Source organism: Sorex fumeus, unplaced genomic scaffold (genome assembly GCF_029834395.1).
Source record: "Sorex fumeus unplaced genomic scaffold, SorFum_2.1 ptg000024l, whole genome shotgun sequence".
NCBI classification, from domain to species: Eukaryota; Metazoa; Chordata; class Mammalia; order Eulipotyphla; family Soricidae; genus Sorex; species Sorex fumeus.
In genome coordinates, this window is record NW_026606081.1 from 20,813,165 (window position 1) to 20,885,253 (window position 72,089).

General features: G+C 45.5%; 2 protein-coding genes and 1 pseudogene across 2 annotated transcripts; all 3 read left to right on the top strand.

Moving 5' to 3' along the window:
• Window positions 1–2,350: 2,350 nt before the first annotated feature.
• Window positions 2,351–13,253, top strand: AADAC (arylacetamide deacetylase). The gene is made up of 5 exons (XM_056114134.1): window positions 2,351–2,552; window positions 3,957–4,179; window positions 7,309–7,378; window positions 8,710–8,881; window positions 11,968–13,253. The coding sequence occupies exons 1-5, from the start codon at window positions 2,415–2,417 to the stop codon at window positions 12,559–12,561; spliced, it is 1,197 nt and encodes a 398-aa protein (XP_055970109.1). The 5' UTR covers window positions 2,351–2,414; the 3' UTR covers window positions 12,562–13,253.
• Window positions 13,254–19,151: 5,898 nt separating this feature from the next.
• Window positions 19,152–21,403, top strand: LOC130023489 (tubulin beta chain-like; annotated as a pseudogene).
• Window positions 21,404–49,890: 28,487 nt separating this feature from the next.
• On the top strand, window positions 49,891–61,384 carry SUCNR1 (succinate receptor 1). Its single transcript, XM_056114310.1, has 3 exons — window positions 49,891–49,946; window positions 52,962–53,097; window positions 60,437–61,384. The coding sequence occupies exons 1-3, from the start codon at window positions 49,891–49,893 to the stop codon at window positions 61,382–61,384; spliced, it is 1,140 nt and encodes a 379-aa protein (XP_055970285.1).
• Window positions 61,385–72,089: the final 10,705 nt, after the last annotated feature.

A 72,089-nucleotide genomic window follows, 5' to 3' on the forward strand; every position in this document is an offset into this window, starting at 1 on the left:
CTCACCACCCTGTCAGTTCCAGGTCTGAGGCACAACAACAATTTAAATGAGATGCCTAACAGGGTAGGGGGAGGACCACACTGAGGTCATTGGGATAAAAACGAGCTGGCCACAAGCAAGGCATGCACCTTAACCCTTGAACTCTCTGTTATAATCCCTACTGCCCACTGCCACCTGCACCCTAAAAGAGGTGTTTGAACTCTTCCTTAAAGTGTAACTCACTGTGCGTCAGCACCTTTGATGAAACCTTCATCTCTGATTTCTACAAGGCTAGAAGGCAAGGACAAAAGAAAGTAGGAGAGGCGGGTACCTTGCTGAGGCCAGAGTGATAGTGCAAGTGGGGCACTTGCCTTGTACCACCTGGCCTACCGGGTTTTGATCCTGGACACCATATATGGTCCCCTGAGCACTACCAGGATTCCTGAGGGTAGATGCAGAGTAAGCCCTAAGCACCGCCTATAAGGAATGGCTCTATAAGGAACTACAACAAACCCCCCAAAACCCTTGCTTATTGCTAGATGGACATAGAATTTTATTTTGGGAAGATTAAAAATATTTGAAAGTGATATTAATAATTATTAATAATTATTTTATAATTATTAATAATTATAAAATGATATTAATAATTAATTATTATTAATAATGCTATTAATAATTATTCAATAATTAATAATTATTGAATTTATTTACTATCATAGTACTATATGTACTCCATAGAATTGAAAATGACTCAAATGTTAAATTTTATGTAAATTTCACTACCAGAACTAAAAGGCTTCATGTTTAGCACTTTAAAATTTCACTTTTAAAGAAAGTAGGAGAGGCAGGCAAAAAATAACATATTGTTTGAATATTGGACTTTGGTAGTCGCTGTGGTGTGGTAACATTTTGAAAAAGTGTGAAATTGTAACCCTAGAACATATGCAGTCATCTAACCTAAATTATCTCAACAACAAAAAACACAAATATGTAAAAGAAGTATGCCCCCTGGACCCTGGACTTGGGAGAGCAGAGCTAGGAGCCAGTCTGGTTCTTTCACTGATTTCTACATTTTCCCTCTGGGCAAAGTCCTCCTTGTCCTTGGACCTTAGATTCTACTTTAGTAAGACGTGGCAAATAGCCTTCCTCTTCAAACTTATGTTCTCCCTTGAACACTATCTCACTTGCTTTATTCCTCTCTGGAAAAGCTTGTGTTCTCTCTTGAATATGTATTTCTTTTCTCTAGCCCCTCACATATTTTTAGGTAAGTTTCCTTCAGTAAAAACCTTGTTTCAATAAAACAAAACAACAAAACTTGGTGAATAACCAACCACAGCTGCCAGAAGAGCCCTAAGTGTGTGGTCTGTGCCATGTCAGAAACACATCCTGGTGCTGAGGGTCTCCTGCTAGGCCTGAACATGATGCTGGCGGCTGTCAGTTCGGTAGGCCAGAACTTGTTCCACGCCTTCCACTAGCAGTGGTTCTGAGATGCTCCCAGGAACACCTGCAAACTGAGTGAACAGGGCTTGACTCCACCCTCACCTCCACTTCCTGTTGTCTTTGGAAGTTATCTTGTGGCCTTTGGAACTGAGTCTAAGCCAGGACATTGGCATCAAGGACTGCATGATAAACTGCAACAATTTCCTGAGCTTCCTTTGTCCTCTTTCTCTCTTTCATGATAAAGAAGCTATTGAAAGTTAAGTATTAGTTTTAGTACACTAAAACATGGGCTGGAGCGATAGCACAGCAGGTAGGGTCTTGCACGTGCCCAACCCGGCCGACCCGAGTTAGATTCCTCCACCCCTCTCGGAGAGCCCGGCAAGCTACCAAGAGTATCTTGCCTGCACGGCAAAGCCTGGCAAGCTACCTGTGACATATTTGATATGCCAAACACAGTAACAACAAGTCTCACAATGTTATGGGACCACTTGAGCAAATAGATGAACAACAGGAGGACAGTGACAGTGACATTAAAACATGGACATAAAAGACATGTGACCACTCCGTTGACTTGTGACAGCTATCTGTACTTTTACAGTGTCTATCAGGCCTTCCTCTCTTTGAGATTGGCGATGAGAAGCATGTACTGCCTTCCTTCTACTTCTACACTGTTTTTCTTGCTAATGAGTATTCTGCCTCATGAAATTGTGTGACAAATGTTTATTTATTGATTGCCTAGCAACTTAATACAGCCAGTGGATTTGGCAGCTGTGCCAGGAAGTGGGTACTTTTGCTAAGCAGAATTGCTCTTTTGTCCTTGTTCTAAGTTTAATCATTTCTGAATGATAACCAATGAGGTGACAGGCTGGGCAGAGAACTTGTAATCTGGAAGTTAGGTAATATGTAGGCTGTGGCAAGAATACCAGGCTGAAATTTCAACACGTTGCTTTTTCCAAAGTGTGTAGGCTGAGCTGCTAAGTAGGACGGGAACCGCCATGGGCAGAAGGACATTTTTACTTCTGTTTCTGGGGGTCATTGGTGCGTGGTATGTGTATACGCCACTCCCAGAGAACATCGAAGAGCCCTGGGCAGTGCTGAGCATGCAAACAAGTATGAAAACTGTATCAAACTTGGTAAGTAGAATTTTATTGATTTGGAATATTAAATAATTTAATTTTTTAGACTTTTTTTCCTGCTGTCTTGGAACTTTAGCTCTTTAGGTTTGCTGATTGATTTGAAATCCCACATTTGCCTGGCTTCACTTCCTTAATGCAGGATCCTGGAACTAGTCCAGTCGTTTTGATCTTCAGTGTTAAAAGACAGTGTGCTGGCAAGAAAAACGAAGATCTCTTTGGGGCAAGACAACAGCAGCGTCTCTGGGAAGCGTGGACCCCACAGGCAGGCTGAGTGGCAGAATTCTGTTCTGCTACTCACCCAGGGACATGCTGCTTTACAGAGGAATTTCTAAACAGGCTGCTTGGTAAAAGTCAAGGGAGCTGGAAGTGTTTCCCAGCCAAGGCCGAGCAGACAGCAGTGCCGCCTGCCACCTTGCCGATTACTTGGCATCCAGAGCAGCCATTTTCTCCTCTCATCTTCTCTGCGCTGAGCTACCTGTGCTAGTAAGGGTGCAGAGAGGACAAAAATGCTGTGCGTGTGGGCTGGGAAACAATGGCCGTGGGAACGCCAACCTCTGAGCCATGGTTCCTTGGCAGCACATGGCCCCCTCACATGCTGCTGTCCTCTCTCAGGGGCCTCCCCCGTAACCCCGTCACCCAGAGGTCATAGGGCAGTTGAAACAGGTGAGCAGTGGGGAGGTGGATAGACTGGAAAAGTGGGCCTGGCTGACAGACCAACTGTCCTCTCACACTAAGGGATTTCAGGGAAAACAATGCAGATAAGTGAGGAAAACACCCTACACAAACACAGCCACACACCATGCATGGGAGCAGGAAGGGTCACATGTGAGGAGGACTGTCACAGGTGTCTGCTGGTGTGCTCAGGAGCACATCGGTGAGGGGTCTCTGGTATACAGCCTCCACTGGCCAGTTCTGCTGGGTAGGGCCTGGGTCTGTGGCAGCACAAAGACTTTCTGTGCCAGGAAATTGCACAAATTGTCTCACCCATCTCTGGACAGTTCCCTCCTCAACCCATTTTGGACCAACAGGTCAGACCCACCCACTGCAGGAAATCTCTGCCTCATCTTGCACAACAGCTGCCATCTGTGAGGTGACCGTGGTGGCCCTCCCACACATGTCTGAGAGCCCCAGAGTGATGCCTTAAAGTCGCCTGTTGATCCCGTTCTCCCACCTGAACCTAAGCTCACTTAGGCCAGGAACTTGGTCTTACTTCACACTCAGAAAAAGCAAGAGTTTGCCAAGTGGCCATACCCTGTAATCCTCTAGGGCAATGGCAGTGGTATTAGACCCTGGGTTGTGAAGAGGCTACAAGGTCCAGTCCTCCAGGTGTCTCCCTGACCTGTGCCTGGGCTCTGCTGCCCTGATGCTCACGATGAGCCCTGTTCTTGTCTCTCTTCTCAGATGCTGTTGGTTGAGTTTCTGGGAATCAGCCATTATATGACCAGTAGCATGTACCTCATGAGTTTCCTGGAAACCCCACCGACTTCTGATGAAAACGTCACTGTGGTGGATACCACTTTCCACAACACCCCTGTCCGTGTCTATGTGCCAAAGAGGGAGACTGAGACACCCCGGAGAGGTTTATTTTATATCCATGGCGGTGGTTGGTGTTTGGGAAGTGCCGGTAGGTCACCGTCTTAAAATTTTTTAGCTTAACATGCAATTTATTCAGTTACTAATTCCGACAAATCATGAAGACATATCTGCTAAATAGTATTCCAGAAAAACAACGTTTCAGCCATCTGAAAGTGATGGCTGAAACCTTCAGAACTGTTCCTTTGGTTGAAGGTTGTGGTATTGGAATTATGTGTGTGAAAGATCAACATTAATATTATTGTAAGGCAAACAATCTCAATCAGTAAAATTTTAAATTAAAAATTGAAAAAAATTAAATGTAACTTGAAAAACTCCACAGGCATGGACATGGACTATAGGATAAGCAAAATATTCAAGGACCAATTATTGATACCCAAAATTGATTATGGGAACAGCAAGTAAAGAAATACGTGCTGCCTAGTGACTTCCAGAATTTCAGTGTCAAGTTCCAGGTGCTATTAATGTGCAACAAATACACCTGTGTTGTGATTGCTCACAGTTTTCTCCAAGAATTGCAAGGTAATGGAGAAAATAATAGCCATGCTAGTCGTCGGAGTTAGTAATCCCAATGCTAGGCTGCATCATAAAAAAAATAAATAAAAGAAGCACAAGTGCACATTGTATTCTGTTCAAAAAAAAAAACAGAAAAAATATGGACTAATATGTCACTGGGTTCAGAATAAAGTATCTCAAACTTTATGCCCTGAGCTTCATGCTCAGTGTTTGTAAAGCACCAGATTTTGGTAAATGATTTTGTAAATGATTTCAATAACAATTCTAGTTGAGCAGAAAACACTTAAATATATATATATATATATACATATATATATAAAGAAATTGCTAGTGACTTAGGTCACTTGAGTTAGTGATTCGTACTGTAGGCATAGGTGCAAGGAAACATCATGCCAAGTATTTATATTTTGAGAATAGTTCATCATGAATTTCTTGGTAATTCTCCTATCAATTCCATGTTCAAGGAAAGTCAATGAAATGAATTCCTTTATCTCATTATGGGCCGGAGCGATAGCATAGTGGGTAGGGCGTTTGCCTTGCACATAGCTGACCCGGGTTCGATTCCTCTGCCCCTCTCGGAGAGTCCAGCAAGCTACCGAGAGTATTCTGCCTGCTGGGCAAAGATTGGCAAGCTACCCGTGACATATTCAATATGCCAAAAACAGTAACAACAAGTCTCACAGTGGAGACGTTCCTGGTGCTCACTTGAGCAAGTTGATGAACAATGGGAGGACAGTGCTACAGTGCAGTAGCCAGTCTAAGGCAAGAAATCTTTTTTTTTAGACATATTTATATATTTATTTTTATTTATTTTTATTAGTGACCATGAGGTACAGTTGTAGACTTACAAATTTTTGTGCTTGGGTTTCAATTATACAACGATCAAGTACCCATCCCTCCACCAGTGCCCTTTTCCCACCACCACGGATCCCAGTATCCCTCCCACCCCCCATACCCCCCTCCCACCCTGCCTCTGTGGCAGGGCATTCCCTTTTGTTCTCTCTCTCCTATTGGGTGTTGTGGTTAAAGGCAAGAAATCTTATTTTGAACTTAGACATTCATTACTAAACCTGTTAACTGCTGTTCCAATGAAAGTTGAAAGGGCAGTGGAGGGAAATGAGGTGGTGACTCCAGACTTTCAACAAACTTAGTGGTGGAGGAACAAGAGGAATGAAGTAGAAGAGAAAGAAGAATAGAGTTGAGCAAAGTTGCTTTACTTTCATCTCTAGCTAAGAATACCCGTTTTAATGTTTATTTTGTGTATTTAATAGCGGGTAGGGCGTTCGCCTTACAAGCGGCCAACATGGCCGACCAGAGTTCGATTCCTCCGCCCCTCTCGGAGAGCCCGGCAAGCTACCGAGAGTATTCGATATGCCAGACACAGTAACAACAAAGTCTCCAATGGAGACGTTACTGGGCCCGCTCGAGCAAATCGACGATCAACGGGAGGGCCTTTACCTTTACCTTTACCTAATATGCTTACATGTGCACAGTACTTAGGATGCACTATGTACAATTCACTCTAGATACTGAAAGTCTGCCTTTATTCACGTATCATGTGCATTAAGTCTTTCTATATTTTTTATCTATCTATGAGAGGTTGGCCAGCATGTCTTTGGTAGAGGAGCGGTGGGTAACTATGGGTCACTGGAAGGGTGCTGGGGGCCTGCCAAATGCAGAGGACCAACATGCGTCTGGAAAGGGGCACCTGGGTCCTTACACAGTGCAAGTGGAGATTGTCTCAAGTGATTCGGTCTCTCCCCTCCAGTGAGGCCATGTTTCCAGTATAAAGTCCGGCCACATGGTGGTTTGGCCAGCTCCGGGGTACCCTGCCCAACACACTACTTCAAAGATCTTCCTCCCAAGTCTGGGCATGTTTGTTACAGCTGAGGAAGCAGATAATAGCACCCTCAAACAAAGTGCATTTGTCTGATGCTTTCTGTTTCCACGTTAGAGAAAGGCACAGTACCTGTGACCTAACTTTAAATAAAAGGTGCTATTCATGTTGGAGGACAAAGAAAGCATCACCTTGGTGTATGTCTGACCTTGGGTCCAGGCTTAAAGCCTGAGGTCTTCCCTCTCCTCTCAGCCCACCTGCTGTGTCCTGTTTGACAATATCACACCCTGTACCTACCCCCTGACACATTCCTAAAAGTCCTATGAAGTGTCTTACATGCCAGTGGAACTTTAACCAACTCCAGCAGTGGACTGTGCCCTGTCTTTATCCTGACACCCTTCTTGCCTGCCCAAGACATGAACTGGCTGGCTAGTCTGACTGGCCCCTCTAGCCTCGCACATTGCTGCTTTTGTTTCTGGGCCTCCCCTCTTCCCTTCTTTGTCCAATAATCTGACGTCCTGCAGGCCAGCAAGCTAAGGCTGGTGTCTGTTTCTTCCACACCTGCTAAGTGAGGGGACATGAGGCTCATTTTGAGAATGAAACTGGTCAGAAGTGTGCCACATGACACTATGGGGAAAGACAGAAGACTGGCAACTTGCCTATGAAAGGGCACCAAGGAGAAATAGGTTCTGTAGGAGAGTGAGGGACCAAGTACATTTGCCCACAGCATTTCAGGGGTTTTCTCCTATGTTGAATGAGACCCATCCACTCATTCACAGTCTCTGATTTCAGTTCTTTTTGTTGCAGAGTTTTATATCTATGACCTTCTGTCAAGACGGACAGCCCACAGATTGAATGCTGTGGTCATTTCCACCAAGTAAGAACTGTGTAGGCTCTGAGCCCAGGGGTTGGGTGCCTTCTCTTGGTACTACTGTCATATCTGGGTTTGTGACACGCAATGCTAGTGACATCTAGGAAGTGAGAGTGGGAAACTCGAGCTTGGTGTGACCAAGATGAGTCAGAAGAGAGAGAGCTGCCGTGGTGGGCAGCCACAGCATGTCTCGCCAATAGGGGTCCTGGCCCCTCTGAACCACAGAGATCACACAAGTGGATCATAGGGCCAGTGAGCTGGTCGACAGGCTTCACCTAAGGTGATTAACTCACTAAACAATATGAGAATATATATAGGAGCATAGGAGGTGTCCTCCCATTGTTCATCGATTTGCTCGAGTGGGCCCAGTAACGTCTCCAATTTTTTTTTTGAGACTTGTTACTGTGTTTGGCATATTGAACACATCACGGGTAGCTTGCCAGGCTCTGCCATGTGGGCGAGATACTCTCGGTAGCTTGCCGGGCTCTCCGAGAGGGGCGGAGGAATCGAACCTGACTCGGCTGGGCTGCTGCGTGCAAGGCAAATGCCTTACCGCTGTGCTATCGCTCCAGCCCATATATAGGAGCTACCTCAAAAAATTCTATATTCATAATCAATAAAAGAAGCAATCCCAGTGTAACTTAATAAAGTAACCAAGAAACTATAAAAAGAAACTTATTCTTGACCCAATGCTACCTTGGTCATTAGATTAAGTTGGAACAGAATGTTAAAAAATTAATAACGAAGTAAACTTGCAGAGATAGTGACATTCTGGAAGAAGTTTAATTAGGGGATGTTATCTGCTGTTTTATCCTTAAGTCTAATTCGAGGTTTGCATCCAAGCCTTTTCTCATATAAAATTGAAGATTTGTAAAAACTTTTCTATTCAGCATGAAGAGAAGGATGTTGTCTGTATTTTGAGTATTAACAACCCCAAATATCAGGAATGATAAAGGAGATTTTACGTTTGATTTTAGGGTTAGAAGACTGTGCTTTCAAACAGATTTTTAAATATTAAAATGATTATTGTTCCACTGTGTAGTGTAATGCAAGAAGGAAGACTTCTCACATGTGTGGCATACAGGGCAACGGAGCAAAGACAGAAACTGAAATAAAACAAAACTGAACCTGTGGGCTGACTCTCAGAAGGGCAGAGGAAGGTGTGAGTGAGCTAGTGACAGGGTCAGTGTGTGCTAGAGGGGGTGAGTTGGGGTGAGAATGAATGTAGTGACGCCCCTGAGATGGAGTCCTTGTCGTGCAGTGGGACTTCAGTGTAGATGACAAGCAATAACCACCCAGAAATGAAGTTGACATGAACATTGTTAATCTGTCTGCAGCTACAGGCTAGCACCTAAATATCACTTTCCAGCTCAATTTGAAGATGTATATAACTCATTAAAGTGGTTCTTACGTCAAGATGTCCTTAAAAAGTATGGTGTGGACCCTACAAGGATCGGAATCTCTGGAGACAGTGCTGGAGGGAATTTAGCCGCTGCAGTGAGTCAACAGGTAGGACACTGAGCATGGCTCACTCCTTAAAACATTCTGCACTTACACACACTTATTTAGACAGAATACCAGTGGAAAGATGATGACATAATACAGATATTATTTGCATTGGAGAGATGTAGCGATTCATATCAGAGAACTTTTATAAACTGGGTTCTTCTCTTTACATCCTTTAAAAAATTAAAATAATGAAAATTCCTTTATATTAATTGACTTCAACATAATTAATATGGTTGGCTAAGGAGTACCATGCTTTCTGATATCACGGGAGATATATATATATATATATATATATATTTATATGCATGTGTGTGCATGTGTGTGTGTGTGTGCGTGTGTGTCTCTGTGCGTGTGATACAGTCACAACCACTGGGAACTGAAGTGTAGCCAGAGTTCTCCAATGCAGTGCAAACTTGTGGTGAAACTGCTGTCACGGAGTAGAGTGGACAGGTTCAGGGATACTACTTTTTCAGGAGAAATGGTCACTTTTAGGTATCAGTCACAGCACTGTTCCTATGTCAGTGAGCCAAACCTGCAGACTGGCTCAAAGCTGGCACTTAATCATACTTAGCTTGATCAATTACAGGTAAAAAGTGTTGGTACCAGGACCAGGAGAGGGCTCATAGGCTGGAGTGTGTGCATGGGTGGTTTCAGGTTTGTGTTCAGCACCTCTTTGTCCACAAGCCTTGCACCAGGGGGTAGCCCCCAAGTACTGCTGGCTGTGGCCCCCAAACAAACAAAAGAACCAGTCTGAATTCTAATTATCTGACCTAAGAAAAGAACCGGTCACTTATGGCTCAAAAACCATGTTCCAACAGGACAAACTGACTCATATATTTCCAAATGAATATATGCAATTTGGGGCTGGAGTGATAGCACAGCGGTAGGGCGTTTGCCTTACAAGCAGCCAACATGGCCAACCCGAGTTCGATTCCTCCACCCCTCTCCAAGAGCCCGGCAAGCTACCAAGAGTATCTCGCCCACACAGCAGAACCTGGCAAGCTACCCGTGACGTATTCGATATGCCAAACACAGTAACAAGTCTCATGATGGAGACGTTACTGAGCCCGCTTGAGCAAATTGATGAACAATGGGAGGCCCACCCGTGATATGCAATTTAAGAGTTAAACGTAAAAGCTGTATTTAAATATACTGTGCAGATCAAATGAACACCATTGTTGGTTTTGTTGATTGTATTTCTTTCTACTTGCATTTTAAAATATGCAAATTTGGGCTCTTCATATGTTGGAAAGCTTCCTCCTTACAGCCCAAGGAAAGATACGTGTTCTGTGATCTGTTCTAAATAGTAATAATATCTGCTCTAATATCTGCAGAGCAGATATCTCCCATTTATCAGAAACCGAGAACTTGTAACTCCAATAAGATGCAGGAGTCAGGGTTTTGGGCCTGGAGTTCTGTAGGATAACATTGCCACAGGGAGCTTAGGTTTATCGAGTTACATCACAGTGTAGCCATCACAGTGTTCCCTAGTCACACCCATTCCTTTGTTTATCTCTAAACCCTTCTCTGTGCCCCCCTCCCCAGCCAATTAATCACCTTTTCTCCCTAATCAGATTCTGTTAGCTTGTAAGATCCTTCTAAGGACACTGAACTTGTATTATAAGTTATGTCTTTTGCGTAGTTTACCTTAAAGTAATGTCCTTTCTGTATGGACACAGGAAGACAGTTAATATTATGCTTTGTAACTTGGGAGATGATTAACTCCGAATAATATTTACTCCTGGGCATCTGCTTTCTCGACTCAGTTGCCCTTAGTTCCTAGTACCCCAAAAGCAGGGTCCCAACGGGAGACTGAATGGATCCAGGACAAGCTGTGAGCTACCCTTCATCGAAATGGGCCAGGCCAAAGCGCCATGATACTCAACTCTAAGTTGAGGGCATGATCATGGACAAATGCTGTCATGATCCAAAAGTAAGTAACAATGGGACTAGGATCCTGCTGGGATTAGGAAGACTAACCTGGCCTGAGGACTGCGGAATATATAGTGAGATGTCCTCAGGAAGAACCAAACTGTAAGTTTATATCTCTTACTGTGCTCATACAGAATGACATTGCTGGAAATATTGGAAGTTAGATTTAGTACAACTATTTAAGTAGATTACTAGCTGAGGAAAGAACACACCCTCTTTGGGATCCCACCCTTGAGCAGATCTCCTAATAATCTGGAATAATCTCTTTAGATGAGATTTTATCCTTGAGTTAAACTCCTCAAGAAGTGGTCTTACCTCTCTTTGCTGATTTGTTAATGTTCAACCCACCTTTGTGTCACCACCTTACATGATTGCTATATAAACTAAGACTGTAAGCTCAGAGGGAGTGAGAAGGCGCAGGTGGAGGCTGAGGCTGAGGCTCAGGCTGAGGCTCAGGCTCAGGCTCAGGCTCAGGCTCAGCCTCGGGCTTAGGCTCGAGCTTAGGCTCCAGAGGGCAGAGTCAGAAGTGAGAGGGGCTCAGGTTTGAGAGAGAGAAGCAGAAGGGGAGTGAAGATTGGAATAAACTACAATTGATACCAACCAGCCTGGCCCTCGTTGCTTCCTCTCCTGCCCATCGCCATCCACCTCCCTGGGGTGGGGGAAGCAACCCGAGACCACCAAACGCAGGCGGTGAGAGAGAGCGCTGCCGGACTTTTGAAAACACAGAGTTCCAACAAGAACTTGCTGCCTCCAAGGCTCACATCTGCAATGACATGTCCTTGGATTCTGACCTATGAGCTGAAACTCTGGATAAGAGACTGTTCTGGAAAGCATCAAAGCACCAATAAGACATGAGAAAAGTGTAGGACAAGATTTCTTTTCAAGGTTTAAGAACACCCAAATCACTTCAGCTTACAGTGCCCTTTCTGCCCCTAGGGGCAGGCCTCTGGATCAATGTCAGTGCAGGAGCTCTGACAAGGTGGACTCAGGCAGGCTTAGATGCAGTCTGGGACTAGCGAGTTCTCTGAGAGATGGTTCTGATGGCTGTGTCAGAGATTCTGGTCTCATGGAAGTCAGGCTTATTTTAAAATGTGTTTCTGACTGTTTTTTATATAAAGACTATTGTTTGAATAATGACTTTAAATTGTTTTCAGCTGCTCCGGGACCAAGATGTCAAGGTGAAAGTTAAGGCCCAGGCCCTCATCTACCCTGCCCTCCAGACTCTTGATTTGGACTTGCCATCCTACCGTGAAAACGCGCACTTCCTAGCTCTGCCCCGGTGGCTCATGGTCAGGTTCTGGAGTGAGTATTTCACTACAGACAGGTCCCTGGAAAAAGCCATGTCTTCCAACCAGCACGTGCCTGCGCAATCGGGTCACCTACTAAGGTTTGTCAACTGGAGCTCCTTGCTGCCTGAGAGGTTTCAACAGGGACATGTTTATAAGAATCCAAGCTTCGGCAGTGCTAAGCTGGCGAACAAGTACCCAGGGTTTCTGGACGTGCGGGCAGCTCCCCTGTTGGCTGACGACACACAGCTGCATGGCTTGCCCCGGACCTATGTCCTCACCTGTCAGTATGATGTCCTGAGAGACGACGGGGTCATGTACGTCACCCGCCTGCGGAATGCTGGGGTGCAGGTGACTCACGATCACATTGAGGACGGCTTCCACGGAGCGATTTCCATTGGACTTAAGCTTGGATCTAGACTAGAAAACCAGTACATCAATTGGCTACATGAGAATCTATAGGAAAAATTTGAGCCGTGATTGAGAGAAACTGCAAGTCTGATGGGACAGAAGTTGGTGGGAATCAAAGAACTGGTGTTCGAGGTGATTTTTTGTCTGTGACCTTGCTGAGTAACCTATAGCTAAGGGACCACTGCCACGTGGTCCCTTATTCTCACACTTCTTACTCATCTTTCTTCCATGTTTTCCTGCTGATGCTGACCATTTCTTCGGTCTCTCACTCACAGACCTAGTTTCAGAATTGCCCATAGTATTACTGATAAAACGCATTCACGGCCGCGTGACATCTTATCATCTCATTCCTACTTCGGACAAACTGGCAGGCTACCAAATGTAACCTGCCCACACGGCAGAGTCTGGCAAACTCCCCGTGGTGTACCCAATATGCCAAATACCAGTAACAGTGATGGGTCTCATTCTCCTAACCCTGAAAGAGCCTTGAATATGGCACTTTTTAAAAAATCTCAGGGCTAGGACGAAGGAGACGTTACTGGGGCCTGCTCGAGCCAATTGACGAACAACAGGATGGTCATAATCCTGATCGTGATTACTGCTGAAAGAGAGTTTTTGAAAGTGCTGTGGTTCTTTACAAAAGCAAGCCTTGATTGGCCTGGGCCTGGAGCCCTGTTTCACATTTCAAAGTCCACTCCTTTCAACATTGTGTCCTCTGTCTCTCAATAAAATTCACATGAGTGCCCAGGTCTCAGAACTGTAGGGAACAGCAGCCATAGTCTTGTAACAAACACACTTTGGGGCTGTGAGCCTCCCTCGAGTTGGAACTGTCTAGCCCTAGACAGACCCCACGGCTTGCCTCCTCACACAGAGGTCAGATGTGGGGACCCAGTCCCACCCACAACAGCAAGCAAGTGAACAAGCTGCAGGGACACTGGTTCTGTGCTATCCAGCCAGCCAGGGGCAAGCACCTGGAAACAGCAAGACTGCTGGAGATGCTGCCCGTGCATCCAGATCTCGGCTTTGTGCTCAGGCCCCCAGCCACTGTGCTGCTTAGCAAGCTTAGCGAGGCTTAGCGAGCTCAGGCCAGACGCCAGGGGAGCACAGTCACCACTTCCGTCTTTTAGATCCGGACCAGCAGCAGCTTTCCTGCAAGACTTCCCAACACATGTAACATTTTATGTCTCATGGTGTGGGACTTCACAGGAGCCATGGTTTGACCTGAGCACATCACCCACCCCCCCACCCCACCCCCCACACACACACCATAGAGATAATTCTCTTTGAAGTGAAACCAATTGCCAGCAGACAGGAAAGCTCCAAGAGTCCCTCCACTCTATTCGCATGAAGAGTTCCATTCTTTGTAGGAAAGAAGCAGGCCACTGGGGTCAGTTTCCAGGGGTACACGCATAGGAGGTCATGCCCCATTTCCCATGCAACCTCACTGTGATGTGTGTTTCTGATTCCTGGGGGCAGGGCGTGGTTTCTTTCTCCTTCACTGCCCACTCTTCATCTTTTACTTCCTTTATATTGGTGGGATTGTATTGCCTCCCAATATAAGTGATCGTGTCTGCCACAGGGTGGGGCAAAGACAGTCTGCACAAGAAGGTAACCTAAATATGGATATAAGTCATAACTGAACGTCTTAATAAAACTACATAAAAGGATGTGATGGAAGGAGCCCATCTTAATGGGTTCTGCAGAATTTCTACCTGAAGCTAGAGTAGAGCGATGTAGGATAACATTGGTTTGTCCCTTCTGCCTTGCCACATGGAGCTTAGGTTTATTGGGTTATTCCCATCACAGTGCTCTGTGTTTATTTGTAACCTCTTTCTTTGTGCTCTGCTTCCCCAATGGGTTTATCATCTTTATCTCCTAATCAGACTCTGTTAACTTGTGAATATTGCTTTTCTCTTCTCCTTGTGTCCTTTGCATAGTTAATTCAGAGCAATGTCCTTTTTGTATAGACACAGGAAGACAGTTAATATTATGCTTTTGTAACTTGGGAGTTAATTGACTCCAAATGATATTCGCTCCTGGGCTTCTGTTCTCTCGACTTCTGTTCTCTCAACTTCAGCCTCTCGACCCTTACTTCCTAGCACCCCAAAAGCAGGGTCATGGCGAGGGACTGGATGGACCCAGGGCAAGCTGTGAGCTACCCTGGCATCAAAATGGTCCAGGCCAAAGTGCCATAATACTTTTATTTTTATTTTTTTGACCAGCTATTATTTATTTATTTATTTATTGAATTATTGTGAGAATAGTCACAAAGTTTTTCAGTTTAAGTCTTGGTCGGTCATACAATGATCAAATACCTGTCCCTTCATCAGAGCACATTTTCCACCACCAAGAACCCCAGTATACCCCCCTCCAACCTGCCCCCACCTGTGTGGCAGATTTCCACTTTACTCTCTCTCTCTCTCTCTCTCTCTCTCTCTCTCTCTCCATTGATCGCATTCAATATTACGACAAGAGACCCTACATTATTGTTTGGAATTTTCCCCAACATTCAGACATGCCAAAAAGATATCATCAGATAATTTGTTTTCTATTGCTGATTATGAAGAGCATATGATGTCGTGTGGCTGCAATAGAGGCCACACAAATTTGGATTTCTGACATTTTAGTAATGCCAAAATCCCCTGGATTCTGAGATTGCTTTGTGTGCCTCTGGGATCGTGGTTGTTCAGAAGCCGGAGGAGGCGTTTGAGGGTGGCAACCCAGGGCATTGTCATGGTGGGGAGCAGGGCCGATTCCACCCCCCATCCCATGAGGCTCCACGTGCCTCGTCAATACAGTCTCATACCTGGCTGTTCATTAGTGTCTAAAAGATGCAGGCCACCATGCCGCCACTGCAAGGGGGAACAGGAGGAGGAACAGACACTCTTCCCCTCCCAGGGCGGCATAGCACCGTAGTTAAATGCACAGTCCAGATGCATTTGGGTTGGGCATTCCATTTTGCTCAGATTTTCCCACCACCATTCAAGCCTGTCTTTCAGGGGCAAACGCTAGATCATTTACTTTCCATTGATCACTTTGCACGTCAGGAAATGTCGCATGGATGCTTACACGGCTATGCGGTTCAGAAAATAGTCCTGGTACCCGCATACCTAGAAACTTCTATCACAGGAAACTGAAGGAAACATACTCTTCATGAAGCAATGATATCAAATCCAGAGAGATTGATCTCCCAGGAAATTTTGTTTGTGTGTTTCTCACTGTATTTCTCAGTCTCCAGAGCGAGAGTCTCAGGTTAAACTGCTCTGGGCACCAGGATTTCTGCAACGAGCTCAGAGCACATACAGCAAGCCATCAGGAGGCAGATGAGGCTCCACAATTAAGCAAACAAGCTGGCGTGTCTGAACTCTTCACACTTGCACCCCAGACTTGCTCTTCAAGCCCATGTTCTCCCTTGAATACATGTTGCCTCTTGTCTGTTTCTTTTCTTGCTTTTTCCACTCTGGAAAACCTGTGTTCGCTCTCACATGCTTCTCCTTTTCTCTCTCCCTTCACATCTAATAGGTTTTAATAAAAACTTTGCTTCACACAAAAAAGGCAAAATAAGACAGCAACCTGAACTCCAGCAGGCAGAAACCACAGAGGCCTGAGGCCAGGACACTGCTTCTGCCTGTGAAAGTGCCTGCCTGGCGGTTGGTGCAGCATGACTCAGCAGGAATCCCTGGGTGTGACAGTGTTCTCCCTCCAGTTCCGGGCACATCGGGAAGGTCACAGAGGAGTGGTCCTCCGTGCCCATTGGTGCCTGCTCTGTCACCCTTCAAAGGGAGGCAGGTGGTCTGGCAATGGGTGTGGGGTAGTGTGAGAATTATTTGAATTTAAACCACCATTACCAGTACACAACTCACAACACTGCAATCAATAAAGATTATTGGGAAATAAGTAAAAACACTTTCAACTGCAACGAAGGTTGCTGGTGCTGCCCCGGAGACGTGCACTGGACAGGCCCACCTGCCTGGTGTACCCCTCTTATCCACATAAGTACGGCTGCTGCTCTCTGAATAGAGGCAGAGTGACCTGGACAGCTGGAGAAAGGCAGGAAAGGGTCTCTGAGGAAGGTCTAGGGACGTGAAGATTCCCAGAGGAAGAGGGTGGTGGTTCTGGGACGTGCGCTGCGGAGATGGCTTGAAAGGCTGAAGCACAGGATCTGCATGTGGGGGCAACACCGGGTTTGATCCGGGCACTCTGAGGCCCCCAGCACTGAGCTGGGTGTAGAGGAGCCCCTGAGCACTGCCAGGTGTGGCACTCCTAAAAACAGACCAATAAGAAGTGAAAGGTGTCAGAGAGTTGACTGCAGCCTTCTCAGACCTCACACAGTGCTGAGCCACACTGGGTTAGTGAGCAAAGTCTCTGGGCCCCGAGTCTCAGCACCGCTCACAGTGCATTCCCAGCTCTCCCCATCTCTGGTATATCAGCATCTCACGTGTCAGCATCTCATGTGTCAGCTTCTCATGTGTCAGCATCCCATGTGTCAGCATCTCACATGTCAGCATCTCACGTGTCCTCCTTCCATGTGTCAGCATTTCATATATCAGTCTGCTACGTGTCCACTTCCCACATGTCAACTTTCCACATATCAGCTTCTCACATGTCAGCTTCCCAACTGTCAGTTTCTCACATGTCAGCCCTCCACATACCAGTCTCCCACGAGTCAGTATCCACAGGTCAGATTCTCATATGTCATCTGCCACATACCGGCCACCTGGCAACTTCCTGTATGTCAACTTCCTACATGTCAGTTTTCACATGTCAGCTTCCCATGTGTCAACTTCTCACAATTCAGTTTCTCATGTGTCATTTTCTCACATGTGAGTTTCTCACAAATCAGCTTTTCACATATCAGCCTTTCCACCTGTCAGCTTCCTATGTGTTACCTTCTCCCAAGTCAGCTTCTCATATGTCAGCTGTCTCACAAGTCAGCTTCTCATGTATTAGCCTTCCCATGTACTGGCCTTGTTCCAGAGATAGCTTAGGTCCTCTGAATATGCATCATGAAACTAAATGAACAAATGTTTATGTGTATATTTGAGATTCAATCACACATCAATTTACTTTTTTGGTTCTTACAACCCCAGCCATGCTGTACCTTCCTGAGAAACAGCTCCTGTTCGCAGGGTTTGCCGGCTCGGGCACCATCTTCATGTCCACAAAGAGATATTTAGAGATTTCTGTCATACTGGAGTCCAAGGAAGAGGAGAAGAAAGCAAATGCCCAAGTCATTTTGATCTGATAGGGGTCCCTGGATGACTTATGTGAAGTGGGGAGGAGAGTGGTGGCAGCCTCGAGAAGGGAACCTGCAACTGTCTCCCTATCCAGCTCTATCATCTGGGAACAGTTGGAGAAATCTAGGACTGATAAGAGTCCACAGGGCACAGACCTCACATCCTGCCAGCCCCACTAGGCAGCCAGTCAGCCCCCCTGTGGCTCACTTGTTCTGCAGAGCACAGAAGTTGATCCCTAGCACACGATTTCTCCAGTGGTTGTGGACTCAGGCAGAAGCAAAGCATTGCCCTTTGCTGGAAGTGAACGTCAATACTAGCTCTTGCCCAGGCCTTTTGGATCCTTTCCCTTTCCCTCAGAAAAGAGTTTCAGGAGTAGATGAGCAGTGAAGCAAAAACAGGTTTTATTTAATAATTTTGAGGAAGGAGAGGGAGAGAGAGAGAGAATAAGGCAACCAAGAGAGAACTAGTTTCTCCAAAGGTGGAGAGGGCCCCAGTATGCATGTCAAGTGTGGACACTTGAAAGCACACATCTCGAGAGGGGGGACGGGGGGACACGCGTCCAGTGGCAGCACCTGCGCTGGGGAGCATCTGCACGCACTTCCTATGTTCCAAGTTGGCTTTTAGAGCGTTTCTTCCAGGCTGCCCATTCTGGGGCTTTCTACCTGGGTGAGTCTTTTGCTGGGGTGGTTGCCAAGAGGTTGAGTTAGGAGCAGTTGGCTATATTCCTGGACATCCCTTTCCTGGCCTTTGTACCTGCTGGAACTTCTTTCAGGGGGACGGGGGGTAGGGGCATACAGCCTTCTCTGGGTCTGAAGTGATGCCTTAGTTCCTGTGCTCACAAGGTGGGTTCTTCAGCAGCCTTAGGACTATTGGTTTTATCACTTTCCAAGAACTCATTGCTGTGGGTTGGTCCTTTCCCCTCTCTGCCTGCTTCCATTCCTTGTTCAAAGCCAGTCTCTGCATCAATCTGGAAACAAACAAGGCATCCTTAGGAATTCTAACTTTCTTCTGAAAACGAGTAAAACATGGTAAGGATAAGTTGCTAGAGAGAAACGATGGAATGGGAGACAGGAACATCTATTTCTTCGTGTAAGGTGTGACTCCAAGGCCAGAATTCTCTCTTGTAAAGAATACTAGAGATGAGATAGGCAGCCCAAGAAATGGATGTGTCCAGTGCCCAATTTGGGAACAATGTGCAAAAAAACTATGAGTCTACTCTGCCAGTCAGGGGAAGCATCTTCTCTCTGGTGGTCATAAGGAGAACAGCACCCTCTTGATAACATTCAAAGTGACTTAGAAACTGTGTCAGAAACTTGCGGTAGCAGTGTTTGGACCACACTGCTCCAGCCTCCGGGGCTTACAGCCTGAGACCAGCAACGGGGGTGGGGGAAATTACATAGATTTTTGCCCTGTGTACACCTTGAGGCGAGCACAAAATAAAAATAAACTGCAACCATGAGGAAAATCGTGCACATCCAGGCGGGTCAATGTGGCAACCAGATCGGTGCCAAGTTCTCGAAAGTCATAAATGATGAGCATGGCATCGACCCCACCGGCATCTACCATGGCGACAGCAACCTGAGGCTGGACCGCATTTCCATGTACTACAATGAAACCACAGGAGGCAAGTATGTTCCTCGGGCGATCTTGGTGGATCTAGAACCTGGGACCATGGACTCTGTTCACTCAAGTCCTTTTGGTCAGATTTTCAGCTCAGACAACTTTGTTTTTGGTCACTCTGGGGCAGGCAACAATTGGGCCAAGGGCCACAACACAGAGGGGGCAGAGCTGGTTGACGGTGCGCAAGGAGGCTGAGAGCTGTGACTGCCTGCAGGGCTTCCAGCTGACCCACTCCCTTGGTGGGGGGCACGGGTGCTGGAATGGGCACCTTGCTCAGCAGCAAGATCCACGAAGAATATCCTGACCGCATCAGGAACACCTTCAGTGTAGTGCCCTCACCCAAAGTGGTTGAGCCCTATAAACGCCACTCTGTCTGTCCATCAGTTAGTGGGGAACACTGATGAGACCTACTGCATAGACAACGAGGCGCTTTATGACATCTTTTTCCGCACCCTGAAGCTGACGACACCAACTGACGGGGACCTGAACCATCTCGTCTCAGCCACTGTGAGAGGTGCCACCACCTGTCTCCGCTTCCCCAGCCAGCTCAACGCTGATCTCCGCAAACTGGCGGTCAAGAAGGTGCCCTTCCCAGGACTGCCCTTCTTCATGCCCGGCTTTGCCCCCCTAACAAGCCTGGCCGCCAGCAGTATCGGGCCCTCACCATGTCCAGCTCACCCAGCGGGTCTTCAATGCCAAGAACCTGATGGCTGCGTGTGACCCCCGCTACGGCCGCTACCTCTCTGTGGCTGCCGTGTTCCGTGGACAGATGTCCATGAAGGAGGTCAATGAGCAGATGCTGAATGTACAGAACGAGAATAGCAGCCACTTCGTGGAATGGACCCCCAACAATGTCAAGACCGCCATCTGTGACATCCCACCCCGCGACCTCAAGACAGCAGTGACTTTCCTTGGCCACAGCACCGCCATCCAGGAGCTGTTCAAGCACATCTCCAAGCAGTTCACGGCCACGGTCCTCCGGAAGACATTCCTCCACTGGTACACGGGTGAGAGCATGGATGAGATGGAGTTCACCGAGGTTGAGAGCACCATGAACCACCTTGTCTCCGAGTACCAGCAGTACCAGGATGTCACCGCTGAAAAGGAGGAGGATTTCAGTAAGGAAGCAGAAGAGGAGGCCTAAGAACAGAGCCCCGTGGCCCCAGGCTTCTCAGTTCCCTCAGCTTTTTCCTCAACCCTGTCCCTTTCCCTCTGATTTTGCTTTTCTTGCCTCCATCTTTTTTTTTTCCATTTCTTTTATGGGGAGTTCAAACACTGCCTGGCACATAATAGGCACACAATAAATACTTGTTGTTGAATGTCTCCTCTTTCCACTCTGGGAAACCCTGTATTTCCTTCTGCTGCCCCCTCTAATCTGTCAAGTTAATATTTTTCCTTCTGTTTTCAAGATAACTCTCCAAGAACTGGGTCTCATCCAGATCCTTCTGTGGATTGAGCAGAAAAACCTATATGGCCACCATTCCAAGTCCTGGAGGCAGCCAAAATGAAGAGCAAAGTCAGCTACCTCGAGAGTATCCCTGAGGGCAGGGCTGGGGATTTCCTTTCACTGAGGTTGAGAGGCAGGGAGTGTTTCTTGGCTCTCCAGGTCCAAATTTCAAGTGACAGTATTATCTCCGTTATCACTCTCCAAGCTGTGTCCTGTGCTATTTCCGCTGCCTGGGGTCTATCTCATGGAGAATTCTTCCCTCCCATTTAAACTGTGAGCATTGATTGGATTCCTTCCCCTGGTTGGAGCAAAGAGGTCAGGAAGGGGAAGCAGATAGACCAACATTGGTCATTAAGTTTCTAATTTCCCATCTCTACCTTTTCCTAGAGAACCAGCCTTGCTGTATATGTGTGGAAAGGTTTACACTACCACCTAATCATTTTTTGAGTCACTCCCCAGAGGGGGGAGGGATAGGAGACCCTCCCATCTTAGGCAACATCTGATTTCTTTCCTTTCTCTTGGTTTTGTTCTACATTTCAAGTTTCTATTTTGTGTTGAACTTGCTTTTTTTCATATTGAAAAGATGACATTTCCCCACGAGCCAAAAATAAATGGAAATTTAAAAAAAAAAACTGTGTCACTATGACTTTAGAGTATCGTTTCAAGTTAGGTAATGAGATACTCCCAGTTTCTTATTTTTCAGTATGTTTTTGGCCAGTCTGGGTCTTTTATAATTCCATACAAACTTTATTATGGACTATTCTATGTCCCTGAAGAATTTCATCTGAATTTGAATAAGACTTGCATTAACTATATAGAGTAGTTTAGGTAAGATCACCTGATCACTTGACATCCCGTTACTCATTGATTTGCTCAAGCGGACACCAGTAACTTCTCCATTCGTCCCTGTCTTGTGCTAGTGTAGCCCAATGGCGTCTGCTCATTCTAGGAACACGAAGAGCCTCAAACAGATCATTCAGGGTCTTGACGAAGGGATTAAAACTAGGAGCCCCACCCTACACTGCCCTGTCTGCTTCCACCAACTGCCGGTGACCCAGAGATTGGATTACGCACAGAAGACCCACCCTACCAGTACCAGATAAATATCTCACCGGCAGACCTCCACTACCTCCACTACCTCCACTACTCAGCTGCCGCCATGCTCCAGGATGCTTTCCAGACCATGCAGCCACAAAGCAGCCGCACAACACATCATAAGACACTTAATACCCATCTTCCACGATTGCTGCACCATATTTGATAGGGTTAAAATATGGTTTGAACCATGGGAACACCTACAAGGGTGATTAGAGGCCACCCCAAAAGCCTCTATCCCTCTCGGAGAGCCTGGCAAGCTACCGAGAGTATCCCGCCCACACGGCAGAGCCTGAAAAGCTATCGGTGGCGTATTCGATATGCCAAAACCAGTAAATACAATGGGTCTCATTCCCCTGACCCTGAAGGAGCCATTAGGTAAGATGGTCATTTTAAAAAAAGATTTCTTCTTCTGAACCAAGAGTATGGAATATTTTCCATTTTCCAAGATCTTCTATTTCTTTCTTGAGTGTTTTGAAGTTTTCATGGGATAGATTTCCCACCTATTTTTAAGTTGATTCCCAGGTATTTGATGTTCTTGGGCATTATTTGAACAGGAAATTTTCTTTGATCTTTCTTCTTTGATTTGTATATAAGAATGCAACCAATTTTTGTGTACTGATTTTGTAGCTGGCCACTTTGCTCTAGCATGGTATTTAAATAAAGAAAGACTCTCTAACCTAGTTCAGAATAGGATATTCAAGAACAAACCCCAATGTCAGCTAATTTTTGGCAAAGATACTGAGAGCATGAAATGAAGTAAACATAACCTCTTCAACAAATGGTGCTGGCAAAACTATATGATCATGTGCAAAAAATTAAAATCTAATCCATATCTCACACTTTACATAAAAGTCAATTAAAAGTAGACCAAAGATCTTGAGATCAAATCAGAGTCTATAAAACATATTGAGGAAAATATAGGCATAGCGCTCTAAGCTCCAAACCTAAAGGTTACCTTCAATGATACAATGCCACTGGCAAAGGTGACCGAATAAAAAATAAACAAATGAAACTGCATCAAATTAGAGACTTTCTGATTGGCAAGAGAAACACAGAAGCTAAAAGGCAGATATAACTGAATGGGAGAAAATATTTGTGATTAATACAGTAGAGAAAGGGTTGATATCCAGGATATAGAAAGTTATTCACAAAGGATAAACAACAATAACAAACCTCCAAACCCCATAAAAATTGGGGAGAGGAAATGAACATGAACTTCCCTGAGGAAGACCAATAGATGGCCAGTAGGCACATGAAAAAATGTTCATCATCAATCACTCTTTATTAGGGAAATTCAAATCAAGATGACAATAAGATATCATCTCACAGCAGTGAGAATGGCACATATCAAAAATAATGGGAACAATCTGTGTTGGCAGGGTTGTGGTGAAAAATAAACCCTCATCCACTGATAGAGGGAATATTTCCTGGCTTAACCTCCACAGAAAACAGTAAGGAAAGTTCTCAGTAAACTTAAAATTGAACTGCTCTATGATCCTGTGATTCCACTTTTGAATATCTACCCCCAAGACAGAAAAACATTCATTCAAAAGGATGTATGCACACTGCTATTCATTGCAGTGCTCAGTACAATAATAGATAAGATTTGGAATCAATCTAGATGTCCAACAACAGATCAGTGGATCATGAAAATGTGGCATATATACACAATGGAATACTATGCAGCTGTAAGTAATGCTAAAATCATGTAATTTCCTGCAACGTTCATGGAACTGGAAAATATCATGTTGAATGAAGTAATCCAGAAGAAGGACAGGCACAGGATGATATCACTTATATGTGATATAGAGTAATTGGATGGGGAAATGCAATGATTTAAGGAGTGTGAGGATGCCTAGATTATCCTTGGCCCCAGACAATTGGGAAAAGAAGGAAAGAAATTGAGTGAAGGAAAAAGGGAGCAGAGAGAGGTAGACAACGGGGACAGAGGTCAAGAGGATCCAGGTAAATTGGTAATATAGGAAATAATAGAGCTAACTATATAAGCCATAGAGTAACAACACTAAAATTGCAGACTTTAATAACCTGTAAGGATGTCAGACTGGGGTTGGGATAGGGGATAGGACGGGTGATCTGGGAACAGTGGTGGGAGAAAATTGCCACAGGGGGTGGAATTGGTGATGGAACTTTGTATGTTAAAAAAAAACTATTAATAACTTTGTAATTCATGGTGCTTTAATAAAATAAAATTTTGAAAAAGAAAAAAATTGTCAACCTCATATAAAAAAATCAAGTGTCAAAGCTATAAATAAATATTTTAAATCAACATCTTTGAATTAATTGATGAAATGTTTTTCTTTTCCTACTAAAATGCTTTTCTAAGTGAATGTATTATATAGACTATTTATGTGTATTTTATTTATTTTTATTTAAAATGTTTATTAATATTTAATTTACAATTCTATTAATAATTTTTATCATGAATATTATTCCAACACCACTCCTGTCACCAGTGTTCCCACATCTCTATAAAATTGAAGAAAACATCAGCAGAATTCTTCAGGAAATTGACCACAGAAGTATCTTCAATGAGATGATCACACTGGCAAAGACAAAAATAAGCAATTAGGATTACATCAAATTTAAAAGCTCCTGCACAGAGAAAGACCCCAAAATATAATAAAAAGACATCCTACTGAATGGGAGAAAATATTTGCACATAATACATCAGATAAAGGGTTTATAGCCAAGGTCTATATAGCACTCACAAAACACAACAACAAAAATATCCAACTAAACCATCCACAAATGGGGGGAGAAGTTCAGCACTTTCCCAATAAAGACCTACAAATGACTAACAGTGAAAAAAGTGCTCATGGACCATATATATTCAAAGAATTGCAAGGCAGTTTATGAATTTAGTAGAGACTATATGTCTAAACAAAAAGTTGACATGAGACTAGTTTTCGGGGGTGGGGGGGGTTGAATTCAGGTCCTGTTCTACTAATAGACTTGCAAGGATTTCTTCATCACTCTTCACAAGAGAAGCTGCTCCTGTCACTTGGTGAGAGGCCTACACGGTTCCTGGGGTGTTCTCTTTGGGGGCTACTGGGGCGGAGACACAAAGTGGTATGGGCCCATTCTAGGGTGCATCCCCCAATCTCCTTTATTCACTGGAAATGTCAGAGTCCCCAGGTTGTGAAGGCATTCAGTGGAAACTGTTCTCTTGGCATATTTTGATAGCCAACAGGTCAATATTGATGATGTGTTTTGGGTTCTTACACTTTGCTATTAAACATGCAATCTCTAAATATCATTAATCAATTTAATACCACATTTTCTATTAGGGGATTTTTTTCTTTCTTAAAGGGGCATTGGAGGCCAGAGAGCTAGTACAGGGATGAAGGGCACTTGTCTCGCATGCAGCCAACCTAGGTTTTACCCTAGGCACCTCGTATAGTCCCTGAGAACCATCAGGAGTGTCCCCTGAGCACAGAGCCAGGAGTAAGTCTCCAGCTTACTTATAGTGGGTGTGGCCTAAAAATAAACATAGAATGATAAACAAAGGAACAGTGAATTTTAGTTTTCCATGCTTTAATGATTTTAAATTGAGTGAGTGAAAGAAAGAACCGATAAACACAAACATTGTAATTAAATATAATATTCTTTTCTCCCAAGTAGTGACCTAGTTATCAGTATGACCATAACCTTTAGTTAAGGTTCAGTTCATTATTTGAAGCTATAACACAAAGGAAAATGAGGTGGATAGAATTCCTATGTGAACATACACACATTCCCAGATACACACCTACACACTTCACAATACACACGCATACTCAGGGCACAGATGCATGCACTCACATCTATATCACTTGATCACTTGACTTCCCGTTACTCATTGATTTGCTCGAGCGGACACCAGTAACGTTTCCATTTGTCCCTGTCGCGTGCTAGTATAGCCCAATGGCATCTGTTCATTCTAGGAACACAAAGAGCCTCAAACCGATTGTTCAGGGTCTTGACGAAGAAGTCTGACCATCTGGTAGGTGTGCAGCCACAGTCTTTTGATGTCCCAAGGAATCAAATTGGTAACGGCTCTAGTCCAGCAGTCATCTCCAAATCTCATTACGTGTCCAGCCCATCTGATTTTCGAGACCTTGGCAAACAAGACAGCATCCCTGATTCTTGACCATCGATGGAAGTCAGAACTCCAGATTCTTTCTCTCATTTGAGTGAAACGTGATACTTCAAGCATAGCTCTTTCGATTCCTCTTTGGGAGAGTCGAATAGCTTTCTCATCCTGTTTTGGTAGGTCCCAGGCCTCTGAGGCATATGTTAATGGAAGAAGAACAGTGGAATCGAAGAGATGTGCCCGGAGCCAGAGGTTCCTTGTCCTTTTAGCTATTTCTTCGATGCTCTTGAAGGCATTCCAAGCCGCTCTCTTCCTCCTGCGCAACTCAGGTGCCAGGTCATTCGTCATGTTGAGAAGTTCTACATGGAGCTGGAGAAGTTCTATAAAGAAGATCACACCTTCTATAAGATCATTGTGGGTGATTTTAATGCCATGATAGGACGAGAAGATCAGCCAAAGAACTCCACATCAGGACCCATGGCCTAGAATGGAATGAACAGGGTGAGAGACTGTCCGAGTTCATCATGTCGACCAAGACCATCCATGGTAACTCACAATTCCAGAAGGCCAAATCTAAATGTTGGACTTGGGAGTCTCCTGGTGGACAGTTCCACAACGAAATTGACCACATTATATTCAATTGACAGTTTTGCCTGACCGATGTCTCTGTTATCCCAAAATTCCAAACAGGATAGGACCACTGTCTTCTTCATGCAAAATTCTACTTCACAGAGCCGGGAGAAAGGGAAGCAAAGTTTAAGAAGAGAACTCCCAGAATGACCACCAACTGGGAGTTCTTTGGCATTATTGTAGCAAACATGGGAAGATGCCATCATTGACAACATTGACGAGGAACACGATCGACTGGTTCAGCATATCTATCATTGTGTGAGGAACTCCGAGAGAGATAGCCACAAAAAGACGACTGTCTTCGAAACCTCATTCGAGCTCATTCACTAACGTGGCTTGGCGCAAGCCTCAGGCAACCACAAGCAAATGGCTGAGCTTGCAAAGCAGTGCAGAGAAGCAATAAAGGAAGACCTCAAAGAGAGAAGAGCAGAAGTGCTGGTAGATGCTGCAGACGCCAGGAAAAACATTTGTAACGCTTGCCTGTCCTTCGCCAACTACGAGACCAAGATGACTGCCCTCCAATATCCTGATGGATCTATCACATCTTCCAGAAGGGCAATGGAGAAGATTATTCATGACTTCTACTCAGATCTCTTTGATAGCCATGTCCACCTGTCCACATACCAAATTCCACAGGATGGATATGTCGTTCCCAGTGTTCTCCCTTCTGAAATCCGACACACCATTTCATCGGTAAAGAAACAAACAGCACCTGGCCCAGACAAGGTCAGACCTGACACCTGAAGAACCTGCCATCAGTACTCATCAATACGCTGGCTCAGCTCTTCACATGCTACCTATATGAATGTAAGTTTCCGTCCCAATGGAAAACCAGCAGGCCTATACTACTGTACAAGAAGGGAGACATCCACGACATTGGCAACTATCGCCCAATCTGCCAGTTGTCTGTCATCTACAAGCTGTTCACTCAAGTCATCCTGAACAGGATTGTCAGAACACTAGATAAAGGACAACCATGCGAGCAAGCTGTTTTTCAAAAAGGATTCAGCACGATTGACCATAGCCACACAATAACCAAGTTCATTGAGATTTCTCAGGAGTTCAAGATGCCGCTCTGTCTATCATTCATTGATTTAGAGAAGGCCTTTGATTCTGTTGAGACAGAATCAGTCATTGAAGCACTAGTTAATCAGGGCATTCAAATTCAATACATCAGGATCCTCCGTGAGCTGTATTACGGATTTACTACCAGGATCTCACCATTCTACAAAGAAGTAATCATCCATGTCAAGAGAGGGTTTCAGCAGGGTGATACCATTTCACTGAAACTCTTCAATGCCACCCTCGAGAATGTCATGCGACAACTGGAATGGGAAGGAATGGGAGTGAAGATAGACGGTCAGCAACTATACCACGTCTGCTTTGCTGATGACATCATTCTAATAACACCAAACATTAGCCAAGCAGCACAATTGCTGGCCTATTTAGACCGTGAGTGTGGAAAGGTCGGACTTCAGCTGAATCTCACGAAGACAATGTTCATGAGAAACGGTCTCGTTCCTGACGTTCCATTCACTCTCAATGGGACAAACATCTCCAAATGCAACCGTTATGTGTACCTAGATCGAGAAGTCAACATGAAGAATGACCTGGCACATCTATATATACACTCACAATATACACACACTCCCAAGTCACACGGATGCACACACATCACCCAGTCACATACACACACATACACATGCTCACTTGTGCACAATACATATGTACTCACATGCTCATATATACACACAAATCACATGCAGTCACAGTGCATGAACTCACTTGCTTACACACACACACACAGAGTACACATATCAACATCCACACACCCATGTACATACACTCACACCTTTACATACACTCATATGCTCATATTACCCCCCACCACCACACACATACATTCACATTTGCTCACACCGACACAGTCATACCACACACTGTTGTTAACAAGGGTTCTGATGTTAGAGGCTGGAGCAATGGTACAGTAGTTGGGCATTTGCCTTGTCAGCAGCGGGCCCAGGTTCTTTCCCCAGCATCCAGATAGGTCCCCAGTCACTGCCAGGAGTAACCCCTGAATGTAAAGCCAGCAGTAACTCCTGAGCATCACTGAGCATGACCCAAATAAAGAATGGGAAGGGAGGTTGGCTCTGCTGATAAAATCTTGCTGACCATGAGCAAGTCTCTTTACTTGACCCTTCTTACCTAGAAAGTGACATTATCTGAGCTAATCATCAAGTCTCACACTAAGGTATCTAGATTATTTCCAAGGATCTACTGGTCCCTCATGGAAATGTTCCTGTGTTCTGTTCTCAGAATTATAACAATCGTGGATAACTTGGATGATGGTCTAACTAATAACCAGCTGACATGGCCATGAAGGAAAAGCTCAAGCACAGGTTTTGAGTTTTTAAGAAGAGGTTCTCAGGGCCGGAGTGATAGCACAGCTAGTAGGGCATTTGCCTTGCATGCAGCCGACCTGGGTTCGATCCCCGGTGTCCCATATGGTCCCCCAAGCACCACCAGGAGTAACTCCTGAGTGCAGAGCCAGGAAAAACCCCTGAGCATCGCTGGGTGTGACCCAAAAAGCAAAAAAAAAAAAAAAGAGCTTCTCTACAATAGCCCAGGTGTCCTTGTCACCCTCAGTATTTTCTTGAGAGTCCTTAAGTGTTCAGATCTGAGACACTTTTCTAAATTTCTTTCAGCATTGGCTAGATTAGAAGCACTTGTTTCAACAGAATTACCAGCAGAGGGAGGCACACTGCAAAGAAATGCAAGTCAAAACAGCTGTGAGATAGTTATCCAAGAATAAAACCTCCAGTACTGGGTGAACGTGGGGAAAAAGAAACCCCCATCCACTGCTGGTGTGAATGTCGACCACCTCAACTCTTTTGGAAAACAATTTGGACACTTCTCAAAAGGCTAAGAATTGAGCTTCCATAGACCCAGGAATTTCACTTCTAGACACCAACTCTCAGGACCCCAAAACTGCTCCGAAAAGGCATTTAGATGCCTCTACTCATTGCAGTACTACTTACAATAGACTAAATCTTGAAACAACCCAAATGTCTGAGGACAGATCCCTGGATAAAGAATCAGGCATGCAATAGAGTAGTGCTCAGCTGTAGGGAAGAATAAAATCATGCCATTGCTGCTAAGTGAGTGATGCAGGAGGGGTCCATGCCGAGTGAAGTCAGCCAGAAGGACAGCCACAAATCCAGAAGGATCTAGCTCATGTGTGGATGGAAAGACGTACAATAAGGGAGCAACACAGAACCAAAGAACTGGTCCACAGAACGGAGCTCACCCTGGCAGTGAGAACTGGAGGGACTCCAGAACAGAGGATTGAGAGGGGCCCAAGGCAACTGTGGAAAGAGTGTGGTGTTGGAATCTGCGTGCACGAAGCCCTTCCATTGACAGCGTTCTAAGACTGTAGAGCACAGAAACAAAAACCAACCAAGGTCTAAGCAAAGTGGCAGCTATCTTGGCTCTTCCTTTTCCTTTCTTACCAATGACAGAAAATTAACCAGCTTGAACAGCTTCAGAGAAGATGGACAGACCCAAAGACTGGAAGCATACTGCCGAGTAGGTGTGTTTTGCTGTGACGTTTACACAAACAAGAGAAAGCAAACATTTCTCCCTGCTTCCCGCGTGCCTGGGACTAGAAGGAACAGCAGGCTCACTTTCCTAAAGACATTCATCACAAGCCAGCCTGACTTGGTCTCTCTTGGTCCAATAAATATCAGTTGAAGTCTATGTATAACATACAAATTTTTGTTAAGGAATGTACCCACTACTCTGTGATACACATCACTCATTCGTCTATTTTCTTTTTTTTTTATTTGCTTTTTGGGTCACACCCGGCTTTGCACAGGGGTTACTCCTGGTTCATGCACTCAGGAATTATTCCTGACAGTGCTCGGGGGACCATATGGGATGCTGGGAATCGAACCTGGATAGGCCGCATGCAAGGCAAATGCCCTACCCGCTGTACTCCAGCCCCTCATTCATCTATTTTCTTACTTATTCATTTCTCTTTGATAGCAGAGGGAAACCGGCTTTAAGAAGGTTTATTGGGAGCCTAAGGTTGTGTTTGAAGTGCCGATGTGCCAAACGACAGAACTCCCTCCCCAGGGAAGTAGAAAGTTGCATTTTATTCTAGTTCAGAGGGTAATACATAATCTAAGCTGGAATTTACTTCACTAAATAATCAACTTTTATAAATAAAAACTTCCATAACTATGCCAAATAAATGCATCTTACAATCATATGCAGCATTGGAAGCTGCTAGAGTTGTTTTATAAAAGCAGAGTAAACTCTTTTTAGAAGACTCATTTCTTGAGCCCAGCTATAATTTATTACTGAACAAAAGATGAGTCAAATTAATCATTCTCCATAATGTTTTTATTTTAATAACATGTCTGAAATGTGGATTATTTCCCAATTGGAATTTTAATTAGTTGCAGATGTTCTATTCTGCAGTGTATTTATTTGTCTGGCCCTGTGTGTCAGATACTCCACGTATACAGTGGCAGACCAGCTGTGTCCATTCTGTTCAGTTGGGTTTTTCAGAGTTAGAGAAGAAGTATGTTGCAGCTGGCTAAGGGAGACTACAATGAAGTTGGTTGTGAAGGAGGAAGAGAGTGTCCAGTTATAGGGGGCAGGGGGTTCCAGCTAAGGGGAAAGAGAACGTCCAGTCATAGAAGAAAAGAGGCATCCAGCTGCAGAGGTAAGAGGTTGTCCAGCTGCAGGGGATAGTGGAGTTCAGCTTAGGGGAAAGAGGCTATCCAGTTACAGGGGAAGAGGATGTCCAGTGTGCCCAGTGCTTGGCTGCTCCTGGATCTGACTCTAAGGGTCTAAGGTGGAACCTGGTTTCCAGAGAAGGGCCCTTCACTCCGGAGCCTCGACCCACAGCCTCTATTATCAGTCAGCAAACCAACACCAGCATCGGAGCCCCTGTGGAGTCAGGAGGGGCGCCCACAGCAGCCTTTAAGACCTTGGGTTGGGGGCAGCACTGCCCTCCAAAGGAGGAGCTTCTTTCAGATCAACACGTTTCCCAAAGTCTTCTTAGTGTGCTCAGGGATTGACTAATTCTACTATATTTTCCATCACTTAATCACTTGACTTCCCGTTAATCATCAATTTGCTCTAGCGGGCACCACTAAAGTCTCCATTCATCCCTGTCTCGTGCTAGTGTAGCCCAATGATGTCTGTTCATTCTAGGAACACTAAGAGCCTCAAACCGATCATTCAGGGTCTTGACAAAGAAGTCTGATCATCTTGTAGGTGGGCAGACATGCAGTCTTTCGCGTCCCATGGAATCCAGTCGGTAACGGCTCTAGTCCAGCGGTTGTCTCCAAAGTTTATTACGTGTCCAGCCCATCTGATTTTTGATGCCTTAGCAAACGAGACAACATCCCTGATTCTTGATCATCTGCAGAGGTCGGAACTCCGGATTCTTTCTCTCATTTGAGTGAAACGTGATACTCCAAGCATAGCTCTTTCAATTCCTCTTTGGGAGACCTGAATAGAATTCTCATCCTGTTTTTGTAGGGCCCAGGTCTCTGAGGCGTATGTTAATGCAGGAAGAACAGGGAAATCGAAAAGTTGTTCCCAGGGCCAGAGGTTCTTTGTCCTCTTAGCTATTTCTTCGAAGCTCTTGAAGGCGTTCTAAGCTGCTCTCTTCCTCCTGCGCAACTCAGGTGCCAGGTCATTCATCATGTTGACTTCTCGACCTAGGTACACAGAACTGTTGCATTTGGAGATGGTTGTTCCATTGAGAGAGAATGGAATGTCAGGAACGAGACTGTTTCTCATAAACATTGTCTTCATGAGATTTAGCTGTAGGCTGACCTTCCACACTCACAGTCGAAGTCAGCCAGCATTTGTGCCACTTGGCTGATGTTTGGTGCTATTAGAACAATGTCATCAGCAAAGCGGAGGTGGTATAGTTGCCGACCATCTGTCTTTACTCCCATTCCTTCCCATTCCAGTCATCACTTGATGTTTTAGAGGGTGGCACTGAAGAGTTTCAGTGAAATAGTATCACCCTGCCGAACCCCTCTCTTGACATCAATGATCACTTCTTTGTAGAATGGTGAGATCCTGGTAGTGAATCCGTAATACAGCTCACGGAATATCCTGATTCCAAATTCTGCAGGATGGATATGTCTTTCCCAATGTTCTCCCTTCTGAAATCTGACACGGCATTTCGTCAGTAAAGAAACAAGGAGCACCTGGCCCAGACAAGGTCAGACCTGAACACCTGAAGAACCTGCCATCTGTACTCATCAAAACACTGGCTTGGCTCTTCATATGCTACCTGTCTGAATGTAAGGTTCTGTCCCAATAGAAAACCAGCAGGACTGTACTACTGTACAAGAAGGGAGACATCCACGACATTGGCAACTATCGCCCGATCTGCCTATTGTCTGTCATCTACAAGCTGTTCACTCGAGTCATACTGAATAGGATTGGCAGAACACTAGATGAAGGACAACCATGTGAGCAAGAAGGGTTCCGCAAAGGATTCAGCACGGTCTACCATATCCACACGATAACCAACCTCATTGAGGTTTCTTGGGAGTACAACATGCCGCTCTGTCTAAAGTTCATTGATTTAAACTAGGCCTTGATTCTGTTGATTCAAAAGTGGTCATCGAAGCCCTAGCCTATCAGGGCATTCAAACTCAATACATATTTTTCCATACATTATGCTAATAGCACAGCGGTAGGGCGTTCGCCTTACAAGCGGCCAACATGGCCGACCCGAGTTCGATTCCTCTGCCCCTGTCGGAGAGCCCGGCAAGCTACCGAGAGTATTCGATATGCCAAACACAGTAACAACAAAGTCTCCAATGGAGACGTTACTGGGCCCGCTCGAGCAAATCGACGATCAATGGGAGGGCCTTTACCTTTACCTTTACCTTTTTATGCTAATCTAGAGAAAACTATTTTCCCATCATTTCCCAAGTAAAAGCCTCAGCAAGTTACAGTGTTTATTTCATAAGATTTTTACGGGGACGGGGAGTCCTCTCCAGCACTACTGGGACCACACCATGCAGCCCTTGCCCTGGTGCAGGCTGAGCAATACTGGGGCCACCCGGCCTACCCCCACCTCTGGCTGGCCAGCCCCCAGCTCAGGAATACCACTAGCCTCCCGTGACGGGCACACTTTGCCCTTCCTGCATGCACAGTCTTCAGGCCCTTCTTGAGATCCTCTTCAACACTTGTATAGATTTTCGTTTATTGCATAGATATTATTTCACTGCTACATGTTTATGCCCACAATACATTAATGCTTGTATTTTGTTTTACTCTGTTCAAACACATTTTTTACAAAATGGACAATAAATCCAACTTTTTGCATCTTCAATAACTATGCATAACAACAATTATTGTACAGTTTTCACAGTGCTAGCGTTCCTTGAACATATAACCTACTGATGTGGGTGCAAGTGCACTGCCACTGTACCACCAAGCTCAGCCTTGGCCTGGAGCGATAGCACAGAGGGTAGGGCATTTGCCTTGCATCCGGCTGACCCAGGTTCTATTCCTCCATCTCTCTTGGAGAGCCCAGCCAGCTACCGAGAATATCCCGCCTGTACGGCAGAGCCTGGCAAGCTCCCTGTGGCATATTTGATATGCCAAAAACAGTAACAAGTCTCACAATGGAGATGTTATTGGGGCCTGCTTGAGGAAATTGATGACAGTGACAGTGACAGTGCTACAACAATAATTATTAATCATGAGAAATCTTTTTGAGTTTATTTTTAAACTATCATTTAGTGATTCTGCAACTCAGGAATCACTCCTGGCTGACCATATGGGTGCTAGGGATCAAGCTTAGGTTGGCCACATGCAAGGCAAGTACTCTATCTGCTGTACTATTGCTCCAGCCCAAAATTTGTTATATTTTAAATGCGATTCTTATCTTTTTTAGTCAGTCATTGCAAAGTAATGAAGTGATTGCAAATCAAATTTATTTCAAATCAGCAATGTGATATTTCTCAAATAACTAAATACATTTTTAAGATATGAATCTCAATGCAAAAGTTGCTTTGAATATTATGTTGAAGATAATATAAAAAGTTGTGCTGACAACCGATGGGGTGACTCCCCTACCCCAAAAATGTTGCAGTAGTTTTGTTTTCTAGACTCAGAGGCCGAGAGTGCAGAATCTTTGTAATCAATAAGATTTGCTGCCATATTACATGACTCTTTGGGATAGCTCATGAATGGTTCTACAAATTTAATTCTGAAACATATGGCACGACAAACAAAAATCACCTAAAGTAAGAAGAGGAAGATAAGGCTAATGTTCTGCCAGGTCAGTGATTCTTCCATGTGGATCTGTGCAGGTCAGCTCTGCCTCTGTGTCCTCAGCAAGGCTCACTTGCTGACTCACCAGCAACCTGGCTGGTCTCCATAGTGAGCTGGGCAGGGGTAGGGAAGACACTCAGGGACTGTGGGGAAGGTTCGGGGAGCCTCTGCTTTTAACTGACTAAACAGAGGGAGTGGAGGGAGAAAGAGAAGCTTCCTCTCACAGGGATGGTGAATCCGGGCCTGCAATGCTGCCGTGTAGTAGCCACAACTGTCCCCAACCCTCCTGCAGCAGACACAGTCAGACGGTGCATGTGCTAAGACCAGAGTATGGATCTCTCTGTGAACCCAAGCAGGAAGCAGCAGGGAGGTCAATGTCAGAACAGCAAATGTACCCCATTAGAATCTCATTTCTCAAGTGAACTTAGGAGAGATTTGATGTTAATTACACAGTGGTTACTCCACTCACGTACACTCACAACCATCATGAGCAAATATTTGTAAAGAATAAAGACTGTTCTATTGTAGATATTGAGGGAAGGTTTGAAATTCTTTGTCAAACATGAAATAGGTTCAAGTTGTATAAAAAAATGAGTGGAAATAAAACAACTAAAATTATAGAAGGAGAACATGCTACTTCCTGATCCTTTGCCCAAAAACTTCTTGAACTCTGGGACAGACGAAGGCAGCTTTGCAGCAGATAGACCCTGGCTGGAACACAAGGATTTGGCTTTTATTTATTTATTTATTTATTTTTAATGTAGAAGTACTGCTCATACTTTTTTTAAAAAGTAGGGTGGGGGGCAGAGTACTGCTAGGAATCGAAAGAGCTATGCTTGGAGTATCATGCTTCACTCAAGTGAGAAAAGGAATCTGGAGTTCCAAACTCTGTTGATGATTGAGAATCAGAGATGCTGTCTAGTTTGCCAAGGCATCGAAAATCAGATGGGATGGACACGTATGTGATTTGGAGATGACCGCTGGACTAGAACTATTACTGACCTGATTCCACAGGACGTGGAATCCCCATACTTCCAAAAGATCGCATGGTCACCCACCTACAAGATGGTCAGACTTCTTCGTCAAGACCCTGAATGAACGGTTTAAGGCTCTTCATATTCCTGGAGTGAGCAGATGCCACTGGACTACACTAACACTCAACACGGACGAAAGGAGATGTTACTGGCACCCGCTCGAGCAAATTTATGAGTAACAGAATGTCAAGTGATCAAGTGATCAAGTGAAGGAGTAATGCTATTTATTCAGTCATTGATTAAGCTGACTGAATTGGACATGAACTCCACATTTTTTTTATTGAATCACTATGAGATACAGTTACAAAGTTTTCGTGTTCAAGATTCAGCCATATAATGATCAAACACCCATCCCTCCACCAGTGCACACTTTCCACCACCAGTGTCCCCAGTATATCCCCGCCTCCATCCTAGTCCCCACCCTGCCTCCTTGGCAGACAATTTCCCCAATACTCACTCTCTACTTCTGGGCATTATGTTTTGCTCAAATTTTCCCACCACCATTCAAGCCTACCTGCCAGGGGCAGATGCTAGATCATTTATTGTCCGTTGCTCATTTTGAATATCATGTGTGCCGCGGCCACACACTTCTGGAATCCTAGATTGTAAATGGATGGGTTCCAAAGACGTTTCTGTCGGGCACTAATTCATTTTGGGATTCAGTTGGGAGTGTCTGGACCAGAGCTATTGGTGTGCTAAGATGGCGCCCAGAGGCACATTGTGGGTGTGGCAGCCCACAGTGATTTGACTTTCTAGGTGGTGTTTTCTGTGATCCTCTAATAACGCAAATCAAGCTGCTCCATATGTCCAATAAATACACACAGGTTTTGCGTTTTAGCTCTTGTCACAAGTACGTACTTTGAACGCAGACACACAGGCTCCCGACTGCACAGCAGCCTGAGGAGAAGCACCTGCTCACTTCCGGATTGGGAATCCTGCCTCCCTTAACCTTACCTCCTACCGGAAACTGGTTTACCACAACGCTCGTCGTTCATTCTGCATTCTCTCCAAAAACCCTTCTTGTACCATGTGATATAAAGCTCAATAAAGAAAACTTGTGGCTCTGCACCAAGGAGTGTGCCCTTTCCCGCAACCTGCAAGGGCGCCCCTTTTGCCGCGGAGCTGGACCCCCACCTCCAGGCAGCTAGAGGAGACTCAGAGGGAAACACCTGTCTGAGTTCTGCCAGAACTCTCACCCACCTGTTTAGGGCCCCACCCTCTGCAGGTTCATTGGGGAGCACATCCCTTTCCAGTGCCCCACGTACCTTCTCCGAGGCACAGTTACATTACCCACTCCCAGCACTATCAACTCACATCCCAGCCTTTATCACCTAATTCTGTGGAAAAAAATCCTGGCTGCCTCAACTACAATACAACAATGATCCACTTACCTACTCCAATTCTAACAAAAGACCAGTATGCAAGAAAATATACAAGCCCAATATTAAAGAGCACTTCCTCCAATGCTTCACTAGATGCCTGTCATAAGCCACAGAATAATCCCTGAGAGGAAGGTCAGATTCTAGAAAGGGAGAAGGGTGACCACCATCGACCGACCTTATTCAGAATTCTTTCCCATGATAAGAGGAAACAGTAGCAGTGAATTCCAAGGTTTTACCTCTAGACAACCACAACAGCATGAAGAAACAGTGAAAATCTCCACTACAAGGAGAGGACAAAGAAAAGAGTCCCAAATCCTCAACCGGGGGTATCCACAAATATGCTTTCTCTGATAAAGAACTCCAAGATGAAATGCTGAGGATGTTCAAGGAACTACTCAAAGAATCAATGGAGGAGACATCCAGAAAATTAAAGGAAGAAATGAAAGAAACAGTGGAATGGATAGTCAAGAAAATACAGGAAGAAATAATAGAGATATAAAAAAGCTACAACAAGAAGTGTCACAAATAAGGGATTCAGTAGATGAAATTAAAAACTCAGTGGGTGCCCTCAGCAGTAGAATGAGTACAGCTGAAGACAGGATCAGTGAGCTTGAAGATGAGTAACAGAAATTGCATAGGGAATAAAAAACAACCGGAAAAGACCTCAAAATATCTCTAAGGAGAATCAGAGACCTAGGGGATGATGCCAAGAGGAACAATTTTAGAATCATCAGAGTACCAGAAAGACAGGGAGGCAACCCCAATGAAAACGCCACAGTCAACGAAATCATTGCTGAGAAGTTCCCAGAGTTAAAGAATGCAGACATCCAGATCCAAGGAGCCAGCTAAAAGAGACCCTAATAAAGAAAACTCCAAGGCATATCATAGTCAGAATGATGGATGCCGTGGCAGAGACATAATACTGTACACAACAAGGTCAAAGAAGGAAATCATACAAAGGAGTGCCCCTTAGATTTTCAGCAGACCTATCAGAGGAAACCCTCCAAACCCAAAGAAAATGGTGGGATGTAGTGAAAAAACTCAATGAAATGAACACCTCACAAGAATACTTTACCAGCTAAACTCTCACTCAACTCAATGGAACAACACACCATTTTGTAGATAAACTCAGGAACTTCATAGACTCAAAACCAAATCTAAAAGAAGTATTAAAGGGGCTCATTTAAGATAAGAAGGAAAACACTTATAAACACAACCAACCCCTACAGAAAGATGGCACAAGACCATTGACAATAATCTCTCTCAATGTCAATGGTCTAAATGCACCAATCGAGAGATACAAAGTGGCAAAATGGATCCAGAAACTGAAACCAACATTCTGCTGCCTACAAGAAACTCATCTGAACAATCAGAGCAAACACAGACTCAAAGTTAAAGGATGGAAAACAATCCTGCAAACAAACAGCTCACTCAAAAAAAGCTGAGGTGGCCATACTAATGTCTGACAACATCAATTTCAGGTTGAAAAAGATTAGAAGATACAGCAAAGGCCATTTTCTATTTATCAAAGGATACGTACAACAGGAAGAAATCACACTCTTAAATGTATATGCACCTAATGAGGGACCAGTTAAATACTTAAAACAACTGCTAACAGATTTTAAGGAGGACATTGCTAGCAACACAATAGTAGTTGGAGACTTCAACATTGCCTTATCACTTCTGGATAGATCAACAACAACAAAACTCAGCAAGGAAATATTGGCTTTGAAGGAAGAAATAGAAGAGAGAGGGCTAATAGACCTATACAGGGCTTTACACCCCAAAAAGAAAGAATACACATTCTTCTCCAGTGCACACAGAACATTTTCCAAAACAGGCCATGTGCTAGGCCACAAAACATACCTCAATAGAATCAGGAGAATGGAAGTGGTATCAACAATCTTTTCAGACCATGCTGTGTTGAAGATAGAAGCGAATCACACAAAGACATGGAAAAACAAATCAAACACCTGGAAATTAAACAACTAAATGTTGAACAATGAGTGGTTCAGGAAGGAAGTCAATGATGAAATAAAAAGATACCTGGAAACAAATGAGAATGAAGACACGAACTACCAGAACCTATGGGACACAGTTAAAGCCATGCTAAGAGGAAAATTTATAGCGTTGCAAGCATTCCTAAGGAAGGACGAAAGGGCCTACATAGATAACCTAACCTCACAGCTCAAAATCTTAGAAAAAGACCAACAAAAGGAACCCAAATTTGGCCCAAGGAAAGAAATAATAAAACTTCGAGCAGAAATTAATGACATGGAAACCCAAAAATCTATTCAAAAGGTCAATGAAACCAAGAGTTGGTTCTTTGAGAAAATAAACAAGATTGATAAACCACTAGAAAGACTCACAAAGAAAGAGAGAGAGAGAACCCTAATAAACCGAATCAGAAATGAAAAAGGGGGCATCATAACAGAAACCAATGAAATTCAAAAGAGAGTCTACAAGTGGTACTACATGGAAAGTATCATGCTAAGTGAAATGAGTCAGAAAGACAGACATAGAAAGATTGCATTCATCTGGGGAATATAAAGTAACAAAATAGAAGTCTAACATCCAAAAATAGTCGAGATAAATACCAGGAGTTTTACTCCATGGCTTGAAGGCCAGCCGCACATGCTAGGGGAAAGGACAGCTCAGATAGAGAAGGGAAAACCAAGTAAAGGGTGTTGGGAGGATCCTCCCAGGATGGGAGATGCATGCTGAAAGTAGACTGTAGACTGAACATGATTGCCACCTAATGCCTCTTTGGCAAACCTCAGCAACTAAAACGAGAGACAACAAAAGGGAATGCCCAGCCACAGAGGTGGGATGGGATGGGGTGGGAGGGATACTGGGATCATTGCTGGTGGAGAATGGGCAGATCATTGTATAACTAAAACCCAAACACAAAAACTTGTAAGGTCAACAACTGTACCTCATGGTGTTTCACTAATAAAAATTTTTTTTAAAAAAGAAAGAAATCCTGTAGAACGTTCTTACATGCAACTTGGGAAACTGAGAGCCTCGGGTTCATCTGATCTATTCCCCCAGCTGATTCCCATTTGTCTGTTCTCCCCGGCAGGGATGTGCTGAGGCACACTCCCACCAGATGCCTCAGTTTACCCTCATTCCCATACCTATGTTGTTTGGGGGTGGCAGCTAACAACTTCAGAACATTTGTTAAGGCAGGTTGTCTAAAGATTGATTGGTCTTCACCTTAGGACACAGTGCAGAACTGACCATAGTAGGAGGATCTAAATAAATGCACATGGGGACTGGTACCTCTCTCCCTCATGCATGGTTGTGAACATGCAAAACTGTTCTGTGATTTCTACTTCACATTCACTTCTGGTACTTGCAAATGAAAATGACACCCAGCACTCCAACCCCCAGCCACTTTGATATTTTCCTTTCTCTAGTCTTACAAGGGAGTCAAATCAGAGAGGGTGAGAGGAGGGCCTGGGTTTGTGACCATGAGAGAGAAGACTTTTGAGCAGTGGGAATTCAGAGAGAGGAATGCAGGGAACTAGCTCTGGTAGGAATTGGGTGCATAGCAACTGTGACACAGCAAGATGAACTTTGTAAAATAAAAACACACACAAGTGGGAGTGACAAGAAGGTCTTTGAGGTCAGCACACAGGCTTTTAGCCCAGGGTTCAATCATGCACAGAGGTTGATATGAAGAGAAGCTTAGCAGGGCTCTACAAGAGGAACAGGCGGTCCCTCACCCAGAGGTGGGCCCACCATGACCTCACTAGATCCTGCCAAGAGCCACGGATACCAGCCTGCAAAGTTTTAGCATTGTAATCTCAAAGATCTTATATCCCAGGGGAAATGTAGGTCCAAAAACAGCAGCACTAACACAGTAATGAAGAACGCTGATTCTGATTCACGGAATTAACTCTGACCCAGAATTTGAAAAGTGCCCTGCCCCCACTCCTCACATAGGGCTGACCTCCGGGCCATGGGAACTGTGTACAGGGACTGTGTAAACAGCTTTGGAGAAATGGTTCTCTGTTGATTTGGAGTACCCTGCTGATTAATTATAGATCTGAAAGTTCCTCTGCTTTACTATTAAACGTGACCCAAGGTCATTGTGGTGAGGAGGCCGTCCAGAGGTGGGACACAGATGCCTGGGCTCAGCTGAGGGCAGGGTTAAGCCACAGAGTACAGAAAAGGCAGCCACCAGTTGAGATTAAATGATTGAAAGCAGGTACCACACTGTCCACGCATGCACTGAGAGCGTGGGCTGGCTGGTAGCTCTCATCCAGAAGCCACCTGGAGCTCAGCTCCAACTAAGCTTTCCCTGTGAAGTCCCAAGGACAGCACTCGAGCCTTGACCTGCCGAAGCTTCATCACCCTCCACCCCAGGACCTGCCGATGCCTACCAGGAGCTCTAGGGACAGAGGACAATTGAGAGACAGGTCTTATATCTAATTGGGAAAACTCCTGACTCAAGAACTTGCCACCCAAACCCTTCTGAAAACCCCTTTGAAACGTTCCCTCGAGCGATAGCACAGCGGGTAGGGCGTTCGCCTTACACGCGGCCAACATGGCCGACCCGAGTTCGATTCCTCTGCCCCTCTCGGAGAGCCCGGCAAGCTACCGAGAGTATTCGATATGCCAGACACAGTAACAACAAAGTCTCCAATGGAGACGTTACTGGGCCCGCTCGAGCAAATCGACGATCAACGGGAGGGCCTACCTACCTACCTACCTGTATCCTGCCAATTATTCAAGTTTCAAGCTAAATTCTATTTTCTTTGATGTTGGGTGCAGATAATACCTTCTACTGCATTGCCAAATTATGAGCAAACCAGAGATTTAAATACAGTTGTCAGATATTGCATCAGAAATTCTGAGCGTCTGACAATTGTGAGCTTTGTACAAATGGAAACTTCCACAGCTGGAGAATGTGTCTTATGGATCAAAATAAAATTGAGTGAATTTATTGCTCACTCTTGGCAAATCACTAGTCTTCATGCTCTGGGCACTGAACATGTCATACGTGTGTCTATACTGCAAGCCTGCTGCTGTGGGCCCACCTCTGATGGCCTGAATTCCAAAGGGGGTTCCTATGTGTTTTCAAAAGGCTGGTGGTACTCTATATCTCTCGCCAACTGCATTCGGTGGTCTCGGGCTGCTTCCCCCACCCCGGGGAGGCCACCGGCAATAGGTAGGCGAAGGAAGGAATGAGGGCCAGGCTGGTTGGTATCAATTGTAGTTTATTCAAATCTTCACTCCCCTTCTGCTTCTCTCTCTCAAGTCTAAGCCCCTCTCACTCCTGACTCTGCCCTCTGGAGCGCCCTCTGATCTTACAGTCTTAGTTTATATAGCAATCATGTAGGGTGGTGACACAAAGCTGGGTTGAACATTAACAAATCAACAAAGAGAGGTAAAACCACTTATCCAGGAGATTAACTCAAGGATAAAATCTCATCTAAAGAGATTACTCCAGACTACTAGGAGATCTGCACAAGGGTGGGATCCCAACAAGGGTGTGTTCTTTCCTAATAATCCACTTAAATAGTTGAAGTAAATCTATTTCTAATATTCCTAGCAATATCATTCTGTATGAGCACAGTAAGAGATATAAACTTAAGGTTTGGTTCTTCCTGAGGACATCTCACTTTATATTCCACAATATAATATATAATATATATATACATATATATATCTAAGGAAGAGAGCGGCTTGGAACACATATATATATATATATATATATATATATATATATATATATCATCAGTAAAGAAGTGAACAGCACCCGGTCCAGACATAGACCCAGACACCTGAAGAACCTGCCCTCAGTACTCATCAATACACTGGCTCGGCTCTTCACACACTACCTGTCTGAATGCAAGGATCCGTCCCAATGGAAAACCAGTAGGACTGTGCTACTGTACAAGAAGGGAGACATCCATGACACTGGCAACTATCGCCTGCTCTGCTTGTTGTCTGTCGTCTACAAGCTGTTCACTCAAGTCATCCTGAATAGGATTGGCAGAACACTAGATGAAGGACAACCATGAGAGCAAGCCAATTCCCAAAAAAAGATTCAGCACAATCGACCATACCCACATGATAACCAAGCTCATTGAGGTTTCTCAGGAGTTCAAGATGCTGCTCTGTCTAACATTCATTGATTTAAAGAAGGCCTATGATTCTGTTCAGACTGAAGCGGTCATCAAAGTCCTAGCCAAACAAGGCATTCAAACTCAAAACATCAGGATCCTCCATGAGCTGTATTACGGATTCACTGCCAGGATCTCACCATTCTACAGGGAAGTGATTATTGATGTCAAGAGAAGGGTTCGGCAGGGTGATACCATTTCACCGAAACTCTTCAGTGTCACCCTCGAGAACATCATAAAACGACTAGAATGGGAAGGAATGGGAGTGAAGAATGGTCGGCAACTACACCACCTCCGCTTTGCTGATGACATCATTCTAATAACACCAAACATCAGCCAAGCGGCACAAATGCTGGCTGACTTCAACTGTGAGTGTGGAAAGGTCGGACTACAGCTGAATCTCATGAACACAATGCTTTTGAGAAATGTTCTCATTCCTGATGTTCCATTCTCTCTCAACGGGATGAACATCTCTGAATGCAAAAGTTACCAACGTCGAGAAGTCAACATGATGAATAACCTGGCACCTGAGTTGCGCTGAAGGAAGAGAGCGGCTTGGAACACCTTCAAGAGCATCGAAGAAATAGCTAAGAGGACAAAGAACCTCTGGCTCTGGGCACATCTCTTCGATTCCACTGTTTTTTTCTGCATAACATATGCCTCAGAGACCTGGGCCCTACGAAAACAGGATGAGAATGCTATTTGGGTCTCCCAAAGAGGAGGGCTATGTTTGGAGTATCAAGCTTCACTCAAATGAAAGAAAAAAATCTGGAGTTCTGACCTCCGTCGACAATCAAGAATCAGGGCTGCTGTCTCGTTTGCCAAGATGTCGAAAATCAGATGGGCTGGACACGTAATGAGATTTGGAGACAACCACTGGACTAGACCATTACCAACTGGATTCCATGGGACAAAAAAAGATTGCGTGGCCACCCACCTATGAAATTGTCAGACTTCTTTGTCAAGATCCTGAATGATTGGTTTGAAGCTGTTCGTGTTCCTAGAATGAGCAGACACCATTGAGCTACACTGGCATGCAAAAGGGACAAATGGAGGCGTTACTGGTGCCCGCTTGAATAAATCGATGAGTAATGGGATGTCAAGTGATTAAGTGATATATATGTAAACCACACTCCTCAGACCAGGTTAGTCTTCCTAACCCCAGCAGGATCCTAGTCCCGTTGTTGCTTACTTTTGGATCATGACAGCATTTGTCCATGATCATGCCCTCAACTTTTAGTTGAGTATTGTGGCGCTTTGGCCTGGCCCATTTCGATCCCAGGGTAGCTCACAACTTGCCCTGGGTCCATCCAGTCCCTCGTTGGGACTCTGCTTTTGGGGTGCTAGGAACTAAGGGCAACTGAGTCGAGAAAGCAGATGCCCAGGAGTAAATATTATTCAGAGTCAATCAACTCCCAAGTTACAAAGCATAATATTAACTGTCTTCCTGTGTCCATACAGAAAGGACATTACTTTAAGGTAAACTACGCAAAATACATAACTTATAATACAAGTTCAGTGTCCTTAGAAGGATCTGATCTTACAAGTTAACAGAATCTAATTAGTGAAAAGGTGATTGGCTGGGGAGGAGAGCTCAGAGAAGAGTCTACAGATAAACAGAGGAATGGGAGTGACTCGGGAGCACTATGATGGGTGTAACCCAATAAACCTAAGCTCCCTGTGACAAGGGAGAAAGGACAAACTAATGTTATCCTACAGTTTCCTGTGTACCTGTGACTGCCTCTCTTCATTCCTACCCTGTACTCACAAATGTGCTACAGATAATATTATTCTTCCTGTCCTCCCCCTCACAGATTCTCTCAGAGGTTGGCTTTAATTTCTCTGGGGAATAATATTTGGAAACTTTGTGCCCCTAATTCTCTGGATATGATTCTTGCTGCCATAGAAGAGGAGACAGCATATGGTCTGCTTAGTTTGAATTAATCCTCTTTGAGTCACCTCTTTGTGTGACCTTCAGAACCCTAGTCATGTCTTGACTAAGGTTCTGAAGGTCACAGAAAGAAAATTATTGAGATATTGACTCACCTAATATTTAGAAATTGACACTTTGCAAAATATACTGGAAGCAGAGTGTAAGAAAAACTTCAGATATAATAAAACTATTAAAACTAGAGTAGACAGGGGCTGGAGCAATAGCACAGCAGGTAGGGCGTTTGCCTTGCATGCGGCCAACCTGGGTTCGATTCCCAGCATCCCAAATGGTCCCCTGAGCACCGCCAGGGGTAATTCCTGAGTGCAGAGCTAGGAGTAACCCCTGTGCATTGCCAGGTGTGACCCAAAAAGAAAAAAAAATAAAACTAGACTAGACAAATCTAGCTAACATATCAGTTGTGGTCAAATTCACAACTAGGTGCTTCCTAGGAATCGGACAATGAAGAGACTGGAAGACCCCAAACACTCACCATGTTCTACATTTTTGAGGGGAAGCTGTCACAGAATAGAAATAGAGTACTGATATTTAAATGAAGGCTCCTATCTAGTCCAGTACCTCAAGAATGACATCTTTAATGACTTCCTGGAGTACTCTGTTAAGAGTTAGAGCTGGGTTCAGCAGAAACTAAAGAATGAGTGATGAATAATTCCTACCACAGACTCAGTGTATGGAAGGCAACCCTCTATCTTATTTTCATCTGCAACTCAGTCTGCCAATTTGCTTCAGATAATGATGCAAAGTTTACAAGGTCACATATCAAATATTTGAGTTAGTAAATCAATAAAAGTAAAGATTTGCATGGATTACAGAAATATTAGACATCTAAATGAAAGTTACAGAAATTCAGTCTCTAAAGACCCACCATTAGCAAGACTCACAGAGCAGACCAGACCAGCTGAAGTAAAAAGCAAAACTAAGGAAGGAGGGGCAGGAGGACAAGCCCACTGAGAATTGTTAATAGGGCCTGAGTGTGAAAAAGTGGTAAATTCCCTAAGATGGGTTTTTATACTTAAATTTCCCATAATGATACAAGGAGAGCAATCCCGGAGCACTGCTGGGTATGGTCCCCAAACAAACAAGAAATAAAATTAAATTAAATTAAAAGGTATTGTTTAAATGTTTTCTCAATCCTTCCCATATTTACTAATAATAATTAGGACTGCTCTAATCTTGAGTGTTCATTCATTATGTGATGGTTTTGATCTAACAGAAAAATCAAATCGGATTAGGTTACAGTGCATGTCAGCTTATACTCATGTAAAATTAGTGATTCTATCTGAGAGAATATTCTAGAGGTAAAGACACCAATATGAGAGAAACAAGACACAGACTGTTTTGCTCATGGGAACAGGTGATTTTTGTACTGTAGTTTGTAACAGTCACAAAGAACTCAGCTCTCTAAATAAATGTATTTCCCTCTCCAGAGACTCTAAAACTCTCACTGAAATCTCTAAAATGTTTGTAAGATGTCATGAACTGACCTCTCTTTCATATTACAAGGGAGAGACCATGTTAGAGCAAGCCTGGGTGCGAGCTACGGAGAGGTTGGGCTTTCCCAGGTCACATGTTGACAACTGTGGCCAAATAATGAGCTCAAAGTTGTGAGCCAGAGACTGTCTATGCAAGTGCAGCCATTCCAGGGACGGAGCACGTTGGTGCAGAACATGGCTAGCCTGGCAAGAAATGACCATGTAGTGAAACACCGGTCTAACACATAGACCAGTCAATCCAATGTTCTGCTCAAACTTACCTTTTTAATTAAAGTGCTCTTGTGAGTGGCTCTAAAGAATGAATATTGTTTCAATATTTCCCACATATAAGAGAAACAAGACCCAGACTGTTTGAACAAAACAGTTTCTATATTTCTTTTTAAAAAAATATTAGGGAACCATAATTCACAAAGTTATTCAGAATTGAATTCCAGGCATACAGTATTCCAGCACCTCGCCCCACCAGTGCTGGCTTCCCTTAACCAGTGACAGGCACATTTTTATAGTTTGGGTGTAGTTTGGCTCTCCTCCTTTCAGAGCTGTTGGCTCTGTGGTTTAAATAGACCCATAGGCCACACACTTCCCCACCCCTGTTTCTGAGACCCCTAACCCTTCCCCCTTTTTAACACTTCTTACATCCCCTGTCCTTCTCATTTCTCACTCATTTTTTTAAAAATTGAATCACCATGAGATACACAGTTGCAAAGTTGTTCATGGTTGGGTTCCATTAGTACAATGATCCAACACCCATCCCTTCACCAGTGTACATTTCCCACCACCAATGTTCCCAGTTTCTCTCACACCACCTCCTCTGCAGCCTACAGGTACTTAAAGGTTATCATGAGTATCCCTTTACTACCTGTCAGCGCTCACTTTTTTTCCAGAGTGATCATTTCCAACTATTATTGTCCACTCATCTGTCCTTGTGCACCTGGGTTGATCCCATATCCAGCTATTCTACAAAGTTCTGCAAAGCATGATTACGTACATGTCCTTTAGAACAAATGATTTTGTGTCTTGATGGTAGATCAAGAAGTGAAATTTCTGGATTATATTTCACCTCTATTAGTACTTTCCTGAGAAATCTTCATACTATTTTCTTTAGGGGTTAAACCAGACACTGGTGCATGAGAGTTACATTTTCACCACATCTCTATCAACACAGAAGAAGTTTAAATTTATTATCAGGAAACATCTCTGATTAAGCTGTTAGCATAAAAATAATTTGACTTTTGGATTGAGTATAAACAGAAAATAAAAGTCGATTTTCATATTACTAGGTTTGAGAACCTTAAAACTGCTTTTCAGTCAACATGAAAGGGAATATACTCATATCAGGGTTTCTTTTCCCAAGCTGTGTTCAGGGGTCACTGGGGCATCTCCTGGGAGTATCCACCTGATGGTTCTAGTGGGCTGTGAGGTGCTGAGGGTACAATGTGTGGACTTAAACTTGCAAATATGTGAACTCCTGACTCCTGAGTTGTCTCTCCAAACCTAAGGCCAGATCTTTTTAGCCAATATGATATTGATATGCCAAAACCAGTAAATACAATAGGTCTCATTCCTCTGACCCTGAAAGAGTCACCCATACGGCAGTGTTAAGAAGCATGAGGAAGGAGAGGCTGATAAAATCTCAGGGCCGAAGTAGGCTGCCAAAACGAAGAAGAACAAAAATGATTGTACTTTCAATGCATGTACACTAGCATCAGATGCATCCATCAAGGACCTGATAGTGCAAGTGCAAAAGATCAAGTACGACATCATTGGTCTGACCGAGATGAGAAGGCATCAATCATATCACACAGTTTTCGACATTGTAGAACTGTTCCTCAGAACATACGACAAAAGAGGCGTCGGTGGTGTCAGTGTCCTTTTCAACACTAACTTGGCCATAAACATTGATTCATTCAAATGCCTAACAACCCAAATCAAATGATTACACTTGAATAGATGTGGCTCACTGCCGGCAGTTTCTGTCTTTATTGTCTAAGTGCCAACATTCAATTATGATGAAGGAGAAATTGAGAAGTTCTACATGGAGCTGGAGAAGTTCTATAAAGAAGACCACACCTCTACAAGATCATTGTCGGTGATTTTAATGCCAAGATAGGACTGAAAAGATCAGCGGAAGAATTCCACATTTGGGACCCTGGCCTAGAATGGAACGAACAGGGTGAGAGACTATCTGAGTTCATCATGTCGACCAAGACCATCCATGGTAACTCACAATTCCAGAAGGCCAAATCTAAACGTTGGACTTGGGAGTCTCCCGGTGGACAGTTCCACAACGAAATTGACCACATCATATTCAATCGACGGTCTTGCCTGACTGATGTCGCTGTTGTCCCAAAATTCCAAACAGGATTGGACCACTGTCTCCTTCGTGCAAAATTCTTCTTCAAAGAGCAGAGAGAAAGGGCTGAAAAGTTTAAGAAGAGAACTCCCAGAATGACCACCAACTGGGAGTTCTTTGGCATTATTGTGGCAAACATGGGAAGATGCCGTCATTGACAACATTGACGAGGAATACGATCGACTGGTTCAGCACCTCTATGATTGTGCTAGGAACGCCAAGAGAGAGATAGCCACAAAAAGACGACTGTCTTCAAAACCTCTCGAGCTCATTCGCCAACATGGCTTGGCACAAGCCTCAGGCAACCGCAAGCGAACGGCCGAGCTTGCAAAGCAGTGCAGAGAAGCAATAAAGGAAAACCTCAAAGAGAGAAGAGCAGCAGTGCTGGCAGATGTGGCAGAAGCTGGGAAAAGCATTTGCAATGCCCGCCTGTCCTTTGCCAACTACAAGACCAAGATGACTGCCCTACGATGTCCTGATGGATCTATCACATCTTCCAGAAGGCCAATGGAGAAGATTATCCATGACTTCTACTTGGATCTCTTTGATAGCCACGTCCACCTGCCCACATACCAAATTCTGCAGGATGGATATGTCATTCCGAAAGTTCTGTCTTCCGAAACCCAACACGCCATTTCATCGGTAAAGAATCGAACTGCACCTGGCCCAAACAAGGTCAGACCCAAACACCTGAAGAACCTGCCATCAGTACTCATCAATACACTGGCTCAGCTCTTCACGTGCTACCTGTCTGGATGAAAGGTTCCATCCCAATGGAAATCCAGCAGGACTGTACTACTGTAAAAGAAGGGAGACATCCACAACATTGGCAACTATCGCCCCATCTGCCTGTTGTCTGTCATCTATAAACTGTTCACTCGAGTCATCCTGAATAGAATTAGTAGAACACTAGATGAAGAACAACCATGCGAGCAAACCGGTTTCTGAAAAGGATTTAGCACAATCGACCATATCCACATGATAACCAAGCTCAATGAGGTTTCTAGGGAGTTCAAGATGCCACTCTGTCTAACGTTCATTGATTTAAAGAAGGCCTTTGATTCTGTTCATACTGAAGCGGTCATCGAGGCCCTAGCCAAACAGGGCATTCAAAATCAATACATCAGGATCCTCCATGAGCGTATTGCGGATTCACTACAAGGATCTCACCATTCTACAGAGAGGTGATCATAGATGTCAAGAGAGGGGTTCAGCAGGGTGATACTATTTCACTGAAACTCTTCAATGCCACCCTCGAGAACATCATGCGACGAATGGAATGGGAACGAATGGGAGTGAATATAGATGGTCGGCAACTACACCATCTTCACTTCACTGATGACATCATTCTTATATCACCAAACATCAGCCAAGCGGCACAATTGCTAGCCAACTTCGACCATGAGTGTGGAAGGGTCGGACTGCAGCTGAATCTAACAAAGACAATGTTTATAAGAAATAGTCTTGTTCCTGACGTTCCATTCACTCTCAATAGCACGAACATCTCCGAATGCAACAGTTCTGTGTACCTAGGTCGAGAAGTCAACATGACAAATGACCTGGCACCTGAGTTGTGCAGAAGGAGGATAGCAGTTTGGAACGCCTTCAAGAGTATCAAAGAAATAGCTAAGAGGACAAAGAACCTCCAGCTTTGGGCACATCTCTTCAATTCCATTGTTCTTCCTGCATTAACATATGCCTCAGAAACCTAGGCCCTATGAAAACAGGATGAGAATGCTATTCAGGTCTCCCAAAGAGGAATCAAAAGAGCTATGCTTGGAGTATCACTCAAATGAAAGAAAGAATCCGGAGTTCTGACCTCCATCAAGAATCAGGGCTGCTCTCTCGTTTGCCAAGGCATTAAAAATCAGATGGGCTGGACATGTAATGAAATTTGGATACAACCACTGCCCTAGAGCCGTTACCGACTGGATTCCACGGGATGTCAAAAGATCACATGGTTACCCACCTATGAGATGGTCCGACTTCTTTGTCAAGACCCTGAACGTTTGGTTCGAAGCTGTTTGTGTTTCTAGAACAAGCAGATGCCATTGGGATACACTGGCGTGAAACAGGGATGAATGGAGACGTTACTGGTGCCCACTCAAGCAAATCAATGAGTAATGGGATGTCGAGTGATCAAGATATTGATTCAGCAGAAACAATTTTTTTTGTTTTGTCAAGAAATAATAAACTTGATACACTGTCCCATTTTTATTGTGATGCTGCAATTTACATGTTGTTGATGACAGTGTCATGCGTGCATTATTGCCCCAACACATCATCCTCTGCTTCCTGCCACCACTGTCCCAAAGGACACTCCTCTGGAGTTTTCCCCTCCCGTGCTTACTCTTACGGAGGCGTGTCTCTTTCTGCTCTTTTCTCTTACCTAGACTCACTCTCTAGCAGAGAAAAACATGGAGCCTTGGTGCGTCCATCCAGCGTGGGCCTTGGGAGGTTCGTGGTGTGTCTATCCAGCATGAAACCTGGAGTGTCCACCCAGTCTGACCTGCCCATTCTGCCTGAAGCTCAGCATGTCTGTCCACCATTGAGCCTGGTGTGTCGTCCAGCCTAGCCCAAAGCCTTCCTCCTCTACTCTCTGTGACCCTCTCACACCAGGCTTCAGGGACACCCTGGAATGACCCCTAACTTCTTCACTGTGGAGAACTCCTGGGTTCATGTGACCCTGAATTGTGCCCCTGGCTAAGACATGGGCATGCACAGAGGCAGGGGGGGATGGGGGGATGGGGGTGGGAGGGATATTATCCATGGTGGTGAAAAACGGGCACTGGTGGAGGGATGGGTATCTGATCATTGTATAATTGAAACCCAAGCACAAAAAAAATTGTAAATCTACAACTGTAAAAAAATAAATAAATAAATTATATATATATATATATATAATTTAATGAAAGAAAAAAAAAGACATGGGCATGAACACATGGAGGTGCCAGAATCTTCCACAACATTGTCACTTAGTCTCAGGGAATCTGCCTCTTATCTAAGATACCCTGGTCTACCAAGAGGGGCATATCTGAATAATTAAATTAGTGGCCAAGGGTCGAATAACTAAGAGTTTAAGTTCAATGCTAGTTTCGAACTTATGCTTAATAGGTAAAAATGCTTGCATTTGCCCTGCTGGACACAACTGTCCACTCTCTCACTTTAGGGGATGGACCTCTATTCTCTCCCTGACTGTGAGTAGGGAGAAGCAGGCCACGGTTTGGGGAAGCTGCCACGGAGTGTAGATGCCCACAGTCTTCAGGGGCTGTCCATCTCTCAACAGCCTGCCTCATGTCTATATCTGGGAACATGCATGACATCCTGTTGGATATCAGAGGAATGACACACAGCTTTCCTCTAGGGAGGCTAGAGGTACTATTTAAAGTCATGATGGAAATAAGTTAATGAACAAAGCCATCTGCTGTCACAAAGGGAAAAGAGATTAAAGCTTTCATTGGCATTGGGTTTGACAAAGCTACTGCCAGCCCCCCTGGATTTTCTGATTTCTTCTTTCATTTCCATGTGGGATCTCGATGGACATCATAGACTTGGGGGGTCATGATTGGTGCTCATGTCCCCATTCAGATGAGGAATGGAGTGAGGTTCTTGTCAGAGTGTGAAAGAGGGGTCAGGCCATGATGAGCTTCCTTATAGCCTGCAGCTCCTGTCTGACTTGAGTCAGTGGGTTCTGGGCATCAAGAAGCATGAGGTCTCTCAGGAGATTATGAGACCCTCCGGGGTCTCCTGCACCCATGGCAACATCAATGAGGACTCAACCTATGTCCTCAGAGTACACACAGGGCAGGAGTCTTCGGGACCACAGGAAATGATGGACACAGGATGAAGGTGCATCTGATGGACAACAGCATGGGGGTCTTATGGCCCATAGGACAGGGGTGCTGACGGACATAGGGAAGGGGCTTCAGGGACAACAGGGTGGAGGACAGCTGATGGACCAGACCACAGAATGAGGAGGTCTGCTGGGCTATGGATGGGGGTCTGATGGACACAGGATTCGGGAGGGAATCTGATGGACCACAGGGCAGTTCCTAGGCAGACAAGAAAGTCAGGGAGAGCTGGTAGGTGGCCCAGATGGTTGGCTTTGGAGTGCTGGACTCAGGACTTGTGATGACCACTGACAGACACTGACTGGCCACCCCATGTCTCTCAGCACCATAGCCCAACAGCATCCCCACAGCAGGACAAACACAGACTATTGCCTTGGGAACTCTGGGTGCTGAGTGGGGCGACTTCCTGGGAAGTCTGGGCCACAGAGGGAGAATGAGGGCCCTTGTCAGACACGCTGCTGGCAGAGCATGGGGTGTGAGCAGGGGCTCCTTCAGCAGAGGGTGAGTCACCAGATGAGGGTGTCCAAGGCTGGGCCTCTTCAGAGGCCATCCCTCTGCTGCATGAACATGAGCTTACTCTGTGGACAGGGCAGCGGGGAAAGGGGGGGCTTGAACTGCTGGGACCAGAACTTGTCCCGAGTCTCCGAGCCCTGGGAGGAGCCGAGTGGGGAAGAAACTGCAGGTCTGCATACTAATGTGGAAGGAGAAATATGGCGTTATCACAATGGCCCAGAGTAAGCTATCAGGATGTGGGAGAAGAAAGAGGAAGCTCTGGGTTAGTGCCCCACCCACAAAGGGGCGTCCCCCTCAGGAAGGGAGTGTCGGATAGGGTGCTCCATGGTGTCTTCTCACCAGAGAGAGCAGAGACGGGTCCCTGGTTATTCTTGTTTGCCATGAACAAGCCTGGGGCTCACCTCCCGGGCTGTGATTGAACTAAACTTACGGAAAAGTGATGCTTTTTGTCTTTTCTCCTGGGAGGAAGAAGGGCTGCGTTTCTAAGGACACTCATTCTTGGTTCTGGAATTGACTCGATTCTGTGTCCATGGAAGGTACTAGCACCCTGTCTGGCTTTTGGGATCAGGTAGGACTCAAAACACAGACTCTCTCTTTACTGATACAGTGACCTGGTAACATCAATAACCTTTCCTAGTTTCAGTCTTTTAATCTGTAAAGTGAGAACAATTCTAAGCCAAAGAGACTTAGGGAATCGCTATGTGTGTTCAATACATTAAAACGTTGGTGCAATGTCTGGCACCCATATGAGAATACAGTAAATTACATAAGCATCATTTCCTGTGACTGCAGAGAATTCATAAGCCATGTATATTCACTGCACGTTCATGCTGTGAAGTGTACGATGCATGCCTGCATACCCATGTATCCCTCTAGAGAGGACAGCATTTAAGGTTCTGAGTTTGGGGCCTCATGAACTTGGAAATCCTATGCAAGGATTTCCTTGGGCCGTGTCCCAGTCACTGGGATCTCAGTACCCACCTCTCAGGACAGTGGGATCCCATTGCTGCTGCTGCAGCATTGGGACTTTCTCAGCACCTGCCTCAGACTGAGTGTTCACCTGAACTGGAGTTTGCTGTGACCCTCAGGGTGTGGGGCTGTGTTGGGGGTGTGTGAGTGAACCATCTGGCTCCACACCAGCCGTCTTGCACAACTTCTCTCCTAACCCCAGACACCTGATGCAGCCTTTGTGTCTCTGGGTTTTCGTGTCATGAAACAAGGAGAGGAGCACCGCTGTGCTGGGTTGCTCCCGAGAGTGGCAGGACGTCTGGACAGGTTTGCTGTCAGAACTTCAGGGTTAGAGTCCCTTCAGGACATTCCTAATAGTTTCAATGTTTGACATAGAATTCGTCCAAGAAGGTGAATTTGAAGAATAAAGGAAGAGCAACTGCCACTGCACTCCCAAGATAAACGTACTCCGTGTGTGTGTGTGTGTGTGTGTGTGTGTGTGTGTGTGTGTGTGTTTCTGAAGGGAGTGGGGTTGTTGGACCACAGGGTCCTCCCAGCTCTGTGCGCCCAGCAGGGCTCCCGAGACCAGGCGTGCTGGGTCAAGCTTTCTGCAGCAGCCCTCTCGGCCCCAGTGTTCTGACTGTTGAAACATGCAAATGACAGGGAAATGAGGAGCCTCTGGGTTCTAATAGCAAATGAGACAATCCAGGCAGAGTCATTAAGGGTATTTTCCATGAACTGAGTAATTCACTGCATCTCGTCTCCTCTCGGAAGTTCCCTTGCTTGAATATCTGACTTGAGGTTTGAATAAATTATTCCTGGGCCTTTGAATTGTTAATCCTGGCTGCATGCAATGTAAATAAGACGGCGTGAACTCTGTCCAGCCCACAGCTCTGGGTCGCACAGAGCTGAATCAAGTTCTTGGCAGAGGATTTCTGTGAAGGGACCAGGGACTTGCTGAGGAATGGTGAGTCGGATGTCACACAGCGGGGTCGGGGGTCGGAGCAGAAAGCAGCCCCCCTGCATGGGGGTGGGTCCGGGGCAGTGGGAGGTGGGCCTGAGGCTGAGAGGGGCCTCTTGGAAAGGCTGCCCTCACCCACGCAGAGCTGCAGGAGGTGGCAAGGACGTGAGGTTCACTCCTCAAACGTCCCCAAACTGGGAACCTCAGTGTAGTTGCCAGTTGCTTTGTAACTTGTGTTACAACAAAAAACTGTAACTGGGTTTATGTAAAAAATACAGCTATTATAAGAAATAATTTAGTGATGGTATATCATATAAAATAGGCTATCATATACGTTTTTATGCTCAGAAAACAATGTGCCAGAGGAAATGTAGGGTGTTGTGAACATTACATCTATTATATATATATATTTGCAAGAATAGATATTATAGTATATAATTATACAGGATATAACTCACTAAGGAAAATAAAAAGTCACAGAAACTATTGCTTTGTAACTTCTGAGTTATTTTATAATTGATGTCCTTTTAAAGAAATTCACGTGCATACGATTTGAACCATGTTATCACTCTTGTGTTTTGGTGTTAATTCAGAATGCATAAAAATGTAATAATCTATTAAATTATGGTGCATTTTTAGTATGAGTATATGTTTTTATTGAAATTCTTTATTAATGAGAGAACAGTTTGTTAAAAATATCCAAATTGCTATGCAAATTTTCTTAATGAAGTAGTTGAAATTTAAGACTTCATAAATGTTCTTTACTGTGATTATTATAAGGAAAATATTGTAAAAACTAACAGTACATATACACATATACATCTATGATATATTTGTGTGTGTGTTTGTGTGTGTGTGTGTGTGTGTGTGTGTGTGTGTGTGTGTAGTACAGGGGAACAAGCCCAGATCCCCCGCATGCATTTTACCATTGAGCTGCACTCCAGTTCCCAAATATATTTTAATGTAAGTTTTTAAAATGTGCATTAAACTAAAAACAAAGTAAAATGAACATTATTCTGTGATCAAAAACAAACACTACTGAGGCTAGAGAGACAGTACAATGGGTAAGATTCTTGCCTTACACACAGCCAACCCAGATTTGATCCCCAGCACTGTTTATGGTTCCTTGGTCCCTGTCAGGAGTGATCCCTAAGCATTGCCGAGTGTGGATTTCCCCCCCGCCCTGCCCCAGTATTTTAAAAATGAGTGTTAGTAAGCCGATTATTTGAAAAAATTGAGATTTCTTCGTGGTTTAATTAGTGTGGCAGATTAAGATATATTTTGAGACATCTATTTGTTTTATTCACAGTACATTAAAATCACAGTACATTAAAAGTCACAGTAAATTCACAGTACATTAAAAATTGTTAAAAAATAATTCAGCTATATGAAATACATGGAAATTTAAAACATATAAAAAAGCTATGATTTATGCATCATAGTTCCTATTTCCTAAAAATTAGAAATGCATCTATGACAAAGCAAAAGAGCAAATTAACTGAATGAGTTGTTTCCCTTTCACTTGGGAATTTTGCTTAAAGAACCAGTTGACTTCACTGAGTTGTAGGATGGGGACAGACACACCATGAACACATTTGACTCAAGTTGGAACCGTTTTGGATCCTATTTGGAATCTGAATCCCTCAAACTCATGGGTGCTGGGAGGTTCAATTGCTTTGCAAACAGTGTTGCCCTTATAAGCCATGATCAATATTAAGGGTTTAGGAAACATTTTAGCAATGAATAAACTATGCAAAAAAAGTGAATCAAGTAGGTCACAGCACCTAACCCTGAGGATAAATTCAGGAGAAGGAGGTGGCTCTCAGGCAGTTTTCCTTTCTCCTTTGCAGCCTGTCTCTTTCCTAGAGAGAGCTGAGAGTGTGTGTTCTCAGGTTCCTCCAGGGAAGGAACGAAGGATCCCTGTGAAGGACCCTGGAGGAATGTTCCTCCTCCTTCCTCCAGAGGCCTGGGAGGAAAGGGCAGCAGGGCCAAGAGACCTGAGTGTTCTGGACAATCGAGACTTTGGCGAGTGCATGGACCTTCTGTGTTTCTAGGAAGTTTCCTTGTTAATAAGATCGGAACAGGCTGGACCCAGACGATGGGCACAGTGACTAGCACATGTGCAGCCTTGCTGACCTATGGTCAGTGTCCAGGCCCCGGGCTGCAGTCCTGCTTGATGTGAGCTAGTGCAGCCCCAGTCAGCACTGCAATGGGAAGCACCAGGCTGTGCCGGCAGCACCACCAGGAAGGAAAACCTTGGCCAGCACCCAGAACAGTTACCCGGCCAGCACCCGAGCCAGCAGAACAGCCAGACCCCTCCAAAGGCCCTGTGTCCCAGCCTGCGTCCCAGCCAGCTCTGTGGGCAATCCCTGTCACTACCACAAGGACTCCCACGAGAACAACACAAAGGGAAGGAAAAGGGATTTATTATCAAAAGAGAAAACAAAATGCAATGCTGGAGTAGGGGGGATTAGAGACTCCAAATAAACTGAAAGCTTAAAAACAAAAACAAAATAAAAATGGTCTGTTGTCTCATGACTAGGAATAAAAATATTCCTAGTCCTAATTTACCATATGCCCTTCTAGACTTTCTGATCATAGTTCATGGCTTATAATTAAACATTCGTTAGTCTGTGGGTTTGGGCCCCATCCAGCAGGGCTCCAGCCCTACTCCTGGCTCTGTGTCCAGGGATCCCTCCTGGCAGAGGGACCACATGCTGGGCAGGGGATTCAGCCAGCATTGGTCCCATGAAGGCAAGACCCCATAGCCTGCACTCACTCCAGACCCTTATCATCTGATCTTAAACTTGGTCCTTCAAGACAGTAATTGCTTTACTGTTGCAAAGGTTTTCAGAACAGCAGCCAGAGTGATAGCCAATTCAATGGCCAATTCTGAGCACGCTCTGAATTATCTGTGTGTCAGTCTTCACAGTACAAACAAGCAACGGGCCTTATTTGATGCTTCTCTGACCTTAGAGGAATTTGTAGAAAATGTTCATAAGCAGTCAGGTGCTGTCTTCCCGACTCCAACCAGATGCATCTTCTTGTCACTGTGCCAAGTGTGGGGTAAAAATCCTGAGAGGGCCTCCAAGAATCACTGAAAGCGACTGAGGAGGGGTTTCGTGTGGACGGGCTGAAGGGAGTATTGCGTCTGCCAGCATCCTCCCCTCTCAGGAAGGAGTTTGGCTCAGCACCACAATTATGCAGACAGACTCAGGGATCAAAGCTGGGGTGCTCTGTGTGCCCCTGAGGCAGGGAAGAAGGGGGAGCAGCCGGGAGCAACCCCACCTGAGATCCCCCTAAGAAGAGTTTGCACCAGAACGGTGTCTGGGCTCCAGGCCGTGGAGTCTATGTGCCGCACGAGGTGGGTCAGGGAGGGCCTTGAGAAGGGGGCTGGGGGCGAGGGGCACCCGCAAATGCTGTGCCCCTCCCTGAGGAGAGAGGGTGCAGGGGAGCCCAGCACAGGAGACACGAGACAGTGAAGGGCAGTGACTGCTGCTCGCAGAGGTGTTTGGCTTGGCGGATCACTGGTCAGTCCCTAGACAGCTGTGCCCTGGGGAGGTGTCCAGGAAGCCTGGGGGAGGGACTCAGGGACTCGGGATTCAGTCACTCAGGTGCTCCTCTCCAAATGGTGACCATGCCCTGACCATGTTCACGACTCCATGGCTGATTTCCAGAAATGAATCTTCCAGAGGCCACAATCTTTGGTTGGAGAAGCTTTCGAGTGTATCTGTCCCCCAGACATCACCCCAGAGGGGTCTTGCTCTGGCTGCTGCCCCAGGAGAAACAGCTCAGGGTCTTCCTGTCTTTCCTCTGCTTACCAAAGTGCTCTGTTGAAAGGCCCATTTGACTGCAGTGTCCATGCCAAGGCCTGTGAGGCAAGGAGCATTTTAGAACTGTTTCTCCTTCTTCTTCCCTGCTGTGAACAGGCTGGATTTGGTAGCTAATCCCAGGCTTCCCTGGGGTTAGAGAGTAAGTGCACCTTCAGTCCCTGGCACTTCCCAGGGATCCCAGGCCCTTCCAGGGGTGAAGCCTGGACGCAGAGCCAGGAGCGAGCCCTGAGTATGGCCAGGTGTGACCAGCACCCTACACCATAAAAGGGAAAAGAATCAGGTTTGCAGATGCTGCTATGGTGACAGGGAGGGCTGGCACGGCCTGGGTCTGAAGATGCTTATTCCCACGGCCCGTGCGGAAGGCGACACTCTGTCACCAAAAAGAGGACTTGATCCTTCACTCTCAACCCCAGTCTCCACAAACGCCAACAATGTTCCCGCCCAATAATATGCCATCTGGGTGTTGTGCAGTGACCCTCAGGGACTTGTTTCAGTAAACAGGAGTCATTGTTATTATTACTGAGATCTTCAGCTTCACAGTGAAGTGAAATGGAAAAAAAAAACACATTAGAATGAGTTACAGTTTGCAGATTTAGTACAAATAAACCTAAGTTTTTGAGTCACCGGGTTCAAGCTACTGAACAAAATAAAATGGCAGGACTGGAATTAGAATGAACCTATTTTCTCATCCACATTAGGGGCCAATTCGCAATACTGGGCAGGACCTGAGCCCCTTTGACCCACAGTTAGGACCACTCGAGCCTGGACCCGGTGGGAGGCAGCTCACCCATGCTCCCCGCCCTGGCAAGGGCTCCATGTGCGCTTCTGCCCAGTCTGGCACACGCATGTCCCTGTCCTGAAATGCCATACAGGACGTGGCAGACGGAAGGCCGGAAGGCCGTCTGCTTCTGGGCTAGGGGGTGGGGTGTCTCTCGCAGCCCCCTCTGTCGGCCCTGGTGGCCACTCCACACAGCTGCCCTTTCGCCCCTCTGCAGATAACTTCATGTCAGCCCTTTCTTCCTCCAGGCATGGAATGCATCTTGCAGAAGCTGGCTGGACGCCAAGGCTTCCCTGGAAAGTTTCTACCTCCCCATTTTCTACGGGATCGAGTTTGTGGGGGGCATCCTGGGGAACACAGTGGTGGTCTTTGGCTACATCTTCTGTCTGAAGACGTGGAGCAGCAGCAACATCTACCTCTTCAACCTGGCCATCTCCGACCTGGCCTTCCTGTGCACCCTGCCCCTGCTAATCCGCACCTACGCCCTGAGCGAGTGGGCCTACGGGGACGTGCTGTGCCTGCTGAACCGCTACCTGCTCCACGCCAACCTCTACACCAGCATCCTCTTCCTGGCCCTGGTCAGCGTCGACCGCTACCTGCTCATGCAGCACCCCTTTCGGAACCACTGCCTGCAGAGGAGGGCCTGGGCCGTGCTGCTCTCCCTGGGCGTCTGGGCACTGGTCACCCTGGAGCTGCTGCCCATCCTCTCCCTCATCCGCCCGGCAGGGAACAGCACCGGCTGCATCGACTACGCCAGCTCAGGGGACGCCTACTCCAACCTTCTGTACAGCCTGTGCCTGACGGGCCTGGGCTTCCTCGTGCCCTTGGGCGTCATGTGTGGCTCCTACCTGAAGATCCTCTTCTTCCTGAGGCGCAGGACCCGCCGGCTGGCCTCGGCGCTGCCCCTGGAGAAGCCGCTGCGCCTGGTGGTCCTGGGCGTGACCATCTTCTCTCTGCTCTTCACGCCCTACCACGTGCTGCGCAACGTGCGGATCGCCTCGCGCCTGGACGCCTGGCCTCAGGCTGGGTGCTCCCAGGATGTCATCCACATGCTGTACATTATCTCAAGGCCCTTGGCCTTCCTCAACAGCGTCATCAACCCTGTCTTCTACTTCCTCCTGGGGGACCACTTCCGGGACATGCTGGTGGGCACGCTCAGGCAGCACTGTAAGTCTCTCGTGCCCTTCCGACGGTGACCCCCCAGGAGCGGCCCTGCCTGGGGGCTGCAGGGGCCGAGAGTGGGCGCCTCACTCGTCCTGGCCTGACCCTGCATCCCAAACCTGGGCAGCCCCAGGTTGCAGTGGGAGGGGCTCCGACTGGTCCCCAGAGAGTGACAGAGTGGGACCAGCGGGCTGACGTGCCCACCAGCGTCTAGAGCTCCGGAGTCTGATGACTGATCAGCACCAGAGGAGTAGGGGACAGGCCGGGTCCAGGTGTCACTTCCAGTCACGGGTCCAGCGGCGGAGCAGTAGGTCGGACGGTCATTCCTGGGTCATACAGCTCACTGCTGTTCTTATCCTCACAGTCCTGTGACTCGGGTGAGGACAGAGATTGGAAGTCAGCCTGTCAGGGCCATGCCTGAGAACGTGCAGTGGTCCCAGAGAAGCAGCGGCTGGAGAAACCCTCACAGAGACTTCCAGAGCCTGAGTGCTGACAGACACCGGGGGTCCCAACAGGGGGCCTGTGACTCGCAGTTCTCTACTGCATGGTGAAGAATGCGAAAAAAACCTATGAATTGAGAGTGAGAAACATGGCAACAGACAACCGTGTCTACACTTAGCTTGCTGGGAATTTCGTTGCCAAGGATTTATCAGAATATGAGTGAAAAATACCAAGGAGAGATTAAAAAATGTCAGTGTTCTAGAAGGATATAATAAAGAAAGATATAACAAAGACTATTGCATTGATTTTATTATGGTTGTTCCATCTGGCATTTTATTATCCTAATTTATCATTCACAGAAATGTAGTTCGTTACCCTGCTCTTCTTAATTGATTAGTTAACTTTATAATACCTTGATATCGTAAGACAAATAAATAAGAGGAAATAAAATGGAAATATTGACATTTGTTGGGCTCATTGCTCTTTGGAGGGAAGGTCATGTTCTCGCTCCCTGCCACTCCCGCACGGCTGGGGCACTGCAGTCAAAAACTGCTCCCTCGGGAGGGACAAGTGTCTCATGGCTTGGTTCTTCCAGGGCATCTTGGGACAGCTGGACAGTAATGCTTAGTGCCCCCAGAGGAACGTGCAATGAGGAGCTAGTATGTGTGTGTCATAAACACTGGGCAATGGCTCTGCCGAGGCTTGACACAGTTAATTAGCATGACACAGTAGTTCTCTCTGCTTGGGGCCCTCTGCATGCCATGTCCTCTCTGCAGTGGATGTCTGTATGCACACCCATGTCGCCTGTTTATGGAGCTGCTGTGCACACACCTGTGTCCACTCTCAGGGGTGTCCATGTGCGTGCCTGTGTTCACTCTGAGGGGTGTCCATGTGCATGTCTGTGTCCACTCTCAGGGTGTCCATGTACGTGCCTGTGTCCACTCTTGCCGGAATGTGTGTGTGCGCATTTGAGTCCACTCTGCTAGGGGGGGTCTGTATACAGACCTGTGTCCAGTTGTGGCACACCTGAGTCCACTCTATATGGTTTGTCTGTGCACACGTCTATGTCCACTCTGCATGGAGTGCCATGTACATGGCTGTGTCCACTCTGTGCACGGGGTGTCTGTGAGCGTACCTGTGTCCACTGTTCTCTTGGGTGTCCCCATGTACACTCACGGTCTGCTCTTTCCTGTAAGCAGTACCTGCTTGGGTGCGTAACAGAAGAAAAAAAAAACATTAGCCTACTTGAAAATGCATTCCTCAGAGAATTTATTTACATCACATTAGCATATAAAGTATCTTTATGCCTAGCCTTTTTGAAATCAGTATTTAAATGCTTTCTTTGTAATTAAATCCTTTCAGGTTTTGTATGGGACACCATGATTTATAATACTGCTGATAATAGATAGGGCTTCATGCCTCGGTGACCCGTACAGCCCCCCACTTCTTTGTAATTTTATGGTTGAAACCTGATCTTTTAAATGTCCTTATCAGAGAAGGCTAGAGTTACTCCAGTTTTGTTTGCTTGTTTTTGCCACACCCAGCTGTTCTGGAGTTGCTCCTGGCTCAGTGCTCTGGAGATTGCTTCCAGCAGTACTCATGGGAACCACACAGTGCTGGTGGCTGAGTTCCCACACCAAATCCTGGGGTGGCACTGTGAGCCTCTCCAGACCCTGAAATCCATACATGATGCATGAGTTTAACTTAGGGTAGCACTGTAGCACTACACAACAAATTGTGAGACTTGTTGTTACTGTTTTTTGGCATATTGAATACATCATGAGGAGCTTGCCAGGCTTTGCCGTGCGGGCGAGATACTCTCGGTAGCTTGCCAGGTGGAGGAGTCAAACCCACGTTGGTCATGTTGGCTGTGTGCAAGGCAAACGCCTTACGCTATTGCTCCAGCCCTAATTTAGGGTAAATACCAGGAGGTTTACTCCATGGCTTGGAGGCCAGCCGCACACTCTAGGGGTAAAGGCAGCACAGATAGAGAAGGGAGCACCAAATAAAGGGTGTGAGAAGATCTGCCCAGGATGGGAGATGCATGCTGAAAGTAGACTATAGACTGAACATGATTGCCACTCAATGCCCCTTTTGCAAACCACAGCACCCAAAAGGAGAGAGAGAACAAAAGGGAATGCCCTGCCACAGAGGCAGGGTGGGATGGGGGGATGGGGGAGCGGGAGGGATACTGGGATTGGTGCGGGTGGAGAATGGGCACTGGTGGTGGGATGGGTACTCGATCATTGTATAACTGAAACCCAAACACAACAATTTGTAAGTCTACAATTGTATCCCATGGTGTTTCACTAATAAAAATAAAAACTCTTAAATTAAAAAAATAAATTTGTACATTATGCAGGAGCTAATTTTACATTTAAGGAGGAATTTTAATTTGCCCTGGCACACATCAGGGAGTGAAGGGGTGATCGTTCAGAGTAGAGGGCTGCAGAACTTTGTCAGAGCATGGAACCACCTTGCAAGTCTCTTGTCACCAACATGTTAAGCAACACTGTTTTTTTCTGATCCCTGTCTGCTCACTCCTGTCCTGTGGCAACTTTACTCTCAGCAGATTCAAGAAACCTGAACTGAAACTGTAAAAACTCTGGCGCTGGGTTTTGTGCCAGGCTGGGGTGAGAATAACTAACCAGGCTATAAATCTTGCCTGGTTTCATGGCTTTCAGAGGAAATAAAGTTGGGCTTTGTGTCTTGTTCTTGAATGGCTCCAAGGTCTTCAGAATATGGCAGGAATAGTCCTGCGGAACTTCTGCAACCTACTTGCTTGTCCTTCCTGTTTGCCTGTCCTTCCTTTTTGCCTGTTCTTCTGTCACTCTGCAGCACTGCCCACGCAGGACACTCCCAGCAGTGAGGACTCCCTTCCCTATCCCAGTGGTGTAACAAGTGAGTGGCCCTCACTAGGGCGAACACCTTCAAGCCTGCCCTTAACTCTCCCTCCCCCACACCTGAAGGGCAATCTCCTGAACCCTGGGGCTTCAGACAACTTTATTTTTTTTTCTTTTTTAAATTTATGTATTTATTTATTTATTTTATCATTTTTTAATCATTTTTTTATTAGTGAAACACCATGAAGTACACTTATAGACTTACAAATTTTTGTGCTTGGGTTTCAGTTATACAATGATCAAGTACCCATCCCTCCACCAGTGCCCATCCTCCCCCACCACGGGTCCTAGCATCCCTCCCACTCCCCATTCCCCCCCCCCCCCCCGTCCCACCCTGCCGCTGTGGCAGGGCATTCCCCTCTGTTCTCTCTCTCTTCTTTTGGGTACTGTGTTTTGCCAGAGAGGCATTGAGTGGCAATCATGTTTGGTCTATAGACTACTTTTAGCATGTCTCTCCCACCCTTGGAGGGTCTTCACAACACCCTTTATTTGGTGCTCTCTTCTCCATCTGAGCTTCCTTCTCACCCAGCACATGTGGCTGGCCTTCAAGTCATGGAGCAAAATTCCTGGTACTAATCTGAGCCCTTCCTGGGTGTTAGTTCAGACAACTTTAAGTATCACTGTATCACTGTCATCCTGTTGTTCATCAATTGCCTCGAGCAGGCCCCAGTAATGTCTCCTTCATCCTAGAACTGAAATTTTAAAAAGTGCCACATTCGAGGCTCTTTCAGGGTCAGAAGAATGAGATGCATCATTGTTACTGGTTTTTGGCATATTGAATACGCAACGGGGAGTTTGCCAGACTCTGCCATGTGGACAGGATACTTCTGGTAGCCTGCCAGGTTCTCCAGAGTAAGAACTAGATAATAAGATGTCACATGGCCACGAATGCAGCTACATGCTTCCGGGAGCAGGGTTTTATAGTCTCTGGGTCTTGGCCGTTGATGGGATTACATGGCGCCAGGGATAGTTGTTGGGTGTGATGCCTACATACTGGAAGATTGGGGATCTGGGTGGAGGAGGCCCTAGTCCCAATCCGAGCAGGCTTGGAGATCTACACCCCGGGTCCCATACACCTGGGTTCCTCTGCCAGTTCCTTCATGCGTGAGGCTCGTCCGAACGTGTGGAGAGTGGTCTTAAGCATGGCTGTGGCTGGAACCGGAGGTCTTCAGCTGCTGGGGCTCTGCTCAGGGTGGGGAGGGAAACTCAACCCACCGTCCTCCAACGTGCCCCAGTGAGGACAGCCAGGCGTGGAGGCAGGAGACTCTGCACTGTTCTCTGCCGGGCTCTGTATCGTTTCTACAAAATATGCTGTATCTGATCTGCTGTTATCTGTGTTTAGAATCAGGATGACTCTAAGATCTGTGGTGTAAAATCCCTCTCTACAGCTCTACAGGGCACCCATGGATGGTTTTCTGTGGACCGAGGTCTGGGAAGCAGGTCTGTGCTCTGTGAGACGCCAACAGCTTCTTTCCTGCCACTCCATGCTGACAAGCACGTCCCTGTATTCTGTGTAAGGAACAGCATGCATCTGTGACTGCTCCTTCTAGCATAGATTTTCCTCTGTGCCTTAGAGCATTCTTCTAAGAAGGCTTGAAGTCCACTCTCCCTGTCTCTAATCTGGTTGATTTGAAGTCAGTCTTCGCTGATCAGTTCCTCTCTCAAGGATGGGGCAGGATATTCTTTCTTGGGACTTTTGAGTTTGCATTAACCTAATGGCCAGCAGGGGGTAGAGACTCTGGGTTCTGACAGGCTCTGGTGAAAAGGATCTGTTCTGTTACTTCAGCATTCACAGGGACCCACCCAGTACATCCGAAGTTTAGAGGTCAGCTAGAGACAAGAGTGGAGTGTAGATGCAGGCGCAACTCTCTGCTTCTTCCCGGGACCCCCATTTGTTTCCTTTCGGCTGTCTCTGTCCAGAGCTGACTATTCTTTTTCTAAGAAGAAGACTGTGTAGTCTGGACTTCAGCGACACCGCCTGCGTGGACAGCCCCTGCATTAGGGCCACAGCTGCGTTAAAAGCAGCGGGCGTCTTTACTTCCTTCACACACTGGCCTTTCTTGCCCTTCCTTGGCACTGCCGGCACGCAGGTGTCCTTTACAGAAAGTGTGTTTGAGAGGGATGACTGTGGCATTAGCAGAGGGAACCAGATTCTCTCTTAACTAGCCAATGGCATCCTAAGGTATCCATTCCCACCCTTATGTTCTTTTAACTTATATTGATTTAAGCAACATGATTTCCAAAGTTGTTCATAACACAATTGTTTCAGACATTCAATGTTCCAACAAAAAACCACCACCAGTATGATCTTCCCTCCACTAATGCCCCCAATTTCCCACCCACCACCCTAGCTTGCCCCCTTAGTAGCACTGTAGCACTGTCCTCCCGTTGTTCATCCATTTGCTTGAGCAGTCCCAGTAATGTCTCCATTGTGAGACTTCTTGTTACTGTGTTTGGCATATCGAGTATGTCATGGGTAGCTTGCCAGGCTTTGCCATGCGGGCGGGATACTCTCGGTAGCTTGCTGGGCTCTCCAAGAGGGGTGGAGGAATCGAACCTGGCTTGGCTGGGCCGGCTGCGTGCAAGGCAAACACCCTACCGCTATGCTGAAGTAATTTTTTGTGCCCCCTTAGTAGGCACAAGACAATGTTTATGAGAAACAGCCTTGTTCCTGACGCCCCATTCGCTCTCAATGGAACGACCATCTCCGAATGCAACAGCTATGTGTACCTAGGTCGAGAGGTCAACATGAGAAATGACCTGGCACCCGAGCTGCGCAGGAGGAAGAGAGCGGCTTGGAACGCCTTCAAGAACGTCGAAGAAATAGCTAAGAGGACGAAGAACCTCCGGCTCCGGGCACATCTCTTTGATTCCACTGTTCTTCCTGCATTAACATATGCCGCAGAGACCTGGGCCCTACGCAAACAAGATGAGAACGCCATTCAGGTCTCCCAAAGAAGAATAGAAAGAGCTATGCTTGGAATATCACGTTTCACTCAAATGAGAGAACGAATCCGGAGTTCTGACATCCGTCGACGATCAAGGATCAGGGACGCTGTCTCATATGCCAAGGTGTCGAAAATCAGATGGGCTGGTCACGTAATGAGATTTAAAGACGACCGTTGGACTAGAGCTGTTACTGATTGGATTCCACGGGATGTCAAGAGACCGCGTGGCCGCCCACCTACCAGATGGTCAGACTTCTTTGTCAAGATCATGAACGATCGGTTTGAGGCCCTCCATGTTCCCGGAGCGAAGAGATGCCATTGGGCTACACTAGCACGCGACAGGGACAAATGGAGACGTTACTGGTGCCCGCTCGAGCAAATCGACGACTAACGGGAAGTTAAGTGTGTTTAAGTGTTTAAGTAGGCACAAAAAATTACTTCATATTACTTGTTACAACCCAGATGGAATTATCACACAGTAGATTGATAAAAGTCAGTTTGTGATCTTTGCTACATCTCACAATGGTGCTACTAAAGTCATTGTCTAAGGGTTTACTGAACTGGTTGCTGCTGGTTGAAACTTCTGTCTTATTGTTTTCACTCACTGAGCTTGGTGGGCTTCCCTGCAACTTTCCCATCCAATTTACAGTGGTCCTACTGACTGCCAGTGCTGTGAAATTTGGAGGAGCCAAGCCACGGCATGTGCTATGGTGTTCCAGGAGCTAGGCTATTTGGGGCCTTGGTGGCTTGATGAGGTTCAGTAGTGGGGCTGGGCCATTTACATGCCGAAGAATGTTGGATGTTGGGGGAGGCTCTTGGCCTCCCAGTAGAGAACAGAATCTACCCACCCTATTCTGAGAAAGCTCAAGAGTTCCCAGCCCAGAGACTGGTCTATTGGGATGATTCAGTGACTTGGCATCTTTTGAGATTAGTAGGGGAGCAAGGCCTTTTACATGCTGGGGAATGGTGCCTTACCCTTACATTCTTAAGAAAGTAAGGGTCTACTCAAACATGATTGTCATCCATTGCCTCTTTTGCAAACCACAACACCCAATAAGAGAGAGAGAACAAAAGGGAATGAAAGAAAAGAGAACAAAATCCCCACAGAGGCAGGGGAGATGGGGGGATGGGGGTTGGGAGGGATACTGGGATCCGTGGTGGTGGTAAATGGGCACTGGTGGAGGGATGGGTACTCGATCATTGTAACCCATAATTGAAACCCAAGCACAAAAATCTGTAAGTCTACAACTGTACCTCATGATGTCTCACTAATAAAAATTTAAAAAAAAGAAAGTAAGGGTCTACCTTGAGAACCTTTGCCTCTAGTTTATGTGTTTATTTCTGAATTCCCTCTCGATCCTCCAAGTTTTTATCGTAGGTGTGGACTCACTCACTGGCCGCTGGTCTGCCTTTGTGCTTCTCATCCCTCCCTCAGCTCCCAGTCCTTGCTTCAGGAAGAATCATTCATTCTGTCTCACTTCCAGACACTGAAATATTTGAGCAGCCAGTGGTCTTATTACCAAAGAATTTTGGGTCATTTAATTTAAGATTGTCCCTAAAATAATTTTTTAATTAAAGTTTTAGCTAGGAACTGTGATTTGCAAATCTATTGAAGTAATGTTTCAGACACACAATGCTCCAACACCACACCCCCCACCAAAGTACCAGCATCCCTCCACCAATGCCCCTTGACCCTAACCCCACCCCAGCAAACTCATTTTATAGGCCAGTTCTCAGGGGGTGTCTCTATTGGCCATTTTTGATTCCCTTCGTATGCTCTTTATATTCTGCAGAAGAGCGATCACCTTGTAATGACTTCATTCAGCTTGATCTTCTTTAGTCCCATCCACAAAACAACAACTTGCAAGATTTCATCTGTTCTTACCGGTGAATAGTATTTCATATATTCCAGCTTCTCTACCCATTCATCTGCTCTTGGACATTTGGGTTGTTTCCAGATCTTGTGCTGTGAATGTCGAGAACACGGTCAGGCATCTAAATGAATGAACATTCCGAGAAGTGGAATCACCGGGTCACACGGATACTTAATCCTCAATTTTTGAGTTTTCCTACTGCTTTTACAGAGAGGCTGAGCCAGATCACATTCCCACCTACAGTGAATGGAGGTTCCCATCCCCACAGCCCACCAGCACGGGCTGCTTCTGCTCTTTGTGGTGTGCCAGTCTCACTGGTGTGGGGTGGTGCTCCCTGCTGTTCTGATTTGCGTTCCTTAACTCTGAGCGAGGAAGACCACCTTTTCATATACCTTAGGCCATCTGTAAGCCTTTTTTTCAGTAAACGTCTATTCAGCACCTCTTTCCATTTGGTGGGGATGGGAGGGGGGTGGAGAAGAATTGTTTGTTTACTTGTTAAATAGTTTTTCCAGTGTTTTATAGTTTTTAAGGGTGATTGGCCCTTTGTCAGATGTGTGGTGAGCAGATATTTTCTCCCAGTTCAGGGTGTGTCCTTTCATTCTAGTTGTTAATTCTCTCACCATACAAAACCTTCTTAATTTGATGTGGTCCCATTTTGTTTATTTTTGCTTTTGTTTCATTGGCCAATGGTATCAAGGCATGGAAGATGCTTTTAGAGACAATATCCTGGAAAGTTAAGACTGTGTTTTTTCTCAATGTCTTTCAGGGGATTCTGGTCTAATGTTGAGGTCATTAATCCACTTTCAGTTAACATTCATGATTGATTTGAGATATGTATTGGTTTGAGAGTCTCTTTTTTGGCATGTGACTGACAAATTTTCCCAATACCATTTGTTGAAGAGACTCTCCTTGCCCTATTTCATGCAAATAGATCCTTTGTCAAAGAGCAGCTATCCCCATATCTGAGAATATGTTTCTAGACTCTCAATTCTACTCCATTGATCTGAGTGTCTGTTTTTATTCCAGTAACATAGTTTTATCCTAGCTTTATAGCATAATTTAAAGTTGGAGAGAGATAAGTCTCCCATCACCCTCCCCCCTCCCCACCCCTGGGATCCCTTTCACTATGTTTTCATTTCCTTATTTTCTATTCTTTTAGCAGTAACTTGTAATTTTCTTGAAATAAGTCTTTCATCTCCATTGTTAAGTTGATTTCCAGGTACTTGATCTGTGGAGGCATAATTGTGGATGGTATTTAAAATCTGTTTTTTGTTTTTCTCTCTGATTTTATTGCCTGCATGTAGAAATGGCATGATTTTTATATATTGATTTTATAACCTGCACTTTAAGATATAGGCTGCTTATTGTTCTAGGATTTTTTGGTGTGCTGTTTGTTTGGGGGGCTACATCCGTCCATGCTCAAAGCTTACTCCTGGCTCTGTGCTCAGGCATCATTCTTGAATGGGGTTGGTGGATCATATGGCCACCAACAAACAAACCTCCATTTGCCACATGCAAGACAAATGCCCTGTCTTCTGTATGATCTCTCCAGTCCCATGTTCTAGGGTTTTTAAGCAGAGTTTCCTAATAGTAATTCTTACCTCAAACCTAAAGACAATGGAAATTTCTTCATCTTACAAATGTATTTCTCCATAAAAACACGTAAAACATTTTCTTAACATTCCTTTAGGGAGAGAAATGCTAGGATCAAGTCTCACCTTTCTGTAAGGTGTACCAAACATTCTCTGATACTTAAGTAACATGCCATAGAATTTAACTTAGTTCTGAAAACACCCGTCCAGACATGCCCCAGGGTAGGACTTTGTCCCAGGAGACTGTCCCCTCTTCAGACACCAGATATGAGTAGCAGATCCAAGTTTCTTAGATACATTTGGCTACAGCCATCGATTCCTATGTCTCTCCCCAGGGCTCAATTAATTTGCTGGAGCAACAGTTGGAAATCAGACAAATATTCATTTACATTTACTAGTTTATTAAAGGCTAGATGAATAAACAGAGTGAAGTCTAGGAGGGTCCTGGAGGAAGATGCTTTTCTGTCCTGTATGTGGGGTTGTGGGTGGCCCTACCAGTGTTGGTTTGTCTGCCAAGCTGGAAACTGAGTCCATACTTGAGGGTGAGGATTTACAGAGGGTTCCTTACAGAGGTACCATCAGCTGTGAACTCCATTTCCAGACCCTGTCCCCACTATAGAGGTGTGTGTGCACATTTTCATGTGAATATTTCACCTTCTAATTGTGACCTGCATGCTCTCTCCTCTCTCTCTCTCTCTCCCCCCCCCCCCGTACGCACACACACACATACACATGCACATGTGTAGCACTGTAGCACTGTCCTCCCATTGTTTATTGATTTGCTCTAGCAGGCACCAGTAACACATCTCCATTGTGAGACTTGTTGTTACTGTTTTTGGCATATCAAATACATCATGGGGAGCTTGCCAAGCTCTGCCGTGCAAGCGGGATACTCTCAGTAGCTTGCCAGGCTCCCCAAGAGGGGTGGAGGAATTAAACCCAGGTCAGCCACGTGCAAGACAAACACCCTACCTGCTGTGCT

Coding starts and splice junctions, on each gene's coding strand:
- AADAC (XM_056114134.1), top strand. CDS start 2,415: ATGGGCAGAAGGACATTTTTACTTCTGTTTCTGGGGGTCATTGGTGCG. Junction 4,180..7,308: donor TTGGTGTTTGGGAAGTGCCG/GTAGGTCACCGT, acceptor TTTTTGTTGCAG/AGTTTTATATCTATGACCTT. Junction 8,882..11,967: donor CCGCTGCAGTGAGTCAACAG/GTAGGACACTGA, acceptor AATTGTTTTCAG/CTGCTCCGGGACCAAGATGT.
- SUCNR1 (XM_056114310.1), top strand. CDS start 49,891: ATGGATATGTCATTCCGAAAGTTCTGTCTTCCGAAACCCAACACGCCA. Junction 49,947..52,961: donor CCCAACACGCCATTTCATCG/GTAAAGAATCGA, acceptor GCTTCCTTATAG/CCTGCAGCTCCTGTCTGACT. Junction 53,098..60,436: donor ACTCAACCTATGTCCTCAGA/GTACACACAGGG, acceptor TTCTTCCTCCAG/GCATGGAATGCATCTTGCAG.